The sequence below is a fragment of the Vigna angularis genome, chromosome 2, assembly GCF_016808095.1.
Source record: "Vigna angularis cultivar LongXiaoDou No.4 chromosome 2, ASM1680809v1, whole genome shotgun sequence".
Taxonomy (NCBI): domain Eukaryota; kingdom Viridiplantae; phylum Streptophyta; class Magnoliopsida; order Fabales; family Fabaceae; genus Vigna; species Vigna angularis.
The window spans coordinates 26,627,365-26,699,453 of record NC_068971.1 but is presented as its reverse complement, the minus strand read 5'-3'; the positions used below and the strand labels follow the sequence as shown (position 1 = coordinate 26,699,453).

The 72,089-nt window shown below is 30.9% G+C and overlaps 4 protein-coding genes and 1 non-coding gene across 5 annotated transcripts; 3 read left to right on the top strand and 2 right to left on the bottom strand.

Moving 5' to 3' along the window:
• Positions 1–171: 171 nt before the first annotated feature.
• Positions 172–4,345, top strand: LOC108328071 (uncharacterized). Its single transcript, XM_017561859.2, is given in 8 exon segments — positions 172–749; positions 2,629–2,805; positions 2,907–3,053; positions 3,195–3,296; positions 3,397–3,467; positions 3,576–3,586; positions 3,589–3,642; positions 3,860–4,345. Coding segments are annotated over 8 exon segments (981 nt in total). The 5' UTR covers positions 172–566; the 3' UTR covers positions 4,096–4,345.
• Positions 4,346–44,782: 40,437 nt separating this feature from the next.
• On the bottom strand, positions 44,783–46,331 carry LOC108328714 (protein MIZU-KUSSEI 1). The gene has a single exon (XM_017562612.2). The coding sequence runs from the start codon at positions 46,141–46,143 to the stop codon at positions 45,373–45,375; it is 771 nt and encodes a 256-aa protein (XP_017418101.1). The 5' UTR covers positions 46,144–46,331; the 3' UTR covers positions 44,783–45,372.
• Positions 46,332–50,372: 4,041 nt separating this feature from the next.
• LOC108326951 (protein RETICULATA, chloroplastic) lies at positions 50,373–54,886 on the bottom strand. The gene is made up of 8 exons (XM_017560585.2): positions 54,767–54,886; positions 53,819–54,547; positions 53,571–53,669; positions 53,026–53,246; positions 52,729–52,798; positions 52,563–52,642; positions 51,982–52,046; positions 50,373–50,873 (listed from the first exon to the last, which is right to left on the bottom strand). The coding sequence occupies exons 2-8, from the start codon at positions 54,428–54,430 to the stop codon at positions 50,680–50,682; spliced, it is 1,341 nt and encodes a 446-aa protein (XP_017416074.1). The 5' UTR covers positions 54,431–54,547; positions 54,767–54,886; the 3' UTR covers positions 50,373–50,679.
• A 4,235-nt stretch (positions 54,887–59,121) lies between these two features.
• On the top strand, positions 59,122–59,195 carry TRNAV-CAC (transfer RNA valine (anticodon CAC)). Its single transcript has one exon. It is a non-coding gene; the product is annotated as a tRNA-Val (tRNA).
• A 43-nt stretch (positions 59,196–59,238) lies between these two features.
• On the top strand, positions 59,239–64,589 carry LOC108329731 (PRA1 family protein A1). The gene is made up of 8 exons (XM_017564082.2): positions 59,239–59,560; positions 59,959–59,999; positions 60,083–60,161; positions 61,721–61,807; positions 61,880–61,968; positions 62,092–62,163; positions 62,243–62,373; positions 64,209–64,589. The coding sequence occupies exons 1-7, from the start codon at positions 59,403–59,405 to the stop codon at positions 62,344–62,346; spliced, it is 630 nt and encodes a 209-aa protein (XP_017419571.1). The 5' UTR covers positions 59,239–59,402; the 3' UTR covers positions 62,347–62,373; positions 64,209–64,589.
• Positions 64,590–72,089: the final 7,500 nt, after the last annotated feature.

The following is a 72,089-nucleotide window of genomic DNA, read 5'->3' as shown; positions in this document are numbered from 1 at the left end:
ATATTATTTAGATATAAATTTAATGAAAAATTATATATGAAATTTTCTTTAATATAACTGTAATAAATATTTATTTATAAACTATTATTCAACCAATAATTTATAAACAAATATATTAGTATTTCGATATTAATCTTTAAGATTCACATAATTTTTATACTAAAAAAAAAGGCTTAAAATAAACACGCAACAGCTACACCAAACCAGTGAAGGAAATCACGGCACCGTCCCATTGCGTAAAACCCTAATCCCAGTTATCGTTCACACATAAACCCTTTCCCCACTTCCTTTTTGTTGTTTTTCTTCACTTCCGACGGCTTCTCAGAATCAAAGAAACATTTTTTATTTTGTTTCTGCACCACTTTGTTATCCTTCATCTTCACGCTCCGTTCCTTGTCGAGTAGAAGAAGACCCACCCAACACTAATGTAACAACCACCCACCCCCCTCTTGGAAACCGCGATTCGAGGTTTCCGAGCTTAAACTATCCTCGAGTGCTCCTAGGAAAGACAATAAGGTAACAAGTGTCTTTTATTTCGTTTGAAAGATTAAATTTTTGCGGTGGGTATGGAAGCAGCGAGAGTGGGTGTGGGGGTTGACGGTGGGAATGGGAGCAATGTGAAATTGTTGCAGCCTAAGGGTCAGCAAGTACAAGTGGGAACAGTGTCTCAGCTTCTCGCTGGTGGACTAGCCGGTGCTTTCGCCAAGACCTGCACTGCTCCACTTGCACGCCTCACCATCCTTTTTCAGGTTTTTTTTAAATGTGTTATAATGAATGTGTTTGATTTTAGGGTTGCCTAGCATGTCATGGGGGGTGGATTTTTAGGTTTTGGTTGAAATGGGACTGTTTAGGTTTCTGGTCAAGTTGGAAATTTCACCATTTATAAGACATTCAAATGCATCAGATTTGAATTGATCACATTTTAAATTATTTCATCATTTGAATGACAATAAAATGAAATGGGACTGTTTAGGTTTCTGGTCAAGTTGGAAATTTCACCATTTATAAGACATTCAAATGCATCAGATTTGAATTGATCACATTTTAAATTATTTCATCATTTGAATGACAATAAAATGAAATGGGACTGTTTAGGTTTCTGGTCAAGTTGGAAATTTCACCATTTTTAAGACATTCAAATGCATCAGATTTGAATTGATCACATTTTAAATTATTTCATCATTTGAATGACAATAAAATTTTTAATATTTTTATTTGGATAAATTATCATCAAATTCAACAAAGTATTTAAATATCAAATAATTATTAAATTAAAAAAAATATAATCTTTTAGTAGATCTTGATTGATGTTATTTTTATTTTTGTCAAAAAATTTAAAAAATATTTATTATAATTACAAACTTTTTTCTTAATTTAGATTTTAGCTAGATTATTTTCAAATTATGAAATGAGGAATGGGCCACATACGAGCTCATGCAAGTTCGGTCGACTTAGCCTAGGTCAACCTGAACCAACCAATACATAACATTGGGTCGAGGTCATGCAAGTTCGGTCGACTTAGCCTAGGTTAACTTGAACCTAAATCAAGTTGAATAGGCCTAAGCCTAAGTTGAGCCTAGTTCGGTCGACTTAGCCTAGGTCAACTTGAACCTAAACCAAGTTGAGTAGGCCTAAGCCTAAGTTGAGCCAAATAGGCCCGAGCTAAAGTCAAGCCAAATAGATCGGAGTCAAGTTGAGCTAAGTAAGTCTGAGTCCAAGTCGAGCCCAACCTTGGCCCAAGACTGAGTCAAGTTTTCTTGGACTCCGGTCCAATTTAGTTAGCTTGGATTTATGTCAAGTTGGGGCTCAATGTGAGTCAAGTCGATATAAGTCCACATTTAGTAGAGTAAGGGTTGGTCCCCATTCATGTGAATTGGGTTTGACCCATGTTTAGTCAAGTTGGGTTAGGCTTAGATTGGTCCTAGTCTGATCATGACTAAGTCCAAATTACCTTAATTAAGACAAGGTCAAGTTGAAGTTGCCTAGGGCCAAGTCAAGTCAAAGTTAGTCCGGCCAATTGAGTTGAGTTGAGTTGGTATGTGCAAGTTGAGCCTAGCCAAGTTTACTTAAGCCAAAGTTGAGCTAAGTCAACTAGGGCCTATATCAAGCCTAGTCTACCTGGGTCTAAGTCAAGCTAAGTTGGACTAGGCCCATGTTCAGTGATGTTTGGTTGCGATTAGCTTGGGTTGGGTCCTAGTTGGGTTGGCCTAGTTAGGATCACAAATTAGGTTAGATTTGGCCAAATCAAGTTGGTCTTGTGTTAGGGCGAAACATTGGGGCATGTCAAACTAAGTTAGGTCGAACTCACATCAAGTTGAACATAGCCTATTCAGGATCTAGTTGACCCAAACTATTAAGACTGAAATATGAGTTTAAGAATATGAAGAATTTCAAATTCTTACTTTTTTTTAGAATTTGAAATATTTTAATTTTAAGTAATCCAATTTTTTGAATGAAATTCTAGAATTTCAATTTCTTTCAAAATTCCTTACCCAACTAACATATTTTGTCGTAAAGCATTTCAAATTCTCTGAAAAAATGAATTAGCCTCTTAAAATGTTTTATCTATTAAACACATTATTAACTAGTGTATTATCTAACTATTTTTACATGCATTTACTTTATCAGGTTCAAGGTATGCATTTTGATATGGCAGCATTGAGTAAGCCTAGCATTTGGGGTGAGGCTTCACGTATTGTCAATGAAGAAGGATTTAGAGCATTTTGGAAAGGCAATTTGGTGACCATAGCCCATCGTCTCCCTTACTCTGCAGTCAACTTCTATGCTTATGAACGCTACAAGAATGTAACGTCTGATGATGTTTACATAATGTTTATGTGCTCTAGAAATTGTTACTTAAGTTTCTTAAGTTTGAATCAGTTTCATTGTTTTGTATTCTGTTACAGCTATTACATATATTTTTGGGTGAGAATCATCGAGGAAATACCAGTGCAGATCTGTTTGTGCACTTCGTAAGTGGTGGTTTGTCTGGCATAACATCTGCTACAGCTACATATCCTTTGGATTTGGTGAGAACACGACTTGCAGCACAGGTAATTACCAATTATCGATATTTGAAGATTTTTGGAGCTCAGTTGCATGCATTGTATATTGGTTAGATTTTAATTGGAACTTACTATTTCATTGACTTTGATCCAGTTTGTAATGACTTTTGGGATTTGATTTCTCTGCAGAGAAGTTCCATATACTACAGGGGCATCTCTCACGCTTTTAATACCATTTGCAGAGAAGAAGGGTTCTTGGGTCTCTACAAGGGACTTGGAGCTACATTGTTGGTATGCTCATGATGTGTTTTTCAACTCTTCTCTTTAGCTTCTTTATGTTTACGATCCTGCTATATTTTACAATTGGCATAACTTGTTTTGTATGGTACAGGGTGTTGGACCCAATATAGCTATAAGCTTTTCTGTTTATGAAGGCTTACGTTCTTTTTGGCAGTCCCGAAGGTGAGTATCTGAATTTGCAACGAATTGAGAGTATTTTATGTGGAAGGTTACCTCCTCGTGTTTGGTCTTATTAGTTTGTAGATATTTAATTTATTCTTTGAAATTTAGGCCCGATGATTCTACTGTATGGTCAGTCTCGCTTGTGGCAGTCTTTCTGGTGTTGCATCGTCAACAGGTAGGTTTTTATTGATAGTTGTTGTCTCCAATATCACTTTCTATTCCAAAACCTAAAATCTAAATTTTAATTTGAAAAGTTTGAGTTAATAGTATTTCCAAATAAGTCATTTCAGCTACAATATAATCAAAGAATTTTTCTTCAGATAGCAATTTCCTCATCTGGTATGAGTCATTCTTACTTTAATTGTTTAATTGTTGTCTCTTGCAACATGCAGCGACATTTCCTTTGGATCTAGTAAGACGCAGAATGCAGTTGGAGGGAGCTGGTGGTCGAGCACGTGTCTATAATACCAGTTTATTTGGTACATTTAAGCACATAGTTCAGAATGAAGGACTACGTGGTTTGTACAGTGGCATTTTGCCTGAGTACTACAAGGTTGTTCCCAGCGTGGGCATTGTCTTTATGACATATGAGACATTGAAGATGTTTCTATCAAGCATTCCAAGTTAGGAAACACTCTATTCTTATCCTATGTCATGATTCATAACTATTTTTATCCTTTAGAAGGAAATTTTGTGATGGATTGTATTATTGTCGTAGCCACGAGCACAATTTTGTATTTGTATAGGTAGTTATAATTTAGAGAGTTACAGCAATTGTACCAAATCGAATTTTAGGTCAGAGTTATGGATGATTAAAGAAATAGTTTTGGTTGTAGAATTTTCTACCATTAAGATATTATTAGTGAATGTACACTCTATCAATGTTAGCATTTTATTTATCTTGCCCATGGTGTTCTGGGGATTCTTTGTTTTGAGATGAACGTGAATTATGTTTTCATCATTGAAATTCTCACATATTCTAAAGCACTCTATTATTAATTAAAATGCACGCGGGAACCACTATTTATGTATGGGTTTAGATCCAATCTCTCTTTTTGCGTAAGCAACATTTACGTTTTATGTTTTCATCCAATAGTACAAAAAGAAATGGGTTTAACATTTTAACGTGAAAATGTTCATGGACATTTTTTTGTTGTATTTCCCATTGTTCTTTGGGTATATTAGATTGGATGCAATGAATTTTAACGTATACACATGATAAGGAAAAATTTGTTTAATGTATATTATAAAACTCGTCTAATCAGAAAATGGACAAAGTTATCTAATGTGTATTAATAGACTCATCTAATATGTATATGAACATACATTTCTAACGTATATTTCTAGACTCCTCTAATTAGTATATGGACAAACTCATCTAATATGGATTACAAGACGCGTTCGATCAATGTTTGAACATATTTGTTTAATGTGTATTATTAAACTCATCTTATTAATGTATGAAATGACACATCTAAATGTTTTTTTACTATACTCATCTAATGAGTATATGGACATACTTGTCTAATGTGTATTCCTAGACCTGTTTAATGTTTTTCCGATATACTCATCTAATCAGTATATTCCTAGACTTGTCTATTGTGTATTGAGAGATTCTTTTAATTAGTGAATGAACATACTTGTCTAATATGTTTTAATAGACTTGTGTAATTTGTGTGTGGAATGACGTGTCTAATGTATATTGTTAGTGTCGTCTAATCAATATATGAATAACTTGTCAAATGTGTATTACTAGACTCATAATCAATACATTAACATATTTGTCTAATACTTTTTGTTTTACTCATCTAATTAATGTATTCCTACACTTATGTAATAATTTTTGTTGTACTCCTCTAATCAATTTATGGAATGACTTATTTAATATTTTTTTGTTATACTTGTATAATAAGTGTATAAACAATCTTGTCTAACCTGCATTGTTAGACTCATGTAATTTGTTTAATCATTGTATTGAAAGACTTGTTTGATATGTATCACTTTACTCGTCTAATCAATACATTGATAGACTCTTCGAATCTATATTACTAGACTTGTTCAATTAGTATATGGACACACTCATATAACGTGTATTGCTAAACTTGTCCAATAAATGTATATTTAGTCTCATGTAATGTGTATTGCAAGGTTCGTTTAATCAATGAGTGGACAAAATCATCTAACATGTATTAATAGACTCATCTAATTTGTGTATGGACAAACTTGTCTAATGTATACTTTTAGACTTGTCCAATCAATGTATGTTTATACTCGTTTAACGTATATTACAAGACTCGTATATTCAGGGAATAAACAAACTCGTCTAATGTGTATTAATAGACTAATATAATTTGTGTATGGACAAACTTATGCAATGTATATTGTCAAGTTTGTCTTATGATCTATGGATAAACTTGTTTAGTGTTTGTTGTTAGACTCATCTAATTTGTGTATGGACAAACTTGTCTAATGTATACTTTTAGACTTGTCCAATCAATGTATGTTTATACTCGTTTAACGTATATTACAAGACTCGTATATTCAGGGAATAAACAAACTCGTCTAATGTGTATTAATAGACTAATATAATTTGTGTATGGACAAACTTATGCAATGTATATTGTCAAGTTTGTCTTATGATCTATGGATAAACTTGTTTAGTGTTTGTTGTTAGACTCGTCTAATCAGTGTACATACAAACTCATCTAATGGGTATTTCTAGACCTGTCTGATCAATGCGTGAAATGATTTGTCTAATTTTTTTTTTCTATACTTGTCTAGTGATTATATGAAGATACTCACCTAATATGTATTGTTAAACTTGTCTAATCAGTGCATATATTTACTAATTAGTGTATTTTTAGATTCGTTTAATCAATGTATGGACTGAGTTATGTTAATGTTTTTTTACTCATCTAGTTAATGCAGACAAATTATTTTAGCATGTATTACTAAAATCGTTTAATGATTTTTATTATACTCGTCTATTAATGTGGAGTAGACTCGTTTGATGTGTATATTGCTATACTTATCTAATATTGTTTGTTATATCTGTCTAGTGTAGTTTAATATATATTTCTAGGTTAATCTAAGGACAATATAAATATATTAGCTATATATTTTAAAACAATTAGTTTGTTAGTTTTATCTTTTATTTTAGTTTTACTAAAATGTTAAGCTTTACATTTTCAAGTTGAAAGTAATTAAAGTTAATTTAAATGATATAAGACAAAATTTATAATATTAAGAAGTGTGATTTTTTAATCACAAATATATAATTTAAATATTTAAAACAAACTATTAAGTACAATGTTTTAATTTTATTGTTGCAAATATAATTATTTAAAATCTTATACCAATGTACATATGATTAATGCTAATTTTTTTTTAAATAATATTAGTTTACTTTTTACTTACTAAAACTATTAAAAATATTTAACAATAAGAATATTTATATTATAATTTAATATAAAAAGATAAATTTAATTTTTTGTTGACAATTTTTTGTAAGAAAACATTATTATATGAAAATTTTTATATGATAATGTAAACAATTTGCCTTATATAAATAAATATATAGCATTTTTTTTAAATAATAGTATGTTAAGAAATAAAAGTAAAATATATTTTTATAAATTTTATTTTGTTAAATGATCAAGTAATTAGAAATAATAAAAGGGTAAAACTAAAAGTGAAAAAAATAGTTTGGAAAAAGTTTAATAATTTAAACATAAGTTATTTTTATCTAGTAGTTTTTTTTTTTATATTTGTCGAATATGGATTGTTAGACTTATCTAATAAATATACTTATAATATATATTATTCATAAATTCATTTAATGATAATATAAATAAACTAGTAGTTTATTTTAAGATAATTAATTTGTTAACTTTTACTTTTTTATGATTCGGTTTTACTAAAATAAAAATACAAAAAAATCACCAAAGGTGAAGAAAGGAGAATAATGTTTTTCAAATTCTTTCAGAAAGCAACGTCTAATGATTTTGTAAAAAGAATATATATATATATATATATATATATATATATATATATATATATATATATATTTATATATATATAGTAAGATATTTAGACACTAGTTTTTATAAGACGAGTAAATGGAAAATATTTTGAATAACAAGCAATAAATCACAAATTTTATACTGATTCACTCAACATTAACTATGCCAAGTTCTCCCTTAAGAACTCTTAAAGGATTCCATTAACCTCTTTAAGATTACACAAGTTTTACCTCTCCAAGTTTACAACAAGTATTTAATGTTTACATTTAATTTTGGTTTCATATTATTTAATTTTGGTTTATTAATGATAATCAAGTCATTTGAATAATAAAAAAAATTAAATTATTAAATTTTTCGGCGGTTTTAGAAACTCCAACTATGTAAACTCAAAAGAAGTTATCGGCGGTTTTGGAAAACCTTCACAAGTACCGGCGGTTTCAAAAACCCTCACAAACTACCGGCGGTTTGCTTAACCCCGATTATTTTCGACGGTTTTAGTAAAACCCTGCTAATACCGGCGGTTTTTCAAAACCCCTACTAATTGCGGCGGTTTTTTTAAAAATCGTCAGTAATTACTTAGTGACGCAGATTTTCTCAACAGTTTTCCTAATCGTGGGTAACATATTTTTTGGGAGTTAAAACTGTCGGAAACAGAAAAAATAATCTCCGGTAAAAATATAATTTTTAGTAGTGATTCCTTATCAATAGTTGTGTATTAAGATGAATTATCACGGAAAGGTTTGAATTTATTCACTCAGTTTAGTCCTTTGAGACATGTGACAAAAGATGATCTTGCTTTACACTATAAGAAGATCATTATAACAAGGATAATGATACTTTGACAACATTTTAACACTGTCTACGTGTCATTCTGTGATTGGTCCAAAATTATTCCACAATCAATAATAATAATCATAAACACCAATATAGACCAATCACAGAAGGACACGTAGACAGTGTTAAAATGTTGTCAAAAAAATGTTGTCAAAAAAATGTTGTCAAAGTATCATTATCCTTATAACAATTAATTTTAAAAACAAAAATAATTATATTATTTTATAAACTAAAAATTATCAATATCTAAAATATTCTATTATGAATAAAAAGTTATAATTGATATGTGAATTAAACTCTAAATTGGTCTTTAAGGTTAGCTTCCAAAGTTTTAGCTATTTACTAGTATTGATTTTAAATTAGTCTCTAGTTTTAAATTAGAGACTAATTTAGACTGTAATTCATAAACTAATTACAATTTTGGTTCAATTAGTAATTTAGTCTTTATATTCATATCTTTGATTTCGTTTTAGTTTTTATATTTTTGTTTTTTACTTAATTGAATTCCTATTTTTGTAATATGACTCAATATAGTTCATTATATTAAATTAGTGTTAATATCATTTGCAAGTGTCACATGTCAAAATATGAGTCATTTTCTATCTTGAAACTCCTTTAATTTTAACATGTGACATTTTCTAAATAGAAGATAGTTCAAATTTTTATACCTGACAAATCTAGATTTTGATACATGACACCTTCAAACAACATTAACACTAATCTAATAGGAAAAACCACATTGAGTTTTTTTTTTATATAAAAACAGACTCAATTGATTTTTTTTTAAAATAGGGACTCAATTTAATAAAAGAAATGTAAGGACTAAAACATATTGAAGATGAATCAAATTAATAATTAAATCTATAATTTTTTATTTAAAATAAAGATAATTTTAGATAACAATATTTTAGTTTATAAAATGATATTTAAATTAGTCGGTATAATGACTAATTATTTTTGTATCTCTATTGCTATTTAATGATTTGCTGCTATATAAAAATCATAAGACTTAGAGTTAATTAATTGCAAAGTTGTGGTTTTTGACTTTGTCTTGTGATTATGTTTGGCAAGGCATGGATTTTTGTTTGGGAATGGGAGGACTAGTTGGATAATATAGAGTGGTTTGGAAGGAAAATGAAGAAACAAAAAAATCCTAGTAATAAATATTAAGACGAATAAAATTAGGCACTAGTTTGAAGCTTGGCTTTGCTTTGTATTAAAAGTTAAGTATAAAAGGAGAATGGGTCTTCAAGGAAGTAAGTTGATGCCAGTCATTTGGAATTTGTGAATAAAGGGAAATGGAATAGTTATTCAGAGAGGATGCCATAATTCAACACAGTCAAGAAAATAGAGAAACCAAAGATCCGTATGGCTACGGTATAACCATTGTTATATTTTTATGCTCAACTCTGAACATACCGAAATCCAAGAGAAGAGGAAAAAAGAAAGCAGGAGAGAAGATAACCTAATTTCATAAAAGAGACATACACTGTACTAATGTTTTAACCAATCTAATATATGTTCACGTAAATATGTTAAATAATTAGTTTGTTTTTTTTTAAAAAGTTTAACACCAATAGAAGAGAAGAAATTATATCAACTTATTTTAACTAAGATGTAACTAAATTTAAAAAGCATGAAAGATTTATAAAATAAGCTAACAATAAAGGATAGAAGCTGATGAATAAAAAAAATTATTATTGAATCTATAATTTTTCCTTTTAAATTGATGTTCTCCATTTTCCGAAGCCGCCCCGAAAGTGAAATCGAAAAAGTTTTATGCCAAGGCACAAGTGTTGGCGTGTTAGGCGTTCGTATCATTTAACTTTGAACAAACATCATTATCTGTGACATGTGAATGACCCATGTTCTGTTGGGTCCATCCCAGAAACTGATGTACTATCCAGTATGAGATCATATATTCCATCCAAAAATTCTGGCATCAAAGTTTACTAATTATGTACAATTTAGGATTTTGTATAGTGGGTAGTCTGATTTTCATTTAATGCACAGAAAGTCTATGCAATTCTCAAGGAAATCCTATGAGGATTAAATCCTTAAAACTTCTTATTAAAGGATGAAAATTTTAAAAAATCCAGGTTGATAAATATGGACAGCTTAATGAGGAACTGCACTCTGGCGATTTTTATTGAAACATGGAGGACCTTATCTACTTCTGCATTATTCATGTTCTTTAGTCATATTTTTTAACTTGATCAATGATAAAAGATGTACAGTATAATTGTATTTTTAATGCTCTGAATGAATAAGCTAATATACATATTAATAAATTTTATACAAGAAAATCCATTTGTTTTACTCCAAATCAAAATATTCTTACTACTTAGTTTGGTTGTCACTATAAAAATAATAATAAATTTTTAAAACAAAATAATTAATCAGTCACTAATTTAGATATTGATTTATAAAATAAAAATTATTGACATATAAAATAACTTTTATTATAAATACAAACTCATGATTAATTTTTAAATTATAGTTTAAATTGGTCTCTAACATTAACTATCAACATTCTAAAATTAAAAACTAGTTTAGTCACTAATTCTTTGATAGTTTTAAAACTTTAATATTTAATGTTAGAAACCAATTTATATTTTAATTCACAAACCAATTATAATTTTTTATTCATATTAAAGATTATTTAAGATATAATAATTTTTAATTTATAAATTATTATCTAAATTAGTTATTATAGTAATTATTTTATATATATATATATATATATATATATATATATATTTGATGATTTTTTTAATAAGTTTTTGAGTAGCTGTAAACTATAAATTGATCAAACAATGGGTGAATTATTGTAAGCTTCTTAGTGCTTGTGTTTAATTTGAGTTCAAGATTTTTAATGAGTTTTTAGTATTGTTTTTTTTTAGTCTTCAAATTATACGGATGCTGATATATTAATTTTTTTTAATATATTTTAAAATATCAAAATCCGTGTACATAACTGTATTTTAAAGAAGGCTTAATAGAGAAATAATACTACAAATTATGCAGGGAATCCAAATTGGTTTAATTCCTATTAATAAATTCAAAATATTCATTTCACTTGGAACAGTGTACATTAAATATTTGCTTAACATTAATATATAACCTTAACTTGTTTCAGTCTTAAATATGAGGAATTTGCTTTATTTTGTTGTAAACCAGTGAAACAGGAACAAATTGGTCCACCTATTTTCTCACATTATTATGTTCTTGCCCTCGACAAATTGAGATTCTATACCTTTCAAATTAATTTCAAGCATAAATCTGAATGGTCCTAAGGTATAGAACATGGTCTAGAAAGTATTAGATTTAGTTAATAAATATAACAGATAACATTTATAACTGGCAGTGGCAATGGTGGTACTTATTCCTGGTGGAGTGAAGTGTTTCCAGGAAGCTAGTCAATCTTATTAGTGATGCCTCTGCTAGTTCTTAATCTGGTGGCATCAATTCATAGTTAAAACAAAGTACAACAAATATGACAAATGTGATGTTAATTAAGGACAATATATGCTTGATCCATACTGCAACTACCATTAATTTGGGAAAAGTTTATATTTTACTTTTACTCACTAGATTGTTACTTTGTATGACCACAAAGCTCAGGTTGTCCTGCAAGTTAATTAGAATGAATTAAAAAATTATTTACATGGATACTATTAACATGAATCTCCATAAAAGAACTAGAATTCTGCATTACCTGGAAATTAGTATTAATGACACATGTATCTTTAACCAAGTGGAATGAATCAAGAGCTGTCCAAACTCCTAATGATTATAGAAGTTGCTATCGAATACAGCACATAGAAGAGCAAAAGTTCCATTTCGTTCATGATGATCTTTTTGGACTGAGATCTAGATAATTCATCATATGGACGTAATAGATTCTTAGGTATCATGAATGATTTGTATTATAGTGTTTGAGTACCACTATAAATAAATTTGTGTGACGATGGCTTTCAATCCAACCCACAAACATACCTTCCTATAGGGATTATTTGCTAGTGCTCTTTCTTTCTCTCTCATTAGCTTAATACTTCTTGGAAGAGCCATCATTGGGTGGGGAAAGGGTACTCTGCTTCCGAGATTTAAAGCAATATGATAGTTTATATTGTAATTAGTCATTGGAGAGCGGATTACCTTTTTCTTGCAAAAAGTTTAATCAACTTTGAAACTTCCATTGTCTCCACTCTAGCTTAATATTGTGTTTGGAAAAGCTAATCTGCATCCTGAGGTTTAGAGCAATTTCGCTGCGTCTAGTCCTTAGGATGCAGATTATCCCTTCCTTAACAACAATGTAAACCAATATAATTGATCATTTTGGCATTCCAATTGATTAGTGTTTCTTGGAGTTAGTAATACTATTGGGTGAGAACAAAGTTAATCTGCATCCTGAGGTTTAGAGTAACATTTTTGGTGTTTCTAGTCCTTGGGATGCAGATTATCTTTTTCTCATCACCAATGCATAATCATTCGGTGAATAGAATAACTATGTTTGAGTGATTTAAGGAAAGAATTGATCTATCGAGAGAATCATAAGATAGAACCTCAATTACAACAATTACTATAGTTACAACATTTACTCACTCATGACAATTACCATAACTACATTAAATATTTAATTATGGTTATTTTCATAATATTTTTATAATTAGAAATCGTCTCATTCTTTATATATATATATATATATTATATCTTATATTCACAAAATAATATCTCTTACCATGTCAATTTAACATGGTATCAAAGCATATGATCCATACCTTACTTTTGCATTAATCTTTTTTCTTTCAGTGGCTAATAAAGGATGCCTTAAAACCATTCTAGCTGAGTTTCTTATACTAAGGTATAGTTTTGGACCGACCAAGTTCCAATGTCATTCTAGATTAGTGTCGAACATAAGAGTGCATCATTTGATATTCTACTAATGCACCAACTTTCCTATTTGGTCTCTAATGATTGAGATATACATCTTAAGCAAAGACATATTGAGATTTATCAATGAAGACTTATCATCACCCTTTGACATTAACTCCACCTTTTGATATTGGTGGACAAACAACGCAATTGTTAAGAAATGATTTATTAACTCCATTGATTTGTCTCTTATTGAGAATTTTATTTGATTTCCCATAACTAAGATGGTCTAGGATGCAATCAAGAAGACTTACATAATGACACTGACATGTTCCCATTAGAAGAGTGTTGTACTTGTCAATCATGTCAAGATTACAACTATATGTGTATGTGGAAACTACTTCACAAGTGAAATGACATTATGAAAATAGAAGATATGATGGTTTGTTATGATATCCATTAGATGGAAAAGCATGGAAACACTTTGACAACGTGTATCCAAATTTAACTATTGAACCACAACATGTAAGACTTGATTTATGTTTCCATGGCCTCACATCTTATATTCAAGCTTCAACATCGTTTTACTCTTGTTCGTTTATATTTGTTACTTCTTATAACCTATCACCTGATTTGTTTATGACCAAACCTTTCATGTTGTTAACATATGTCATACCTGGTCCAACAAACCAACCAAAATAAATGATGTGTACTTACAACCTCTTATTGAACCTCTTATTGATGATCTCATAATTGTAGAATAAAGGTGTAATGACGTATGATATTTTCACAAAAAGAAAATTTTGTAATGCAAGCTTGCTTAATATGGACAAAAAATGATTTTCTTGCTTATACCATTTTTTCTAGATGAGGGACAAAAGACAAATTAACATGTTCTCATTGTAGGAGGACACTAAAGCTTTTACATTAAGGTATGGTAATAGACGAATATTTCTTGCTTATACCTTTTTTTTGCTTATACCTTTTTCTTGCTTATATCATTTCTTTCACATTAAAGATTTTCTTGGTTATACCATTTTGTCTAAAGATTGGTTTGATTTTCATGTAGATTTTTGCCAAAAGATTACCTTTTAGGAGAAGTAGATGAAGATTTATGAATAACAAAGTTAAATTAGATGATCCTCCTTATTTGTTGAATGGGGATCAAGTATGACCATTTTTCCATGGATTTCCAAAGGTAACTGATGGCCCATGTGATATGTTGCCTAAATATGGACAACTTTGTAATTCGACAAAAAGATCAATATTTTGCAATCTCCCTTATTGGAAAAACAATTTTTTGAGACACAACCTTTATGTCATGCACATTGAAAAAAAAATTAAAAATGTGTTCAACATTGTGATGAATGTTAAGTAAAACAAAGGACAATGAAAAGGGAAGAACGAATGGTGTTGAATTTTATGCACAAGGGACTTAGAGCTGATTCAATTACCTAATAGGAAAATATCAAAACAAAAGAGAAAATTATGTGTTAAGACAAGACAAGCTTGTCTATAGAACTCTCGGTTTTGAAGTTTAACCAAATAACATAAAACGAAGTAGTCTTGGATATGCTTGTAGAAAGTAACCCTAGGATAGAAACCCTAAATCTGAAGAAAAAGTGTAAGATTTGGAAAAATAGGGATTTTAAAAATAAAGTAGTTTTGAGCACTAGTGCAGAATTGGCCTTTAACGTCACCCAATAGACGTCCGTCCACAAGAACACCAACGTAAATAATTGTTTCAGCCTCTTAAACGTCCGTTGGAGGGGCCCCGACGTGTATAATATTATAGACGTCCCCCCCCCCCCCCGCCACAACAGACGTTTTAAGCGGCTGACAGGGAAGTTGAAGAGTTAACTGTTTCAGCCTCTTAAACGTCCGTTGGCGGGGCCCTGACGTTTATAATATTATAGACGTCCGGCCCCCCCTACAACGACGTTTAAGTTGCTGACAGGATAGTTGAAGAGTTAATTGTGTTCAGCCTCTTAAACGTCCATTGTGGCGGGGGCCGAACATCTATAATATTATAAATGTCGGGGCCCCTCCAACGGACGTCTAAAACCCCCCGCGAATATCAATTTTTAAATCCAAAATACGTCATATTAGTTATGGCCCCGACGTCTATAATATTATAAACGTCGGGGCCCAATAGTACCGGACGTCTAATGCCATTTATACTAAAACGGCGAACTCGCGAGGAGTTACGCTCACTGTTCATCGTCTTCCCCGCGACTTCACTCTGCGGCATTGCATTTCCAGGTGCGTTTTCTCTCTTTTGGACCGTTTAAATTTACTTTTAATCCGATTAAATTGTTCTGTGATGAAATATCTTTGATTTGAACCGATTAAAAATCGTTTTCGGTGCGTTTTGGTGTAGTTTCTTGCGTGTTTTTGGGCGGCGTTTTTGACTGTTTTTGGCCTACGTTTTAGTTGATAACGCTTTGATGAAATTCTTATATTCAGTTCACACGTCCTCAGAAGCAGCTGATTCATGATACAGTCATACATGAAGATGATGACATGGCTGAAGTGGAGGATGATCCTCTATCAAAGCTAATGACAAGATTACCCAGGTTGAAGAAAGCACCATTAGAACTATACTGAGATTTGAGAGTATTTGGTCTTCCCCCCTTTTGCCAGTATATATCACATTGCCTGATGCATTGGAGGTGATTGGGGGAGACAAGATGTTGAATATTTCCATCATTTAACTGTGGTGCATGTAAGATAGTTAATTTTGTCTTTCATATTACTTTTATTTAGATTCTTATAGTTTCTAACAACTTAACTTTGTTGTTTTAGGTACATGGACACAATCGTTGTAGACCAAGGTCGGTCTTCCATGTACGGATTTGTTGAACCTCAGACCATTCAACCTTCTGGTAACACATTTGAAAACAGACAACATTATTTGTAAACATGGATGGATGAGTCAAAAAGAGACGTATACCTTGTGCCATACATTGATGGGTAGGTGTTGTTATATGTAAAAGTTCATTATTAAAGTTTCCTTAATTAGTTAAATAACTATTTGTCCTTCGTGATAGGTCGCACTGGCAGCTGATGGTCATCATTCCCAAACAATGTAAAATTATATGGTTTTGTTCGTTGCATAGGAATATGAAAAATGACTTGAGAACAATGCTTCAAGGGTAAGTGTTTCTCCAAAAATGACTTTGAATTTTATATTCACCTTAAACTTTTATGATAAATATAGTTATATTAATTTTACTTTGTGTTTTCAATCTGTACAGAGTTATTGGTAAATCTCGAGGTCAACTCGTTCAAATTTTGTATCCAAAGGTTGTAAGTCATTTATAGTTCTAATTCATTTCCTATGTTATTGAATGATCTAAATTCTTAACTATTTAGTTTGTCATTTTAGTGTAACCAGCAGCTAGATTCATGGGAATGTGGCTTCTATGTCATGTGTTAGATTAAGACCATCATTCGAGTTGTCATTACAGATGACTGGAATGAGGTAATGATGTATACCTTGAATACATTACAAATCAAATTCATCTTCAAACATATATGAAACCATAATGAATCTTTCTTCAATTTTGCAGTGCTTCAAGAGTACATCTCCTATACCAGAGGACACAATTAGGCAAATAAGGCAGGAGTGGACAACTTATCTTCTGCAAAGATGGAGTTAGGAATAGTTTTATTTGTTGTTGAACATTGCTTAGTTTTAGTTTAAGTTTATATCTTGATAGTTTTGTTAGTGGATTATTTTTTACATTAAGTAGAACTTTCTTTATATGAAACGCATATATATATATATATATATATATATATATATATATATATATATATATATATATATATATATATATATATTATACTATATTGTTCTGGGATAATTTTCTGCTTTTCAGGTGTGGTTTTATTGCAAAAATAAAGTATTTTTTTTAAAAAAAAATACCCAGTAGACATCGGTTAGTGCACTAACGGATGTCCAACCCCTATCCCTAGTACAAAACCGTTCAGGCATATGATCGTCGGGGCTGACACCTCGGACGTTTATGTGGACGTCCGAGGGGTACACATCGGACGTCTATGTGGACGTCCGAGGGGTACACATCGGACGTCTACATAGACGTCGGGGCTCACACATCGGACGTCTACATAGACGTCCGATGTGTACCCCCCGACGTCTGACTAACGTCACCCGCAAAGACGTCGGGGGGAGGTCGGACGTCAAAAAGCCAAAAGAACAGACGTCTAAAGCCCTTTCTGCACTAGTGGAGATTGAGTTTTTGTTTGAAAATTAGTGTTTCTTAGTGTATATTTTTGTCAGAACATAATTGTTTTATTATTTCTTTATTTTTATATTTTTGCCTAGGAGCAAAAGAGTCTTTTACCTTTATTTAATTGGTGTATAAATTAATTAAGGAGATGTAGAAAGGAAAAACATGCAAGTTAAATAATTTGGATATTTAATAAAATGATATTATGTAAATCTTTTAGATGATTTAATTGTTGTTATTTTAAAAAGTAGTTGAAAGAAATAGTTTTCTAACACCGGATTCCATACTTCGCTCATGGAATAGATACTAATTTTCTATTATTTAATTCATTGTGATACGAGAATTTTTTTTCTTTTTTCTTTTTCTTCTTTTTCTAGTTTATATTATCTCTTAAACAATCTTATTAAACACTCTAATACAATGAATTTAAAGACTTCTTTCTACCAATTCTAAATTTTACATTTAATTTTTATTAGAGATTAGAGTTCAAGTCTTACCGGCAATAAATGTCAACATGTCCAACAACTTAAGATTTCTCACTTTAGGATATATTTTATGTTTATGCATATTAGTATTTTGATTCCTATATGTAAATTTTGATTCATTTTAATTTTTATATTTTTTTTTACTGAATTGAATGTTTACTTTTTAAAAAAGACTCAATTCAGTCATTATTTTTTTAAAAAAACTCAATATAGCCTTTTTTGTAAAATTAATATTAACATTGTTTGAAATTTTATATGTCAAATTTTGGGTTTGTGACGTATTAAAATCTAAGTCATCTTCTACTTGAAAAGTATTACATGTCAAAGTCAGAAGGGTTCCAAAATGGAAGATGAGTCATATTTTGATACGTAGCATTATTAGATTTTAACATATCACACTTTCAAATGGTGTTAAAACCAATTTACAAGAAGGGATCACACTAAAACAATGACTTAATTGATTCAAAAATAAATATTAGGACTAAAATGAATCAAAGGTATTTATTAAAACCAAATTACTAATTATATCATGTCTTCTTTGAATGTTTTAATTTGAAATTATACGTTGGAATGTTTGAAAAATATGCAAATTCATAATGTATTGATTTTCAAATAACTAATATTAAATAAACTTTGGTGAAAAAATTATAAATAAGTGAAATTTTTTATATTGATTATTTAAGAAATTGATATATAAATTACATATAGGTTAAGGTAAGTAGCAAGTACTTGTTATTATCTCATCTAAAGAGATTTGTCCCCTTACTCATCCAGTTACTTACTCGATTTTGGGAAAATTATTCATGAATCTTTTTATACCCATATAATGATATGAGATGGTGCCCTTCTATAGTCCAATTGAACACAACTAGTGATTGATGAAGTTTTAGATGTTATTCCTTGAATGCTTGTGCCTAATACCAAGGTTTAATTAGTGGAGGAGACTTTAGGTATTCATTATGTTATTTTTGTTTATTTTTTATTATTATAATTTCTATCAGTGTTGAACTGAATTTTTTTTCTTTGTTTAGGATGTTATCTGTCATGATATCAAATGACAAAAGAACTTGTTATTAATAATATATTGAGATGGCTAACGCTAAAGATGATCCCATATATGATCTTATGATCATATTACCAAGGTTAATGAGGAAGCCCTTGTAAGTATAATGGGACACCACAATTATTTATAGTTGATAATCTTATTGTTTCTTTTCACATTTCCCTACCAAACACATTAAAAGTTGTTAAAGGAATCTTCACGGTAAACATTTAAGTGATAAAGTCATGTAAGTCATATTTTCATTTATATTTTTTATATTGTAATAATTACATTTATTTACAATTCATTGTGTTAGGTAAAAAGACAATTTGAGTATGGAAGAAGGTAAATCAAACACAACATTCCAAATCCATCAATACTAGTAATCAAGGATGAAGGACTCCCAAAAGATATATATTTACTTAGCTCTATACATTGAATGATTAGCTTTTTATCTTGTATTTTTTAATTATGTTAATTGTATAATTAATTGTTATTCATTCAATGTAGGTCTATAAACAATTGTTTGTAGTTATACCTAAGGATTACATAGTAGTATGATATTTTTTACTTAAAAAAAATCCAATTAGGCAATGAAAAACTTATTTCAAGAATAAATTTAACGTTTTTCATTAAATTTGTAAACTATAAGTGTATACTAAAATATGTTCTTATTATAATTAGAGTTGTGACTTACACAAATCAGTTAAATGGAAGGAGTAAACAAGATCATTGTAATGGAAAAACATATTCGTTTAAATGTTACTATCACCCTATGTATTGGATGATAGTCATTTGAGTGAGAATTACTAACTAAACAAAGATAATGTATTATTTTACTTTTATGAGTAATGCATAATAATGTAAGCCAAATGTTTCAAGTCTTTAATTATCATTTTCCGTTGTCATAAAATAACATAGAACAATGAGTAACCTATTGTATAAACCTCACAATATCAAAGATAAATAAGTGATTACATATCTTCCTAATATCCACATCTAATTCAAAAAATAACATAAAAAGACAATAATATTTCATATTGATAGGTTTTCCATTAACTCCTTTTTCACATCTTTCATTAATATGACATAACAACATAGGTTACAAACTTCATCTTCATCAATCATCTAATGTGATTCTCACTTATGTAATTGAAGGTGAGGCTCTACCTATTTTGAAAAAAAAAGAAACTTTCTATAATTTTGCTAAAGCGTATAAAAAAAAAGTCTATTATATTACTTTTAATAAAATTTAGATATTCTATATTGGTCTTTGAAATACACAAAAATAAAAATGATAATGAAATGCTATAATCAAGTATACATCTAGAGCACAACAAAAGTGATTTCAAATAAGATTTTTTCAAATTTAAGGTTAGACTTAACATGTATATATTAAAAAAAATTCAAAAGTAATTTTCTGGACTATCTAATCCAATAATTAAAGATTGAATACAAATAATTAGTTTTTAACCATTTGGTGTTAAATATCAAATGAAACTAAAGTTTGCTCAATATGTACATGAATACAATACTTAATAAAATTACTACAACAAAAACAAATTACATCACTCAAACATAATACAATACATTTTGGTTCTACAATCAATCTAAACAATATTTTTTCCTATAATTTCCTACGATGCATTTTATAAAATTTCTATTATTTAATCCTTAAAATTTTAAATAAACTAATGACTAAATAATGAGGTCGTTCCTAAAAACTAAATTAATTAATTAATCTCTATAGTGGCTACACAAAAACTAGTCTGAATTTTTCAAATTTCAAACTTTTGAAAGGAAAAAAAAAATCTAAAAATTTAAAACTAGAAAACTAGAAAACTTTCTTTTTCCTAAAAGTGACTTAAAAATATTATTTTGAAATCTATAAAAACATTCCAACCCCTCTTTTTCTCAACTCGTTCGTTCTCAAATTTATTTAAAAGAATAAATACTTATAATTATTAAGAAAAAAGTTAAAACCAACCTATTGCAAAAGTTCATAAATAACTTTGTACCTTTACATAGTAATTAACATACTAATTAATATAATAATTAAATGTCTCTAAAAAGAACATATGTATCCTATGCCCTTTAGGGAATGTGCTTTCTAGTTGTGGTAAGGAGTATTTGGCAGAAAACGGTCCTAGTTTGGCATGGTGAGTGACCATAAATACTTTATTCCCACCATCATTGCTTGCTTATCCTTAACATGTTGGGATCCTATACCTCTTATATCAACTTCAAGAATGACATTCCTATGGTCCTAAAATGTAGGACACATATGCCACTTGCAATGAAGCCAAAACAATTTTGTTAACCGTTGCATGCAGGTTGATAGCTTCATATATTGCCCCTTTTGTGGCTTTCTTTCAATGTGTTTGCATCTATTCTTACGGAAGATAGTAAGTTACTGAAGGAGGAAGCATGAAAGAAAAGATGACCTAGGGTCCCACCCATCATGATTCCCTTCTCAAGCTTAATCTTCACCCTATTAAATCAGAACCTAAAAAGGAACTGCATTTGTTTTCTGCCACCCTAGGAATTTGTCTCATTTTTATTTGAATTAAAAATAATTACTAAAATAATAAAAATGAAAAATATTTTTTTATTATAAATTATTGTTTAAATTAAAAAAAATATCATATTTTGATTATGCAATACTAAACTGTCAAAACAAGACAAAAAAAAGAAAAAGTCCTTAACGAGATAAAAAGAATAAGAACAAGACACACATTTTCATGATTTTCACGCAACTTGAATTGGGACAATTAAGAGCTTTATTAAATGACCATACCAATATATTCTGCAACCGTACAGTGGAGACCATACAAATATGTAAGTGTGGGTTCCTTTCGTTTTCAGTTCATGTTATCGTATTTTGAGATTCTTACTTTAGAGTGTAGGAGGAGCTTCAAGCACACTGAAACCCTAACATTACAATAAGTAGTGTTTTTGTTAGAGAGAATAATTTATTCAAAAGCAGTCAAAAAAACACCATCGTTATCTTTGAAAAGGGAGGACCAAAGAAGAACATGGATCAGGTGGATTTGATTAGATATTAAAGCATTTTAGCTTTTTCCTTGGACCCTATATGATCAATATTCACATCTCTTAGAATATTAAAAACTTTCTGTCGTTATAATTCCTAAATCAAACGATTGCTATCAACTGCAACCATGATTTCAATAAGTTATCAATGTTATGATTTGTTTCTTTCACTCCTGAATTTGAGTACCATAACCATATACCTAGGTTTTACATGCATTTATAATGTAGGTTTTATATGCATGGATAATGTAGGTTGAAGATAAATTGAATTTACAATATGGAAACCTTGTCTCATAAACTGATATTATAATATTAAATTAGAATTAAAGTTTATTTTTTAATATAATATTAGAATAATTCAAAGTTATTTATTATTATTAGATGGTTATTAAATTATTTATTAATATTAAGTCTCACAGTTAATTATATATATATATATATATATATAATGGTTATGTAAGAATTACTAATTTAAGTTAAAGATGAAACTTATAAAGTATTTAAGAATTAATTATTTAAGTTAAGGATGACACTTATAAAGTATTTAAGAATTAATTATTTAAGTTAAGGATGAAACTTGTAAAGTATTGAGTCATACCAAAGAATAGTTAGGAATAGTGATTTTGATACTTAAAGAGGCATTTACATTTGAGAAACACACAATTGGGTTGAGAATGATATAAATGGGCCAAGTAAGGCCTAAGGCAACAATATAGTCCATTTATTGTAGTGCTAACAGCATTTCCACTTTTAGAGAAGTGGTGCTGGACAATTTTCTATTGGTTTGATCAATTTTTGAAAAATTAATGATGGTAGAGTGTTAAATTACGGCTGTGATTTATTATAGTATTCAGTTCTTGGGTTAGCGTAGTTTTAGTACTTATCATAATTAACACATACGGTAATATGATCCATAATATAAAACTAAACCTTAGGGTTCAACTTACGTAGTCACAAAATTTTGACATTACAAAAAAGAAGAAGCTTATTTTAAATAAACTCTCATTGCAAATTTTATGCTAAAATAAAATCAAAATAATTATTAGCCTAAACAATATAATTTTACATCAATTTATAAAAAAAAAAATTGTAGTATGACTATCGAAACATATAGGTTGACCTATTCCAGTTAATTCTATAAATTTAATTAAAAAAATTACAGCTCAATTTTACCTATATTTTAGAATATATCATAGCTTTTCGCTTAACTTTGGCCATATCTTAGACCCACAAGGCCAATGGTTCAATTTTAGTCTAACCGAAAATCTCTTGAAAAAAAAAGAATTTAACATTCCTTACACTAGAGCCTAACTTCCTTAATAAATTTGTTATAAGCATTACTATGAATTTGTGTTGACACTCGAAAGCTTATTAATTATTTACCATTTCATTAAAATTTATTAAAAGTATTTATATTGAATACTCTTACAATACAAGAAAATCATATATTATTGATGGTACCTATTGGTAATAGTATAAGTTTGTTAGTAAATCGAGTTTATTTACAGACTACCAATAGACAAAAATTTGTTGGTAAAATTTTATTGACGGATATAGACATTCATCAGTAAGTACCGACGATCACAAATTCGTCGATAAATATCTATTAGTAAAATGAGCAATTGGGTCTCTTTCTTCCTCTTTCTCTTCCTTTTCTTTTTTTTTCTCGTCCTCACACCACTATCACTACTCTAGGTCATTTTCATCCTTTAAGATCTCATCCTTCTTCTACTTGTCTTTCTTTTCCTTTACCTCTTTCTCTAACTCCGGCCACCACCATTATTACCGGCGTTGACATGTAACGACGAACCCATATGTCACCTTCTAGCCACCATCTCCTCCTCTTAACTATTCGACCATCAATAATTGTGTTTTTTTTTTCTTCTTCTCACCTATATCCCCTTAATATACTATAAAACTCCATTAGATTGAGCACGAAATTTGTCGCCCGAAGTGTTGAAGGATTTATCTACATAATTGATTGTCGGTAATTATGATCGTAAGATACTGATAAATATATATGTTAGAATGAATATTGTAATTTATTGATAAGCAATTTGGATGAGTTCGATAGCCGATTATTGTGATGATAAGTTATTAATAAATCTTTTCAATATATTTTACATGTAAAATCGGTTAGAAATATCTATTAATAAATTAAAATTTACTTACATATTATTGGCTAGTAATGTTTTGTTTATAATTACCGAAATTCATGTAGTGTTACTTGAAAGTTGTCTAACATATAATATTTACAACATTAAAAAAATTAAAATTTTACACAATCGTTACATGTATCACATGTTTCATTAGTTGTTTCATGATTTTTTTTTGTTCATAGACATAGTAAAAATGATTGTTGTAACTTATGTGTTTTTGTTGTCTTTCATCTCAATGTTTTTCATAATATGATTGACTTTATTCTAACAATTTTCACTATAACACTCAACATGATTGAAAGACTTTTTCTCCTTAAAACTTTTTGTGTTTTTTTAACACCAAAATAAACGTATAAACTTAGAGATATAGTGTTTGTATCATAATCATCATGGGAAAATGTGAGCAACTTTCTTCAAAACAAATTATGTTTGGAAAGTGCAAGCTAACTTTCTTCAAAAGAATATAAATTTTGTTGTGTGCTTTAACACACAATATTATTTACTTGCACAAAGATATTAAAATTATAATTTTAAATTATTATGCAATAGTACAATAACTTTGTATCCTTGTTTCTTGGCCAATAGTACCATTTTTTAATTAAAATTTAAGAAATCTCATTCATTTGAATTTGTTTACATGATATATTAAAATAATGATAAGGATAAATTCAAAATTTTATTTATACTAAAACTTGAATGAATTAATATATACTTCCAAAGAGTTTTACCCAAAGCATTATCGGCATCATATCCTCTTATCCTATACTTGATTTTATGATTGAAATAAACTTATTACCTAAACTAAACAACTTTTATAGGTTGGATGAATGATTTGAGAAGTAATGTGTGAGATCCAACTCCTAAAACCACTTTTATATTTATGTCATAGATAAATTAAGTTATGTTTTTCTTGTAATGTTTTGAATTAGTATTTAACAAACTAATAATGACTTACTTGAAGCATTCAGTTATTATTTTTTTAATTAGGTTCATAATTAAAAATTATAACTTAATAAAAGAAAGTAAAATTTTTTAAAAATTTGACCTAATTAACAAAATCTAGTCCAATATATTTTTTTAGTAGATTAGATAACGACTTTTCCCAAATCTAATTCGTTTGTATGTTGTGAATATTTTTCCTAAACACAAACATAGACACAGACACAAACACACAAACACAAACACAGACACACAGACACACACACACAGAGACACACACACAGACACAGACACACACAAACACACAAACACAGACACAGACACAGACACGGACACGGACACAGACACACACACGCACACGCACATGCACACGCACACACATGCACCCAGTCGGAAGTCACGAATTACTAATATCAATTCTCTTACCATCAATAAGGTTGAAGCTTCACGAATAAATATTAACTTAAACGATATCAAGGCCTCTATTATGTCTTATGGCTTTACGGTAAATCGAATCAAAGTAACAGTGTCTATTAAAGAAATACTGAGGTGGCAAACCTAATGAGAATCCTAGTAAATGTTGTAGTATAATAATTCATAACACTCTTTTACTATACCAAAAATAATAAATAATGTGAATATATATATATATATATATATATATATATATTTATTAACATAGATTTCTAAAATAATAATAATAATAATTAAAATTTATTGATTTTTTTAAATTTAATATCCGTCTTGCAGTGATTTTAGTAAAAAAGAAAGTGGATAATTTACTTACAGTAATTTTAAAAACTTTACGTCATAGAAATACAAGATAAACATTCGACGTAGTCGATTGGATTCTGATGCCAAGTAGTTAATAAGAATGGTTAAACGAAAATTATACAGGTTAGCATTTCAAACTATATGATATTATGTTGATTGTAAGAAGAATTTAAATTTTAAATATTAAAAATCTTTGTCACTCTTATCCTACTTAAATATAATACCTCCCACGAGATCTAGACAAAGTGAAAACATAAAATAATCCGAAAGCACGAAATATGTACCTTGAATCCACTTCACTAGAAGCCAAATAAGTATCTTGGTTTTTTTTTTATCTTATTTTTTAGAGTGGGAAGGAATCTAAGCTACTAATCTATTAATGCACTACAATATCCTTAATTTAATGCACTACAAGACAATTTAGTTGATGAGAGCAAATCAAGTCACATCTAGCTAACATTCACGTTGAGAGAGCTCAAACAGTGAAAATTTATTTATTTTAACTAAAATCTAAACACATTCTTAATTTATTGTGAATTTGCTGATAAAGTGTAATAATTTTGTTCAGTTAGTTACATAATTTATATATAGTTAATGTATCCTCGTTGGAAACAAACTTAACAATTTCTCATATCCAAATGTGCTAAATCAAATACCCCTCTCAGTTATTTCATCAAACATTTTCCAGGCACTATCCGAGCACCGGTAAGAAGCAAGAGTATCCAAGAGCCAACTACATGTAGGTCCTGAATGCCACTGAAAAGGAAAGAGGCTTCGTAGGAAGGGTTGAGGGCAAGATGGGACGCTAGGTCCTGTCTCCTATATTTTGAGGACTGGATGGATTTCAGCAAAACTTTGCATTTACAGAGGAGAGAGAGCAAATTGAGTGTTTGATTTTGCAGAGATTGTTTCCACTACTTCGGATTGCAATAACTATGTCCGAGTCAACATCTGTTTTGGGGAATCAGGTTCGCCTTGCATTTCTGATTTATTGAATGATACGTTGCTTTTGCATCAATAAATAGGAAAATGTGCACAAAAAGATGTAGCAATGCCAACAGCGTAATTAACATAGAGGAGCACGGAAATTCGATACTTAAAATGCATTCTTTGAGATATAACTGTAACAATCTTATGATTTTCATGATAATGTATTGGATTTTGTTCCAAAATGTTTTCTTGACTGCATCAGATCAGATTGATCGTATTGGATGGAATATCTTCTTCCTCCATTTTTTTTCCATATTTTCTTATCATCAAAACTTAAAATAGTTTGAGAAATTAGCCATCTCTCGTATAGAATCCATGCTCTATTTTCTATTTTTCACCGAAGAATAATGCATCAACTATGCATGTGTGAAAAATAGTGATGTGTGGAATCTAACTGATAAATTGCGAAAGGAGGTTCCTCCATACCTCAGCAATAAATTTTTCTGCTAATGAGTGTCATCGAAATGCTAAATCAGTAAATTGCAAGTTTTATGGTTGAGGTTGCTTTGAAAGCCAAGCTGAAGTGTATTGTTATAGTTTTATATAAATGATATAATGATTTTTGGCATTAGCGTCCTTGCATGTGTGCTCCTACCATTATACCTGGTCATTTCATTCCAGAATTTAACAGTTCTTATTATGGCATGAATGTAAATGCAGCAATTGGACAATCAATGGGTGCCATTTATTCACTCTTAACTCTTCCATAGGTTTTTTAGAACTATTTTCAATAGATTTACGCCTTCATCCATGTACAGGGAACAAAAAGGTCCCTTCCAAAATGGCCAGAGGAATTTCCTATATGTAAAGAATCCTTTAATATAATAATTGGCTACAAAAGAATAAGAATACTTTTTTTTGAACCATTTTGAGGTAGTGACTGCTTCAATTACTAATCTTTGTTCGGTAGCATTAATATTTAACTAGGACTGAATATATTCCGAAACTTTTTTGAACTATAAATTGCTATTATGACAGCACTCAACTCAATCCACCCTGTTACATTTGTTTATTGCCATTTGGTTCATACCTTTTAGGAAGAAACAGTATTGGTTTGGGATCAGATAATCTGCATCCTGAGGTTTAGAAACAAGATTTTGATTGGATCTAATCCTTGGGATGAAGATTATCCCTTCCTTTTGTCATGACCAATTTATAGATCATATAAATCACCCCTGCAATAAAATCAGCATCCATAGGATGTGGATTCTCACTGGTGTTTGTTATTGGAGTTCCTTACGGGACTCAGTTCATGCTCCTTGAGGCATTGCTGCAGATCAAATGAGAGTTTCTAGGGTATGCGTACCATGAATAACGAATCACTGCATGCTACAGGTAAAAATGCACTGTGTACATTAGTGGGAGTGTCATGTGGTAAGAGAGGTGACAGGATCTTAACCATAAGGTCGTATGCATAAAAGTGAATAATATTACATAATTATAAAACTTTTAAAAGTTTTAATCTTAACCAATTCTCAGAGTAGATTGATTCGAGTGATTAAGGTTTGTTAGTTAACTCTTTCTGTCCTTATGAGAGCTGGATAGGTCCTTCTTGACATCATTACAAGCTCGTTTTGGATGACAACTCTTTTCTAATAATATATTTTTGGTGTCTAATGACTAGACAGAATTGTTTTTGAAAGTTTCTCTGCTATTCATATATAAAGTACTATATATGTGTATGTAGCTAAACAAGCTCTATATATGTGTATATATTGGAGAGCAACCTAATGAAAAAAATAATTTTTATACTAGAGTGAGAGAATTAAGAATAAACATACATGAAATTGCACTGGAGTGTGCACTTATCAAACTTTATCCTTTCAAATAGGTAGACACTAAGTAGTAAGCAAATACTTTATTCATTACATAGCCATTAATAATAGAGAAGCACTGTTTTTGTTGTTTATGTCTGCTACTTTTACAACATTAATAGAAACATTAAACATGTTTAGCACATGTTAATAACGAGAGCTTCTTCTACAACAACTTGAAATATTTTGGAATTTATGAATCACAATTTCTAGCTTTCTTGCAGCACAGAACTGGCTTCTTCCCTGCCGTATCTGAAGCTTTTCCCATCTTTGAAGATAAGAAACTTCTCCACACTAAAAAGATATGAAACTTTTACATAAATTGAGTCAGTCACCAAAATAAACCTTAGACTTTGATATCATTAGTAGGTTTTTCAAGAGAACTCACTAGAGAAATACAAAACTAATTTGAGAGATAAACTCAATGACATCACCTTAAACTCAAAACTTTAAGACAATATATTTATGAGTTTTTTTTTTTTACACTCAACTTTTCCATCTAACTAATTAAACGTACTCTTAGATTCCCAAAAATCAACCTATCATCTCCAAACCAAAAAAATATGAAACTTCTCTATAAATTAAGTTGATCATCAAGATAAATCTTTAACTCTAATACCACTATAATAGGTTTTGAGATCATTTACCAAAAAAATATAATACCAATGAAACACAAGTTCGAGTACACATAAATTACTGACACCAACGATTGACACTACCTCTAATACAAAACTTTAAGAGAATGATTTTATGAATTTTTTTTCGTTGTCATATTTAGTCATTTTGGGACATAAACTCATTTCTGAATTTCCAAAATTTTTTTCAACAAATGGAACACTTGACTCTAATATCATCTTATGAGCTCTTAGAGAAAAGATTTAACAAAAAAAAAATATCAATAAGATATAAGTCTAACATACCACATAAAATATTAATATAATTTTAATCTAAAAATTTTAAGATAATAAATTTATCGAAGTGGTTTATTATACGTTACTTGATTTTTTTTAATGAAAATGTGTAATGCAAGATCTAAAGTCTTTTCCAACCACAGAATTCATTGCATTTTCGTATGCTTTATAAAGTTTATGTGAATCAAGGGAAGCCACAGTTTCTTATGTTCATTAAATATGAAACACACCTAATATGCGGCAAATAACAGGATCATATTTGGATGAATTTTTTACAAGTTCTTTTAGAAAAATAAATTTAACTTTTTCCTAAATTAAAGTTAAGTTTATGAACAAATTAAAAGTAAACATTTTAAATATTATACAAAATAGTTTTTACCACTTAAGGATAAATTAATGTATACCAAATGGAGTTTGTTATATGTACTTTTCCTCAGTTGTGAGTTTGTATGATGTTCATAGATTCTTAGTATAAAATAGTTTGCATTTTCGTTTAACCAGAAATGATATTTAATATGATTATTATGAAAAATATATTTTTTACTTCCGAAAAAAGATTATTAAAAACCAACATTTTAGTCATATATGATAATCTAATGTTATATAAACTAACTTATGATATCAATTAAACATAGCTACTCTTTCCTGATATTTACGAATAACCCAACAAATACTATAGTAGATATGGTGAGATTGCATTGTAATATTTTTAAAATAATAGCAGAACTATGGAACTTGTTCCTCCTGCAATTAACTTTTTGTCTATGTCGGACAAAGGATCTAAACCAAATCATGAGAATTCTTTCTACTCACACAACGATGATGCCTTATTTATTTAAAAGTCATACCTCGTCTTCATCATTGTAGAGAAAACAAGGAAAATACTGTTTGGCAATTGTTCCAAACGTACTTTTTTTTGGAACTTTTGCCTTCAATTCTTTTGTAGAATTGGAATATTAACATTCGTTTTTCTTTTTCTTTGTCTCGCACTCGCACCATTTGAGGAGCAACCACGTCTAAAATTAATTTCTTTTTTTATTAAGCAAAAAGTTTACAACCAATATGAAGGTTCGGTCATGGGTATATTTTTGTTAATATAAGCACCCACATTTAGTGTTCATGTCCTAAGCAGATTCGCTTTTATATAAAAGAACAATGTGGTAAACTGAAATTCAATTGTGAAAGTCAAATAGAAAAGGATGATGAGCAACATTTGATATATGAGATTGATATATAATGGTAAAATTGGAAGGTAATGGTTTAATTTTTTTCACTGATTCTTAAGAGTTATAAGTTTAATGGTTTGAAAGAAAGAGTGAAAAAAAGTTGTGAATTCAACTAGTATCACTAACAAATACTAACAACTAACATTATCAATTAAAAAAAAGTACAAGTACAATTTTCCATTTTTATCGTTTCCAATTTCAACGTTACTGGATTTAGTATAAAGTAGTTTTTTTCACTCCTAATTATAACTAAGAAAACCTATATTACATTTATTTTTGAGTTGTTTTAAATTTAAGTTTTTATATGAAAACATATGCTTATTTAAATGTACATTTTTCAAATTTTACAAAGCAACATCCGACATGTGATTCTATCTACTTTACACTCTTATAATATATTCGTTGATCAATGAACAAGCAACTTCCCTTCAATATGTTTTATACATAACTTTCTTCCTTGAGTTTTGATTTTCTATTACATACCTTTATAAAACACATTAGGAATATAACTATTATCATCTTGAGTATGCGTTACATAACCTTTTTCTTGTTGTATTATGATCACTTAAATATTATCTTTATATTTATAACATCAATTTCTTATAAAAATTATCTCTTTCAATAACAAAAATCTATTTCCGAAACTTTTATCTTTAACAATGTTGTTAAACTTGAAGATCATACAAGAACTGGAAGGAGGATAGAAACTAAACTCGAGGATCGTAACTCAACTTGTAAGAATTATGAATAGATGAAAAATTATGCATACATAGTTCAATCATAACTAAAAATATAGGTTCATAAATTATAAAATAGACATACATAAAATAACTAATAAATTCATAAATGTTTAATAATCATCATTTTCCTCCGTCATGTAGGGAGGTTCAGCATACACACATACACATAGATCTTCACAGTGGTAAGATATTGTTTGCTTTGGGTTAAGCCTTCATGGATTTGTTTTTGGTACCACTCCAAAAGTTCTTTTACCAATGGAGGTATCTTATGTGTATATAAACTCATGTCCATCTCTTATTTTATTCGATGTGGGACTTTGTTTGTACCCAACATCCTCCCTCAAACAAAGGACTATGATTCTCCACCTCCACCTCACCTACAGCGGAAGTCTTTTCTTATCCTCGAGTACACCATGGTCACCACTTCTCTTTGCTCTCTTTCATGATCCATGGTAAAACACTAAACATATCATTCATGGTCTTTTATTGTTGTTAGATATATTATCTTTATCTTATCTTTATCTTTTATCTTTAGTTAGTTTGTTATTATTTTTTATTTGTATTATGGGCTTAGTCAATATTTCTTCTATTATAAATAGAGTACCCTATGTGTATATTCAACACAAGGGAGATTAATCTCATACATAGTTTTTATTATATTCAACATGATATATATAATCTAAGGTTCTTTTGAGGAAAAAACATTTTGTTGCCTCTACCAGTACCTCGCTATTGCTAGTAACGGTACCGTCTATTGTTGTCGGCGACATCGTCGTCTACCGTTGTTGTCTACCATTGTCATTATCGAAGTAGTGGTACCGTCATAATATGCTGGAACATGTCTTTTATGCAAGGTTGTCTTAAGTTCATTCCAATATTGGATGGTATATGCAGCGCCTTGAAAGGTCAAAGTTGTCAAGGTAACTCTCCTTGCATCATCAATATGGTAACACTCAAAGATTTGTTCTACCTTCATCTCCCACTCAAAATATTCTTCTACATCATCTCGTCCATGGAAAGGAGGAAGGTCAATTTTGGGAGGTTTTAGATGTTTTTATTTTTGGGTTCAAAACTAGATTGCTTGGTTTTTAATTGCTTTTTTATGACTTGAATATACTTCTTTGATGATGTAATTTCATTTGGAAACACGAAACCAACTTTTGGCAACCCAGAATTGGAATTTAAACAATGAAAAATTTCAAACAGCACTTGGAAAATGGTTCTGCATAAGAAAAAGGCTTCTAATTTGGTGGTTTTAAACCCAAAATTGCTTGGAAGTGATTCAACCGCTAAAGTGAGGTATTAAACAACTTTGTATCATAATTTTAAAGATGTTCAAACACTGAAACAACTTAAAAACAAATTGCAATGCCAAATCACTGGTTCACTTCCATTTTAAAGCATATTTTGATGGTTTAAAAGGTGATTATGCATATAGGCTGGAAAATGACCAAATGAATAGTGCAAACAACTTTGAAATGGCAATTTAAAATTTCTCAAATGTTGTAAATGCACAGAAACAACAAAGACTCTAGGAAGTGCTAACACACTAGATCTAGCTGAATAATAGCAGCTAGCAGATGTCAAACATAGAATACACTTTCAAAGATAGCAAGCACGGTGAAAGCTTGAATAAAAAATCTGAACAGCACATGCTAAGGATATTTGAGCAACTAAGTTATGCATATTTCATTTCAGTGCTTAATATGATTTGCCATACCTTTATCCATGTCCAATAACATCAAACAAAGTTGTCTCATGCTTCCGAAACAAAATATGGACTGAAACAGATTGCACATTTTGAAACCAGAAATGACTTTTTGTGCAGATTTGTGAAAATAGAAACAAGTTTTGAATGCTTTAGCTCATATCACCAAGGTTTGAACGTTGTATCATTGCCTCATATGGTTGATATATGGCTAAACATGCATTTGAACTTAGTTTGAAACAAAAAATTAAAGCTAGAACAGATAAACCAAATGACAACAGAAGCACACTGCATCAGGATGCACATAACTGGACAAACTAGAATTTTGATGTTTAAAGCTGAATTGAACACAAACTAATGATATTCATTGATTAAAATGAGAAAAAAACATGAAGGAACACTGGAGACACAAGCACAACAACAACAAACATGAAATTAAGTCAAAAAGAAGTGAAAAAAAAATCAAAATAGTGAAAAACCTAGAATGGCACAACACGGAAAGTAGAAAATGAAAGTAAGAGTGGCTTAGCTCTTGTAGACAAGCGTGGACGTGCAGGCTCTGACTACCAAATGATGGAAGCAAGTTCAAGCTCCATGCTCGAACAGCTCCACAACTCAGAAGAATGTAGTGGAATGGATTGGATGCATGAAAGGATGGTGCACACTAGGTGTTTGTGAAATGGTTCAACGAAGGAGTGGTGAGTGTTTAAGGTCTCTAAAGCTAAGAAGGTCTTCCAATAGGGAAGTAAGCTAGAGGAGAGTGTGTTGGATAAGTACAAAAGAGTTTAACCAAGAGATATATGCCTGGAGAAATCTCAATAGCAATTCACTATATCTCAGTTAGATTTTACAAAGGAGAGAATCTCTCTTTTATAGATGAAGAGAGGTCTCCATTTATGAGGTGTCTTCCATCTATACATAAAAAAAGAAGTGTGCTGGAGAAGCTAAGGAGCTTGGAGCTCACGTTTCAGCCAAGCGCACATTAAAAACGTGTTAAATGTGTAATGTTGGTTCGCATTGGTTCAGCGTACGGTGGTTTCGCATGATGGCTTATCAAGCCTCCTAGGTTGATTAGGATGGTCTCCAACCTTTATTTAGAGCCTATAAAATAGTACAAATGTATTTAGTAAAGAGAAGAAGGGTTTAATAAGTTATTATCCATAGGAGTAAAGTGTTAAGTGATTCTTCTTCTTCTTGAATCCTTTTTTATATGGCTCTTGTAAGAGGTTCTATTTGTATCTTAGATGGTCCGCCATCAGTAACGATTTGATAAATTTAATTTTATTTGATAATTGATGTGAATTGCAACAATTTCTTCTTCACACATATTATGTCCTTTGAAATAAAAAAATGTAACTTAATTCATTTATATATAATAATATAACTAATATAATTTGTAATAATATATCCTTCAATAATATTTGTTTTTATGAAAATTGACCTTATTATCTTAATTTTGATATAAATTATCGAATTAATTGCTTATTAGTAAAAAGGACTATAGTTTTTATCATAATAAAAGTGACTATTTACATTTTAATCGATAAATCTAACATTTCTAATTTCAGGCCTTAGCAACATATTCCCTACAAAATCTACACGTAATGTCAACTATTCACCCTTCTAAAACCATTTCACTCTATCTTGAAGTTTTCACCTTTTGAAATCCGATTTTTCTTGTTATTATATGTGAACATTCTTCTTTTACCTTAACTTCTCAAAAGTTTTCACCTTTTATCAATCACAAGTCCTTCTACTTCCACTAAGAAATCTACCAAATAAACATCTTGAAACAAGAGCATCTCCTTCTCTTTACAACCTCGTTACCTTCCCCACTATTCAAGACAAATGCTCTTTAATCACACAAACTTTACTTAATTTAAACTAAGAAAAAACAAAGATATAATTGATTCTTCACTCCTTTAACAATGAATAATACACTTTTGTTGGCCATAAAGTTTACTGTCCTTGGTATTATTTCAAACGAGTCTTCCTAAAGAAAGGAATCAAACCATTAGAGGAAAGCAAATACTAACATTTCCAGTAACCAAATCTAACATTAACTTCATTTTTTTATTAAGCAAAAGGTTTACCACCAACGTGGAGGTTCGCTCATGGTATATTTTTCTTTTTGTTAATATAGACACCCACATTTATTGTATTAAGAAGATTCCCTTTATATATATATATATATATATATATATATATATATATATATATATATATATATATATATATATTGTGAAAAAAACATGAAATACAGACTAATGATATATTTATCTCAAACAGATATATATTAAAAAATTACATAAAACACGGTTCTTTTCTTATCAAATTTTGCGTTGGTTTGATATTAAGATAACTATAATTATGACATTATATGATTATCTGAATATTAAATCTAGACTAAATTTAGTAAGAAAGGAAATCATTAATTTATATAATTTTTTAATATATATTTTTTTTGAAATAGATATATTATTAGTTTATATATATATATATATATATATATATATATATATATATATATATATATATATATATATATATAGTCACCAGTATCAGTTCTTATTATAAGTTAGGAGAAAAGGTCAAGAAAAAAACATGAGACTAAAATGACAAAAAGAGTAACTAATTAATTAAACTAGACACAAAAATTAAAATTTAAATTACAAGGCTAAAAGTTTATGGACTATACATATATATAATCAATTTTTCTAAAGATATAACGTTTTTCATTTACATTATTTACGTAAAAATCGGTATTTCATGGAAAAAACTAAAAGGAAAAAAGAAAGGTAAAAAATATAAAGTGAATAATTTTCATGAGTGGCCTAATATATAAACTTATAAGTAGGAAAAACTATTTCATATATGCTATTTTCAAGAATTTAGATCTATTGTATGATTATGAAAATGGGCGAAATTTTTCATATATATTTTGGTCTTTCTAGATTTGTCTTGCCCCTCTCTCTCTCCCTATCTTATTAATGTGTTCTTTCCTCTTTTTTTACTATTATATTTTGAATATAAATTACTTAAATTTATGTTATCAATGATGACCTTAAAACTTGAAAATTATAAAATATAAATTTTGATCTATATAACTACAATTAGATGGGAAAAAACATAAAATTAGGTGTAAGAGACAACAAGATTTGATAAGCCTAGAAGATCGCTACAACAAATAGGAAATTCTAGATAAGATCAAAGTGATTCAAGGAAGAATCCTAGCAGAAATTTTCTCTCACTTCCAATAATAATTAAATCTTTTATCTATTTCTTTCATTTTTCAAATTATTTATATCCTTTTATTAAAAACAAAAATTAATATAAATAAATTTTGAAGTCTTTTATTCAGAGTCTAACAATTAGGTTTTCTATTCTCACTCCAAGCAAAACAATACATCATGTGAGCAGAACCTCCCTCATGATTGTATTCAACGTTGGGAACCATTATGTAACTACACCTCCATTAAATTAACCTTAGGCTTAATAGTCTTTTTTGTCCCCAGATTTGCTTATTTTTCTCAATTAGGTCCCTCATTTTAAAAGTGTGTCAAATTTGTTTTTATTTAATAAATTTTGCGTCAAAGTTGTCCCTTCCATTAAATATGCATAACAGCGTTAACTTTTCTTTCTCTCTCCTCAAGTTCTCTGCACCACTACAGACTTTCTTTTTCTTTTGTAAGATTCTCTGCAACACTGCAGACTTTCTCTTTCTTTTCTCAGCGTTATATATTAGGTTAGAGTTAATTGGAAGAGATATAACTCTTTCTTTCTCTCTCCTACATGGACTCAAAAATCTCTGCACATAGTCATCTCCCTTTTGCAGTTTTCTCCTCTTTAACTCCCAGTACCTTAACTCTTTCTCTTTTCTCTCTTTTTCACTTTAATTCTCACGTCACACACCCTACACATCTCTTCATCTCTTTCGTCTTTCATTTACACTTCCTCACTTTATAAACACCAATCCAGTGCCCAAAGTTACATAATCATTCCCATGCAAAATCACACACTCCCTCCCTCCTTGCTGCATTGGTCCGAGAATTCCACTCATGCAGTAGGCATCTTTCACTTTACTCTCAACATCATCCCTTATCCTCCCTTATTTCAAAACATATTTCCAATCTTCCTTCCATCATTCACCAACATTATCACACTACTCACTGAACATAGCATTCCACACTTATTTTCTTTCCTAGTTACCATCTTATTTTCTTCTTCAAATTTAGTTCCTATAACTCCTACAACTCTAACACCCAATATCTCCTTCTCCTCAACCTCTCTTCACTAGTACTGCACCCTTTCTCTCACTCTCCTTCATTTTCAACAACTCATTCTCTTCCTTCTCTTCCTCTTTCTCTTCTCCCATAATACTATTTACATATACCACTTCTCCAAAAACACATACTAGCGTTCTCACTTTATCACCATCGCACTCCAATTCCCACATGCCTTCAAAATAAATCTTTCAATAACAAAAACCATGCATTTTAACTCTTACATGATGACAGTACCTAACCTACATTTACCCCAATATATTAACGTCCCTAAAATCTCCATGCAAACTCACACACTCATTCTTCCACATCTCAACTAAACTTTCTTTCATTCTTCCAAGTCAAACCGAGATAGAGTTCTGCTCTCTGCACCAAAGACATGATTTGCCTAACACCGTGCACCCATCTTCATTCCCTCTCCTTCGTGACTCTCCCTCATTTAGTGCACACACAATCCCCTCTATACTTTGCTTGCTCACTTTTTTTTATCACATTTTCATATTTTGGCTTTATAAGAAGAGGAAAACCTTTCAATATTTTGAGTTTTGGTGCGTTTCATTTACTTCTGCAACTCCTTTCCGTATTGACAAAAGAAGATTCCAAGGAGAAGATGAGAAGCTGCAAGGGGATGTGGACGATTTTTAAGTCAATTTCTTCCATCGTTGATCCATCCATCATGGAAGAGGAGGTATTGTAACTGAAAATAGAGTGGGTATAAAATGTGAAACCAATAGGAGAAAAAGAAAGTAGAGAAAGGTAGCAGTGACAAAATAAAGGAATAGAAACAACTTGTCAAGGATCATAGATTCTGAGCAGAGAGGAACCTGAAAAGGTGGTTAGAAGTTAACGGATGAAGAAAGTGGGAAACATGTTTAATGAAGAAAGTGGATGAGAGAGAAAAACCTGAGATAAGCGAAAATTAGTGAAGAAAGTGAGACGAAGAGGGAAGAAGCTTACAGTAATAAAATTGAACAACTCCGCGGAGCTCGACGAAGAAGAATACATCCGGTACTACGAGAAAATGACGGGGCACAAGGCTTGGCATCTAGGTCGGCCTCTCTCATACCCAAAACCCCTGTAGAGAAACCAGAGAGGGGCATGAAGAGTGTGGTGAGTATGCATGAGTGCGTGAGTTGGCTTGACTCTAAGGCAGAAAACTCGGTGGTGTACATATGTTTTGGGAGCCTTTATCATTTCCCAGATAAACAACTTTACGAGATTGCATGTGGGATGGAAGTGTCAGGTCATGGGTTCATATGGGTGGTGTCGGAGAAGAAGGGGAAGGAGGAGAGTGAGGAAGAGGAGAAGTGGACGCCCAAGGGGTTTGAAGAGAGGAATGTAGAGAAGTGGATGGTTATCAGGGGGTGGGCTCCACAGTTGATTATCCTGAACCACCGTGCCGTTGGAGCATTCTTGAGCCATTGCGGGTGGAATTCCATCGTGGAGACTGAGTGGTGGCGTCCCCATGATTACTTGACCGGTGCACGAGAACAGTTCTACAAAGAGAAGTTGATAAGCGAGGTGCGGGGAATTGGAGTAGAGGTGGGCACAACAGAGTGGAACTGTTAGGTTTTGGTGAGAGAAAGATGTTGGTGTGCAGAGACAACATTCAGAGATAACAGAGTGAAACTTATATTGTATCACTTTACGTAGAGATGCAGAGTAAAAAGTACTGACAAACTGCTTTGTACAGAAAAGCAGAAGAGAGAGAAGAAAAACTTAACGTCGTTTGTCATTATTTAACGGAAGGGACTTGATTGAGGCAAATTTTACTAAGTAGGGATGCAATTGACACTTTTTTAAAAGGAGGGACCTAATTGACACAACTCACCATAATTGGGGATAAAATAAGCTATTAAGCCTTAACCTTATCTTTTGTAAAGTTTTTCTGGACTAATTTAGTTCTTCCTTTTGTCATGGGCCCTCCTAAGTCTTGTATTGGGTCTTGGGCTTTCATTTAATCTTAGGTATCGACTTCATGATTGTTAAAAACTTCAGCTTGGTCTATGATGTCCATATCATTCCCCCTTTTTCAAAAGGTTTTATTCTCAAATTTGATAATTTGTCACCTACATAAAAGAAAATAAAGATCAATCACATTAAAAGTATTGCTTCCACCATACTTACCCGACAAATCTAGTTTGTAAGAATTATCATTTATCTCATACAACGCTTGAAAAGGACCATCCCTTCTTAGAACAAGCTTAGACTTTCTTCATGATTATGGGAACTGTTCTTAATGCACTCGTACCTAGTCATCTGGTTCAGATGTGATATTTTTTTTGTTAAGTCAAAATCGTCTTTACGTTTAAATGATCTCATGTTTTGAAGTTTAACCAAATAACATTAAACGAAATAAAAATTTAAAAAGATCATAGGATGAAACATAAGACTTAGGTTCAAGAATCCTTAACATAGAACAACCTTAGGAAAACCTTTAGGATTGTAGAAAACATAAAAACACCTAAGACGAAATGCCCAAACGCAGTGCTAAAGGACTGATAAGTCAAAGTGTCCAACAGAGTTTCGATAAACGCGTAAGCTTACCATACTCTAGGAGTATTCAATTGAACTCTCACGAAAACGAAAAAGTGTCAAGACAAGTGTCAAGACAAAAACACTCAAAAAGCCTAGAACCTAAAATGCAAAAAAAAAAAAATACATAACATGCTAAATGTTATTGCTATGAAAAGGCGAAATAGAAAAAAAACAAAAGTGTTTATATTAGTCTAAATGATACCATGAGCCAAAACTGCTACTTCGTCCAACGATGAAGTTCTTTCTCAACGCTTGGTATCTATAGGAGAAAAGCTTAATTGTTAAACGCTACCACAACGGTAGGAAATGAAAATCACTTTATTGTTCTAACAAGCATTAAATGATATCAAATACTTAACATTCAAAAAGAACAAAAGTGATAAGAGATAAGACATATTTGTTGCATGCACAATCTACTCTATTCTTGGCAAATAACCTACTCTACACGCACCCACAAACTTCATTTAAAAAAAAATCAGATGTTGACATTAGAGACAAAAGAGATATTTACGAAAGGTTCTTCACTTGAAGTTGTGTCTAAAAGGAAGTACAACTTACTTCAATCAAAGAACTGCATAAACAAGTCTACTATGAAAAGTTGACTTTAACCCACGATTGCTACACACGAAGAAATAGAAAATACAAGAATCAAGGGCAAGAGTTGAGTCTAACGAACATCTTTCCAAGGGCCTATATATAGAAGATCATTCAGATAAAGAATCAAGAGGATAACATACAACATAAATATTCATCCTTAGAGAACCATTCAAAAGAAAAGCACAGAAAGAGCTCAAGAAAAGAAAACATCTCAACAAAATGCACTTTTGACTAGATTGAGAGTACTGACAAGTGCAATGACTACAAACTTAAGAAGGAAAAACCAATAGCAAGAGAGAGTGGATATACCTAATTATCAGAAGTAGAAGTTGCGGGAGGGTTCAGCCTAACATCATGTCTGCTAGATGGTGCACTATGACCAAAATTGTTCTGACGAGAAGTTTTCAAGGAATTGAAAGATGTTGCACCGTATAGAGGCGGTGGCAGAGGAACCCTGTCGATATCTTTCCCTCTTCGAGTACTGTTTGAAAAGTTATACAACTTATTAGATGGCTCCAAAGACAGATAGTGTATTCAATGCAGAAAACGCCTGTGAAGAAAATAATTGAATATTTGTTACCCCAATATATTAAGCTCTATTGTAGCCTTGTACTGAGAGGGTATTTCCATAAAAGCAACCAATGCAAACTCAATTTCCTTTCTTGACCGATCGATGTTCTTTAACATTATTTCTGTGAAATTCACAATCTAGAGAAGGAGGAAAAATATTGGAAAGAACATGTTTGTCATTATTCAGATCATAAACAAACCATACTTCAAAGAAACAGCAGAACTAACCGATAATTTTTAACAGAAAATACATGCCTGGAAATTATCAAAAGATAACTTAGAGAGAAGGAAGAGATAACAAAGTGAAAAGTTTTAAAGAGATGGTTTGTATTTTAAGTAATGAGACGAGTTTAAGAAATTATATTTATAATAACGAATTGTTTTAATTTTAAAATATTCAATCTCATTATTTTAAAACACTCATCAATTCTAATACTATATTTTGTAGGTGCTAAGACACTTTATAATTACTATTTTATTCTTTGATTTATTTTTTTTATAAATACAAAAAATAAATTTTTTTAATGATTAAAATAGCTAAAAAAATAGTTGTCAAGTGATACATCTAATATAAAAAATAAAACACTTTCCATATGAAAAATAAGAATTAATAATTTAGTGAGAAAAAAAAACGTGTAAGATGATGTTATTTTAGTTCAAAACTAATTTAAATAATTTCTTTTTAAAAGTATATTCTATTTATCATTTTATTTTTAAATATGAATAGTTTAATATTAATATATTTAAGAATTAAAATAAATTTAATAACTAAAATTAGTTATTATTATACTTAATCATCATAAACATTGTTTTAGAAACTACGGCACCTTTGTATGTATTTTATATTCTTATAAGCTAAAATGTAATTTTTCAACGTGCAAAAATGTAGTTTTTCTACCAGTATAGTTTATATGAATAATCTTGGGTTTTTTTAACCGAACGAGTCCATTTATTTTCAAAATTACCAATATGGATTCTCTTTAAAAAAAATTATTAATTAAGGTCAAGTTGTCTTGTCATTAGAACGATTTTGTTTTGAAGAAGTCGTCATGTCTGTAGACAACTTTGATCCATGAGAAAGTGCAGTCATCAAAGTAAACGACAACTTATGTGTAAATTAAATTTTTTAACTAAAATCTTTATTTCTTATAACAACTTTTGAACTAAATTCATCATTCTTTGTAGTGACTTGATTTTGAACCAAAACCAATTACACTAAAATTATCAAAAGGGGATGATCATTTAAAAGTAAAAGTAATTACAGTGAAGTCACTAAAAAGGATGAATGACAACTTTCATTCAAAATCAATTATAGTGAAGTGGCCACATGATAACTTCATTATACTTAATTTTGAAGGAAATCATCATTACTGTGACAACTTCAATATAATTTATTTTGAACTGTCATTTATCTTCAAAGTCATTATTAGTCTCTTCTGAATATTTTTTATATTTAATTTTGAACTAAAGTCATCAACTCCTTTAACGATTTTAATAAAATTGATTTTGAAGGAAATCAATTACTCTAAAATCACACAGAAAAAAAATAAAGACTTCACCTCAAAATCAATTATACTTCATTTTATTTCAAATTTAATTATACTAAAATTGTTAAAAAAAAAATGACTAGCTCAAAACTTTAATTATATAAAAGTTGTCATTTATTATAACAACTTCAAAACAAAAAGTCGTGCTTGGACATCATAACTTGATCCTACATGTAAATTTTTTTTAGAGGAACTCAGATTGATCATTTTAAAAACAAATTTACCCGATTAAAAAGCCAATAATATTGAATTCTAGATATCAGTAAACAATTATCAACAAAATAGCTCAAAATACCCAATAAAATTTCTCATATTTTCTAATGAGAACGGACACTCACAGACAGCACACTAATCATGAGACAAACATGCATATCTATGAACAGCAACAAGAAAAATAAAAAATAAATGGGTTGGATATTTTAAGATTGATCTGTTTGATAAAATGAGCAATGAACAGTCAGAAACTTTGTGTGCATCGAGAGCTTGGTGAGCTAATTCTGTGACATTGGTCTTCATCCTCTCTGACATGTCTGTTTCTCTCACCACAGCTTTTCCTTCCAACATCTTAAGCACTTCACTCCAATGATACCGCCAAACAGGGCCTTAGGTTGCCACTGACTGCCTCCAATACAGCCACTCATCTGCAAACCATAAGAACAACCACTCTGCCAAATCTTCAGTGAAATAGATTTTGAGATTATAAAATCTTTCCATTTCGTTTTGTTCTTTTCTTTATTCTGTATTGGCCTCAGAAAAGCCCTTACCTTTTTCTTTCATCATAGAAGATGAGATTTGTACTCATTTGGGTATGTTGTTGCAATCCGAACAGTTGTAAGAAAATATCACACCTTTGACTGGCAACCATTTCCACTAATAATTTTGTGTTCCCTGTTTCAATCACATGTTACCATAAATAAACCTTAGCTGGCCTATTTTTATCAGTAACATTTTGAACTGGAAGAATTTTATCTTTATAACATAACATGTTCATACGCACCAAATAATTGCAGTTCCAATTACTTTTCAGTTGTATTGCTTTGGGGGCTAGTGTGGGCCAACAAGTGGTCCTCAATCATACACTATATCACGTGCTGCGGTTTGCACGTTAAAACTCCAACACTCAGCATTGAAGTAACCCCATTTTTGGATTGCTTCAAGTATATATATATATATATATATATATATATATATATATATATATATATATATATATATATATATATATATATATATATATATATATAAAAGTTCTGATGAACTGATACTAGCTAACACATAGCTGGAAATTTCGATGAACTTTTAGTTAAACTAAGTATCGTTTGTTGTGCTGGAACTGTATCAATGATTGCTAGAGTTCTCTCTTCATTAAAGATTAGAGGAAAGAGATGTTGATAGTAAAATTCCTGAAAAGGACTGGTACCTAATTGCATATCATTCTTATTAAGATCTCCTGAAGAAGGTTCGAATGCAAAAGTGATTTGTGGACACCAAACTAGTGTGCCACCATCTTCAAATCATAGGTACAACGAAAAAGAATGGTTCAACTACGACCCCATCTAGCACACCTAAGAGCTTAGCTGGTATTCTAGCATTACATTACAATATGTTATAGCAGTGCTGGTAAAATAATAGAAATTTGGGATGATCCAACATGGAAAAATTATACAAGATAGGAAAAAGCTAAAATATATTCAATTGGTCACCAGAAAGATTGACAGCAAGCAATATAATGACCAGTACCATCAAATATTCTAAATTCTGATTAAAAAGCAAGGGGAAAACTATATTACATTTTGAGTAAGATACCATGCCAAACAAGAAATGAATCTCAAGGAAAAGCTCCAAAACCGCAGATTTATATAATAAGGGGAAGAAATCGCAGTGAATCAAAGCTGATATGGTAATAAATTGATAATTCTGGAGCATAAACAAAATAGCAAAGATTCCTAGACCATCCCTGTTTAACCCTGTTACATTATTATTATTATAGACAAATGCAAAAAAGAATACAGTATCGGCGATGAGATTAGTCCTAGAAAAACCCATCAGCTCTACACAGAACTCACATGGGCAACAATTACAACACAGTCACCCCCATCACCTTCCTCTTAAAAAAACCATTTTTTTACAAGACTCAGATCTTAGAAGTAAAACTAAAAAAGATAACCCGTTCAAAATCAAGAAAAGTATCACTAGTAATTGTGATGTATGATCAACAAATAACCTTTTTTTTAAGTTCATAATCAAAGAGAAGCTTGATCTTCGCTATATCCTTGTGGAAATATGTCCTTTGAAAGATGTTGTCATTAACTTCGATAAATTAACACGGCAAAATGTACAATGGTCACCCAAACAACATTTGCGGGAAGATATCAATATGCGACGGAATTTCAAGAAAACCAATAACTTTCTGGAATCACCCTGAAAAAAAGAAAAACTATAATTTCCAAGAGGTGTTTTTGTCATACTTCTTTTTCTTTCTTTTTTTCTGTACCCAAAAATAAATAAAGCTCCGAAACGGAAAGATGTTCGACTCGTTGCGGCTCAGCGGATGGCGGCGAGTCGGGATCGGAGCAAGAAAACGCTGAGTTCTTGGCCGGGGCACTCGTCGGGGTTGATGAGGTGGAAGGACTCGGAGTCAGCGTTGCCAACGACGTGTTCGAAGTTGGCGCGCATGTACATGAGTTCCTCGGAGGTGTCGGAGGAGAAGCCTGAGGGGATGACGCCGGCGCCGACGGAGACGCACTGCATGGTGCGGAGGATGGAGCGGACGCGGTCTCCGGCCCGGCGGCGCGCGGCGAAGCCTGTCTTCTTGCCGTTGCAGAAGGCGGTCCAGAGGGGGACGGAGCGGAGGGGACACGTGGCAGCGTCGGAGCACTCGAGCGCGATGCGCACGAGGCCGTTGCGCATTTCGCGTACGAGATGGTCGGTGGAGAGAGGAAGCTCGAGGAGGAGCGAGGGCTTGGCGGAAAGCCGGTCGTGCTGCACGCAGAACCACACGTGCCCGCGGCGGTTCCCGAAGATGGTGCCGATCACCATGGACTTTGAGGGACGGGGCGGGGCAGCCGAGGTGGCGGTGGAGGAGGACGTTGACGAGGCCGGGGAGGAGGGGCGGTTCTTGGTCTGCAGATGATGGTCGGAGAAAGGGACGGTGGGTTGCTGCTTGGAAGAGAAGAAACACGGAAGAAAGAATCGACGGAGGGTGTCGATGGCCATGGTGGTGGGCGGTGGTGAGAAGGAAGTGATAGTAAAATGTGTGTTTCTTGAAGAACGGGTGTTCAGGTTGTGGAAGGGCGAACTGAAGGGTAGGATCATGTGAGTGCATGCTGGTACGGTCCGTGCATGTCTCCATTTATATTATGATAACAACTCTCACTATTATTCTACAGCCTCCAACTTCTGTCCACAACCCTTATTTAACCCTTTATCTCTTCTTCTCTAATTGCTGTCAGTTTAACCCTTTCTCTAATGTAAGGTCGCTTTACATGTTTAAATTACTTTTTTTCTCTGTCCTTTAGTTTATTTATTAGTCTTATACTTCTCCATATTTAGAGGTGTTAGTGATGAATCAATTACTCATGAGTTATGTTACGATAAAATGTTAAAACAGTGATGTTATGGAAAAAAAAAGGTGAGACTCAGTTCCTACATCAATGTTTAATATGTTGAGAGTATAAATACATTTGGAAAATGAGTCTAGCTATAGCTCAAATAACATAAGTATAGGTCCCTAACTAACTGATATGTGTGATATCGCTGAGCCTAACCTTGGAAACTGGTGCATGGAATCAAATCCTTGGTGAAGATATCTGTTGTTAGCTGGCTTGAAGGGATAGGAAGAAGATGCATGAGACCAGTTGAGCAAAGCTTAAGGATAATGTAACAATCAACCACTATGTTTAGTAGGTCCATGTAGCATAATGCATTTTTGTTATAACAAAATCATACAAGTGATGTGAAGATCCTGTAACAAATGAGAGAGTCAATGTAGTTCACAAGTTGCAATGCACGGTATTGATATTTGGTGGAAGAAGAAGGGGCTAGATCGTTGCTTTTTGAGCGTTAAGAGACGAGAGAGATATACCTATTGCAGAGTAATGGAGCGTGGGAAGAATAAGCCTTTCTCGGATGAACCTTTTAACACATTGAACTATTTTAGAAATGGCTTAGTTGGTGGACTGCATCAGAAATTTTAGGACAAGTTGCGATTAGATACCCAACAAAATCAGAATATGGAGGCTATCAAAAACATAATCAAGGCCAAGATCCAAGGGAGTGCTAGCTGGCCTACAACCAAGTCTATTGAGTAGAAAGTCCAAACAATATTGACTGACAGTGATATACGGCAACTGGAGTGTGCGACTTCAAGGCGTGGGAAAAATTTTAGAATACCAAAATCCTTTATTCAAAATTGAGTGAAGGTAAGCCTCAATGTGAGGTAAAATGGCTAAGAAATTCCTACTAAAACTAAGTTGAAGAGTATCGTTGTCAATTCTTGAGAGTGTCTTAGTCATCAAATCAATACTTTTTGTCATGTATGAATTTTATTTAATTTTAATAATTTAGCATTTCTGAGTCTAAATTGGTCAACATAGACTTTGGAACACTTCATTGTGTAGGTAACGACAAGCAAAGAAGTAAAAGTTCAAGATCAACCCTTCAAAACCAACAATAGTGTAATAATAGTACTCAAGCCTATTCTTATTCAAGTCAGTGCCATGCAAAAAAGGTGTACTACGCAAACAAGCTCGTCCCAACAGGAAAATGGTTAAAGCACATCGTGAGAATAATAAAACCATATATGGAACCAACTAACATTAGTCTCAAACGGCAATAATAGCAAACCAAAAGATCACTTGTGAGCCTATGTAGCGCATATACCTTTATAACTATAGAAGTGTTAATTTGAACGCCTTAACCCATTTTTGAATAATCTCTTCAAGGGACGCCTCAAAATAAGGGGACAAAAAAAAAGTCTCTAGCCCAAAGTTGTTATCATCAAAATGGGTTAGAATCAAAACTAAGGTGGGTTTAGTTTTCATTATATAATATTTTAATGAGCTCCTATAAATAACTTTTGTGTAAGTCAAAGATCAAGTCGTTATTTTTTTTTTTTACTGAAGATTGAGACGGATCATCCTATACTAAAGGTTGAGATAAATCTGCAAAGGCTAAAGATCAAGATGGGTCGAACCAAAGGTTAAGATAAGCCTAACTAGGTTGAAGGTCAAAACGGGTTGGTCTGAGTCAAAGGTCAAGATGGGCCAACCCACGACAAAGGTAGAGATAGACCGAAGGTCAAGATGAACCACCTTGGGTCGAAAGTCGGGACAAACTAACACAAGTCAAAGATTGAGATTGGTTAGTCTATACCAAAGGTCGAGACGAGCCAAATGGAATGAAAATTGAGGCTTGTAGGGTGAGGTTTACACCCTAGGTTTCTATGAATTGACCTTATCTCTAGTCAATGTGGGACTTCCAACACACCCCCCGTATATGCCCAACAAACAACAAATATTGCTAGGATAGGCTCTAACCATGGCTCTGATACCATGTTAGAAGTGAACTTTAAGCCTAATTCAACCCCACAAAACCGGCTTGTAGGGTGAGGTTTGCACCCAATTATAAACTATGAATTGACCTTATCTCTAGTCGATGTGAAACTTCCAACATATTTACCAAAAAAAAAAATGTAAAGGTAAATCAGTTTGAGCTACTCTAGGTTAAATTGACAAGTTTTGACACAATATTAGTTAGATCCTAAGGTCGTGAAAGGCCTATTTAAATCAAAGTTCGAGTCGTGTTTGAAAAAAAAAGTAAAGATAAATCAGTTTGAGCTAGTCTAGGTTAAATTGGTAAGTCTATACTATACAAATACAAACACCTCACAACCCATATAATTTCCATACGACATGAAAACATATATCTATATATTAGATCATTATGAATTATTTAATTTAACAATCAATATTTATATACTTAAAATCATTTATAAACAAATTTAATCAAATATAATAATCTAAACATATTGTAACTTAGTATGAAAATAAATCTAATCCATTTATCAGATATCCAAAAAGTGAAAAGTAATGATGATATAATATTTGTTCTTTATTTTTATAATCATAGAAACTCATTCAATCACTTTACAAGTTTATGGCTTTTAGAAAATCATTTTATTTATCCTTATTAGATGGAATTATGTCAAAATTGTATCAAAAAAGGGAGACATCGATATATGTCCTACAATTGTCATACGGATGTAGGTATCTGATACATGTCCACAGGGACACACTATTTATGAGGCATGACCTAGCTTTATAAAAGAGCTACGTGAACAAAAGGTACTACCAATTGCAGAAGCTCTCTAACTGAGCTTTCCCTTCCTCAGTTTTGGTATGAAATTGATTAGCTCCAAAGGCAATGTTGCAGGGTCTTGGGCCTCCAGAACCTACTGCAAACAATCCAAGACCCAAATAGAGAATAGCAAGGTGTGTGTTTGTGGGTTGTATGCAATCAGAACGAACGACTAAGACAGTTTGGTGGTCTTAAAGATGACATTCCAGCACCTAGAAACATGATCCTATGCCCTGTCATGTTATCATTCATTAGAAGTTACATTGTAGTACAGCACATAGAAGAAATTAAAACTGCTTCTATATATGCAAGTAAATATCTGATTCAAGAGCTATGCTCTCTTTATGTACACACTTTGGCTTAAATTTCAAATCACAATAACAATAGCTTTAAGTAATTAAGATCAAGGCAAGTCTGGTTTTTTGGTAAGAACTCACCCGTGGCATCATCTGTGTGATTTGTAAGGGAAAGAAATGAATTGCTGCATTCTGATTACTTGCTTGTGTTTACCAGAGAGGAAGATATGCTAACAACGAGAATTTAAATATTTTCAGGCAGGTAAACCAGAATTCCTAATTACTAGTTAAATTAAAACAAATTCACCCGTTCGATGAGTCATTGGAAAATATTTTCATCCTTAGATCATTTAACTTCTTTGAAAAAAGAACATTTTATACTTTATTTGCGGGTTGGATTTGAAATGCCAAAAATCGAGGATACATTTCAATAGACAGAACATTAATCAACGTTTGGATTAGCTTTTAGAAAACCATTTCAAATGTAAAACAAGTTGCAATTTCATTACTTGAAAATAATATCACATTCATACCAAACTAATATCATCTTTGGCAATTTGAACTTAACCGTTATTTCGATTTTTTTCTAACTTCTTTCTCTAAATTAGCACTTTACCTTTTCTTAGAGAAACAAATGAAGTGTCATTAACAAAGATTGAATTCCAGTCCCAAACAAATCAATTTTCATCAAATATTGAAACTGATAAGTTTGATATAAACCCAAATAATTAACAGGGAATCTAAGCTGTTAGAACATGTTATATATTTACCATGGCGTTTTTACGTTTCCAGATTCTGTCAGTCTGTTATAGTTAGAAGAATTTCCAAGAGCTTCTCCAATGGAAAATACTCTATATTTTCAATAGAGAAACTTTCAAAAACTCATGTAACTTGTATCCAAACACCTTGATAGGTTATTTTGGTTATTCTAGATAAATATGCAGGTCTTGACCGGAGAGAAGTGCTATCAATACACTCTTTCTAACACGCACTCTACCGTTTGTTGCCGAATATAGAAGTAACAAACGGCATGCCTCTAAATTATTGCCTAGTAACATTTATAATCCCAGAAATAAAACCTTTCTATCAAACCATGCAACCTTAACCAAGTAGCACAAATCTGCCAATTCAACGCACCATATATTGATGGCTAGAAAATCACATCTACATGACTAGAACACAGATCAGGAAAAAGGAGTCATTGTACTCCACTCCACCTAGCCCAATCAACAAACTGCATGCCACCATACACATTGTTGGCAAAACGCACGCCAACTGTGAAAGCCAGAGCAACTGGGGGAACCTGCTTTGCCATTGGTGACGCTTCAACCAACCGTTCTAGTCCATTGACAATCTGGTACCGCGTGTTGGAAGAAACAGCAAGAAACACACCTAGAATGGAGGTTCAAGGAGCAAGGAAATGTGTTACAACCAGGAACAATATACAATAAGTTGAGTTAGGATGATATAATGACCAAATGTCAAAACTAACAGTAAATCAGAAAACATCAAATGAAACTTGAGAAATGTTGGCAATCCACACCATACATTTGAACCGATATCAAATGGTACAAAGATTTCTACACCCTTTTTAGCTACAAACTGACAGCATGCAACATTTCATATTTGACATGCAACGTTTTGGGTTCAATGGTGTAACAATCATATACAAATATTGTGATGGGTCCTTTTACCTTTTTCTTTAATGGTAAGAGGGGCTAAAGGAAGGGGGAGAGAAATTACACTGAGGATAACACAAAAACAATACAAGTTTTCTTTTGGAGAGAGAGAACCACAAAAGTCATAAATTAGTTTCCAGTACTTTTCTCACTTGTTCCCAACTGGCTAAAAAATAACAAATGTTGAACGCAAAGAGATAACAATATATCTAGGCCTATTTGGAGAAACTTCTCCATTAGCACTATAGGAAAAGAACATAAAAAAGTAAAATGGATTGAGGTTTTTTTCTGTAAGTAAAACCAACTTATGAATCTTAGCTTTAAGGGGAACATATATGAGAATTTCTATAAAAATTCAGAACTTAATTTTAGCTTATGAAAGAAATTCAATACATTTTATCTTCATATTTTCTTTTCTTAGAAGTGTTTACGAAAATACTTATCCAAACAGGACCTAGTATTTTTCCACCACTCTAATTGAACAAAGCAGTTTTAAATAGACAAGTCAAAATTTCCGAACAATAATATAAAATGAATATAACAAGACATCAATAAACTGGTTTTAAACATTTATATGAAAAACTTGTGTTTCAAAACATAAACTAAATCTTTTTTGCAGTACTAATATGATACATTTTATCCTTTAATGATATGAATAATATTTGACCTCGTAACTATATTCATAGTTATTAATAAGTAATAAGCTTAAAATTGAGAAGAGTTTCCTAATAAATAAATGAAGACACAGATTGTTGTCTTCCAGTTGTACGGAAGAGAAGAACTACAGATTATGCAATATTTTTAAACAAAGAACATCATACCCCAAAGAGCAGCACTCTTTATAAGTGGTGGCACAGGTATGTCCTCTTCTGATTTCTTTATGCTCCTGGTATGCAGCAAGAACAAGTGAGAAATTAATTGCTCAGAAGAATAAGGATTCATACAGTTTAATATAAACTACCATCCAGTATGAACACTGGCTCTTAATTAGATATAACTTTGGTACACTGTCAACAGAAATGGTTTCTATATCACCAAACCATGTAGTGCCACACCTCTTTAAAAGTGTGCTCATAAAACATTTTACGTTATACTAAGTGAGAGACCTAGGTTTCTATAATGTTGTACCTTGCAAATTGTAGGGAATTATAACAGAACAAACTCCCTCCTTTGTGAAGGCAAAGTAGGCACTATGCGGAAACAAAATAACAATTTCCAGCCATAATTTTATCTATTAACAGGATTGTCATTGTATTAGATGTTCCACGAGGACAATTACAAACATATGATTATAAGAGCCAACAAATTTTCTATTAACTTGTGAACTATGAAGGTAGGCTGTTACATTGTGCCTACAAAGAAGCAAATTATGTCAAACAAACTCTAGGGAAGAAACTCATACCTCTTTGCAGTCATGATCATATTTGCAATGCCTTGGCCTATAATACCACATGCAAATCCAACAGCTCCATACATTATACCCTGGAATTCAAAACGCAAGTTAAAATATAACTGCACAACAGAAACTTCCCACCTTGGTTGAAAAATGAAATGATTTCAGTAATTACCTTGTAGAAGTATGTTCCAAGTCTCTGCTGCACAGAAAACCTACATCCTGGCCTTTCTGCTTCAAATACACTGCATACAGTGAGTAAAATAGAAACTTAGGTGAAAACTTCTCCATACTCCACAGACACAAAGCAAGTAAGGCCTAACTATTGTTAATTGTATGGATAATTGTTATTTATGGAGAAACCTTACTTCCAAGCCTTTTTTAGATGGACAATTATTAGTTATATATACACATAAGATATAAAAATATTGAGATAAGAAAACAATCCCATCTATATGGTATGATGACAAACCTGCTAGGCAAGGCTGCATAGGCCTTCTGCATTCTACCAAGGAATCCACTAGATATTGATGGTTTCCCTATTCGAGCATAGGGCGCCAACATACCTACCAAAGCAATATTAACAACTAGACCAACGAGAAGATCTGCAAGATACAACTCAAATTCGGCCCAAAAGTCTTTGCCTCTCTTTTGAACTTCAGCAAAAGTAGCACAACATGTATCAATGACAATCTGCATACCAAGATAAAATGTTACATAAATATAAATACAAAGAAAACTTCCAAAATTATCCCACTAGGTCAGTATTACATGAATTTCAATTATTTTCACTTATACCATATAAGGGCTGCAGTCATCAGCACAATTCTTTTTGAATATATAGATACCTTGTTACATAGGAAACTATTTTATTACCATTATTGCCAATGGTGAATACTTACTGTCATATGTTACATAGAGCACTCAGATGGTTGGATAGGTCAACACACTGCAGTTCTGCCATTAAATGATACAAAAAGTAAACATTAGGATTCCTACAAGACAAGACCAACCAACCTCTGTGCCAATTTTGAAAAGAAACGCTGGATCAGCTAACATTCGATTGCGAAGCATAGAGCATGATTTCATGAAAAATCCTAAAGGCCAAAAGGATCCCTGCAATTAAAACAGTAATTATAACAGTATTAAAGTCTAAGGTAATGGAATGGTAATCTTGTTTTACACGAGTTTGCGCCCAGAATCCATTACATAATCACAACTTGGGAAAGAATAGGGGAAAATGTATAGACATTTAGAAACTGTACCTGCAGGTCCAGATATCTAAGTAGAAGCACCTTACGGATTCCCACACTCTTAGCAGCCTCTATCATGTCTAAAGGAAGGGTAGCTCCACGAGCCTGTGTCTCTCTCATTACTTCATCATATCTCAGTATTGGCCCAAATTCCTCCTCTTCATTGTCATGACTGTCATCATCACCACCATCCCCACCCCCACCACTCCCATCTCCCTCTCCACCACTTCCAAAGCTTCCATTCCCACCACCGTTATCTACTACAACTCCATTATCATCATTTCTATCAATTTTGGAGTCTGACTCATTATCTCGAGTCACATGTTCCTTACTCTGGAGACCATCACCTCCCCCTTCGGAAAATCCTATTGAAGTCACAGAAGATTGCGATTCAGCAGACGGCTGCGACATACTCATTACAAGAAAAGTTTTTTTCTTTTGCGTAGCCACCCATGGTCTACCACACTTGTTCCCACACAGAACATGAAATGCAGCCTTATTCAACGCACCCCTGAAACTCAACCTAATCAAATTTGACTCCTGATTTCCCAAATTCCCGAAAAGGGCTTCTTGCCTCACATTGGCAACACCGGCCACGGCAAAATTTGAAAAACAACCCGCCATTATGCTAAAAAACTCAACTTTCTCTCAACACAATACTACCCAGAAAAGTCGACTAATTTTTTTTCCTTCCTACTGATTAAACAATCAGAAGGAAACCAAACAGGCCATTCCCCAAATCTGCAGGACAAACAGAACCAAACAAACCAGTCACCAATCCAAACTTAAGCATGCATGCATCAGGGAATGTAGAGAAAAATGAAAATCAACAAGGGCAGCACTGAAGCAATGAAATTTTTGAAACGAAAATAGGAAAGTTCACTCAAAACGGCTAAGAAAATAAGAAAAAGTACAAGAATAAAAGAAAACATAACAAGTAAAAGAGGGTAAGAAATATACGTTGTTGAGAGGAGGATCAGTAGTCGGAAGTTAGGGATAAAACTGGAAGTGAATAGATGCGGCGAAGTGAGGGTAACTGCGTAAGTACTTTTGGCTTCAGTGTTTTCCCTATTTTGTATTGTTGAGGTTGGATTTATATATATATATATATATATATATATATATATATATATATATATATATATATATCATATACAAGATACATCAGACATTATTGGTCTTATAGCTGCAATAATTCACAGCACAAATGCATGTGGGGTACCACCTATTGTAAGCGTGGGTCGAACGAGATATTTATTTAGCAGTGTTTGACTGCGAATTCTTATTTGTCACATTCATGTTCTCTATGTCTTCATTAAAACATCGAATGTTTCTGTTTGGCCGAATTAATGAAAAAGAGCATTAGCCAAATAAAATAGGGTAATGCAGTGAGTTAGAAGCTTCATAATTGGATCCCATTTACTACTGAGTTAGTTGGTCCGATTTTCTAAATTTTAAAAACATAAAAAAAATTATAAGTGCTAAACAATTTTAAATTAAATACAAAAACTTTCAATGTTTAATAATTAATGCAAATTCACATTAAATATTAAATGCATATCAGATTAAAATTTTAAAATAAATTAAACATCCAAACCTTTCAAAAGATTTAAAAAATGATATCGTATAATTTGTATTACTTTTTGAAAATTTATAAATTGGTCAATTATCAACGACCTCGTTTAAATCCATTTAACTTTTACGAGTTAAATTTATTTTGGTTCACATGAAAATTTCAGTTTTGTTAACCCAATTAACTTGAGATCTATTATAAGCTTAACTTGAGCTTATAAGTTGGAGAATTTTTTTTCATTCTCGTATTTTTCTTTTTACTTTATAACTATGAAAATTCTCTCTTTATTTTTAAAAAATGTTATTAGATTTTTTAAGCTGAAAGTTCTTTTTATTTGTGAATCATATAATCTAGAAGTCATTTTCTTTATGAAAAAAAAACTTTTGAATTATATAATCTATTGGTATTTTATATTTTTGATTACGCAATCTGAAATTCTTTTTACTTTAAAATTATATAATTTGAGAGTATTTTATTATAAAACTAATATTTTAATTATAGGATGTGAGATCCTAAAAATTATAATAATTAAAAATAATTAACAAATAAGGTTAAATAAATATTTTAAGTAAAAGATAAAATAGTTTGTTAATTATATAATTTAAAAAATTTGATTAATAATTATTTAATTAGAAAGATATTAAATATTATTAGATATAATGAGATATTTTTATATACTATTAAATATCATAAGATATTCTTAGATATCGATACATATTAATAGGTGATAGCAAAATATTTAAAAAATTATGATAGGAGAGATAATGATTTATTAATTTAAAATATTTATTTTATTTTCTAAGAAATTAAAGGTTTGGTAAATAATTATTAACAACATATTAAATTGATGCTCTGATAAATAAAGTATGTATAAAAGGATATACAAACTAAATTATATTTCATAAATATAATATTATATCTAAATCTTAGTTAATATTTTGTTAGGAGATAACTAGAATTTTGAATTGAGAGTTTCATTAAAAAAAGGAGAGTTGCGGTAGTAATAAGGAACATAAATCTATAGCTTTTCAGTGATCTAGAGAATGAAACTTAAGAGAATCATGAGTATTTTTTAAGCATTTTTGGAAAGGAACTTGTGGAAAGATGTTTAGAGTTCAAAGTAAAGGTTAAAAGGTTTTAGTTTTAACCTTTGAATATTCGTGTCACGGAAGCTAACTAGTCATTTGTCTTATGTGATTGGTGTTGAAAATGTGGTTTTGGGCTATTTTGATTATAAAAATATAGTTTATTTTGGTTTGATGAAGGTGTGAGTGGTAGAGTACATTTCTATGAACGTGATTTTTAGTTTTGATTTATGATTAAGTGGTGTTGAATTTATTATTCCATGATGTTTAAAATTTAAAAGAGTTTTATGTGAATTGTGTTGATATTTTGATGATTAATTTGGGGGTAGGCTTAAAGGTGTATTACTTGAAAATTAAAAAAGATTATGTTTCTAAGTAAGAGGTTGGTTAGTTGGGTGGTTTCAACGTGTTGTTTTTAATTAAATTTGTAATTATAAAAATAAAACTATTGATATTTTATAAGTTGCATGAGTGTTTGGAGATTTTGTGAATACATATTAATTTTATTAGTTTTTCTATAAATAAGTAATTACGACATTTTATTCTACAATAGGTAGGGAGGTTGTAGGATTTTTACGTGAGTTTCAATTTTTTAACTATAGTCGAAGAAGTTTTATTTTATTGTTATTTTACCATTTTGTCAAGTTAATAAAAGTATCATATATAAAATTTCTTTTTATTTGAGTTTTAAATTAAGTTATGACAGTTTTATTTTTATAATAATTATTTGAAATAGGATTATTTGTGTAGCTACACACGAGAAAACAAAATAGGGTGTAACATTATCTTATTTTAAATAATTATTATAAAATCAAAATTGTCACAAATTTTTATTTAAAACTTAAATAAAAAGAAAATTCATGTCTTGCATTATGGTATTTTTATTAACTTGACATAATTGTAAAATAAAAATATAATATAACCTCTTAATTGTCCAGATATATAGTGGTTTTACTCCAAGTCTCATCCTTTATTATTGTGCATCTTGTTCAACATCTATATGGTAATCTGTTCTAGTTTAAAAATATGATCATTATAAGTGGAAACCACAACTACAAATAAAATGGTAAGCTAAAATGACAGTAAAAATCCTGAGTTTGTAAATAACGTCACAAGGTATTTAAAATCTCAAAACATTTGAAAATATAAGTTTTTTCCTGAAACCATTTTTCTCGATAAAAGTAAAATATATTGAAGTTTATCAAATGGACTCCTAAGAAATAGAGATAGAGATGAGTCACAATGAACAAGCTTAATAACATTATATTTTCTATGCATAATTTTTTCATTATCACTTCATACATCTCATTTATAACTTCAAATATGATATCATTTCCTAGCTAGCAATTTTTAACTGTCCTTCTCCTCTCTTCCAAAATTTTGGATGATGAAAACAAACGTAAATAAAACAAGTAAATAAACTAAATATTCCTCTCAAACTTGCCTCAAATGAGCTACAACCTTCCTAGCCAAAACAAAATAAACTCAAACTCACATTATAGTACTACAACCTCTTATGCTATAATGGAACAACTCAAACTCATATAAGAGTCCTATAACCTCCTCAACAATAGTAGAAAAATTCAAATTCACGTCAGAGTCTTATAATCTTCCCGACTATGATGGAACAAAATATCATAATCTCATGTTTACAGAGAAACCAACAAAGCACACATATAATCTATAATTCTAGTGTTACACACTTTTCTCCCTGTTGTTAATTTTTTTTTTACTTCTACTAATTTCACATAGTCTAAAACTTTGGATATTTTTTTCTAACACCTATCTTTTTGTTATTTTATTTTGCCATTTCTTAGACTGGTTAGGCTAAATCAAGGTAATTAACAATAATTACGTGTAACTAATAATTTATTTTTATTTTTAGCACACACATATTTCATCACATATTAATGAACTAAAGCTATGACTTAATATAATAAAATTAAAATTAAAACATTACTTAATTGTGCACTTAGAAGAAAAACTTAGTTTTATTATCTATAATGAAATCAACTACATTAAACTTAATAAATGATATTTCTATGCGTTTAAAAAACCCTAAGAGGGATTTTTTTTTACTGAATGTAGATTCTTGAGTTTATGACCTAATAGGAATGACAATCCGTAATAGTTATGGGGAGAGATAATGATAAGTAATATTATTTTTAATATATTATTTTAGTCTTCAGGAAAAATGATAAACATAATACACCCAAAGAATAAAAAGTAATTGTTATTAAGAGTATTTTTGAAATAAACGCAATTTTAGTTTTTTTTATGAAAATGTAAAACATAAGATTAAATTTAATAACTTATACTTTCAAATTTATATACACATTATTTTTATGAATGAAAAGTTATTCCGAATACAGCATATTACAATTTTCACATCTAGTTTTCATTCAAGATTTCAAAATATTTAGTTTTAATATTAATTAATTAAAAAATTTGATTGTTGTTCACGGTTGTGGGTGCTGCTGTAGTTGGCTTTTACGCTAGAGGCCTCGGGTTCAAACCCGAACTTTATGACGTATTTTTTCATTTTGTATATAAACTAAATAATAAAAGGAAAGTTGAAAAACGATATCATGTTTTCATTTTTTGATTAAAATGATTAAGAAAAGAAGAATTAATAAACATATCGTATAGGAAACATTGTCTGGGTGGTGTAGTTGGTTATCACGCTAGTCTCACACACTAGAGGTCCCCGGTTCGAGCCCGGGCTCAGACAAATTTTTTGTATATTTTCATTTTGAGAACAAACAAAACCCAAGAAGGAAGACAAGTTAGAAAATAAAATCGCAAGCTTCATTTCCCTTTTCTTCACTCCTTTGCACTTTCCTACTTTCCTTCCTCTTCCTTTCGTCCTCCGTTCAATTCCTTTTCCAACGAACTTTTTCTTCGTCAATCAGAGAAAGTGTGTGTGTGAGAGAGAATAATGGATTGGGGAAACGTCACCGCTGAGGATCTCATCGACGCTCTCCGCGAGGTCGATTGGTCGGCGCCGCCGCGCCCGCTGTCGGAATTCTTCTCTCGATTTACCGTTCCCAGATCTTCTTCCAAATGGAACAGCCGCCTCAAATGCAATCTCTACTAGTACCGTCCCTCCTCTTTCCCAACCCTCTCAATTTCATCGTTATCTCCCAATAATTCATCAATTTTCATAATTTTCGATTAACCGGATGCTCAGCCCAACGAATTTTATTTTCCTTTACGTTTTGTTTTTATTTTGCATGTTTTCTTTTTTTACGATCTTTCCTTGTTTTGGCCTTGTTTAAACGTTTTACGGCTGATCACGTTATGGAATTATTTTATTCTGTTTTTAAGGTTCCGTGATGAATTTCGAGTTACGAGGATGTGATGATTAATAATAGGATAGTGTTTTGTAAATTTGGGGATGACTTGTTATTGACATATTGTGGTTTGGATTATTAGAGTAGAGGTATTATGGGGCTGGGAAATGGTAATGATGGTTGTGTTTTTGTTTGCTGCAGCTACCGGACCAACTACTTCCTTTTGATTGTGTCTGTTCTCAGTAAGTGGGCTTCATGGATACTGTTTATTGAAATTATGATATTTGGAGATGGCTTCTCTCATTATTAGCATTTTGAATTGTAGTATTGGGATTTCTTCGGAGGCCGCTTGCTATTGTAGCCGCACTTCTTACTGCACTCAGCATTGCTTTTCTGAATGACAGGTAAGCTGTGTTAATGACTATCTTTGTCTATTGTTGTAGATGATTGATTTTGAATTTTATTTGATTTTTCAAACATTTTGGTAAGGGTTGTGGTATTTAGGGGGCAGGTTTTATATGACTTTAGAGCTTAATGCATTTGATGCCATTTAAAAACCAAATTAATCTGAAAACTTTCGATTTATGTTTTTCCCTCTTGGCACACTGTTAATGTGAGCCTCCAATAGCACCCTAATAGTTTACTACTATATTGACTCATCCCATTTACTTCTAGGCAGATACGATACAGATGCCATATTTTGTGGGTGGTAGTTGTGTTAAGGAAATTCTGAGCTGCCTTTGGTAGATTATTGAATAATTCTCTTTGCAGTGTTCATAGTGTTTCTTTATGCAGAATCATACTTATTAGAAGCATGGAGTAAACCGGTAAAATTTATATATGGGTTTATTTTCTAGATGACATAGCTTGACTTTAACTGCACTCTCAGTACCCATAAGCAATCTTGCCATAAAGTTAACGTGACATGAATTGCATGATCATTGTGCTTCTAGCTTTCGTTAAGGTTCTTTTATCGCATTATTTGTAATAGCAGGCTAGTGACTTTTGTATTTTTACACTGATCAACGCAGTAGTTTTAGCATATATCTTTGGGAGGCACATTGGATTTTGGTTTCCTTTTTGTGACATGACCAGACAAATGAATAGGTCTTATTCTGCAGGATGGGAAAGGTTGGTAGGTATGGGAGAAAAGCAAGAGCTTTTGATCAAATTTAGATTTTAGTGTATGTTCTGGGTCTACTCGAGACAATAGTGTTAGTATCTTTGTTCTCGACTTGGATATAAAGAAAAAGTTATGTTCTCTAACACTGCACTAATCTTCTATATAGAGGGGGAAAATAACAATGCAAAATTATTTCTAAGGCTGTGATATTTTCATGGTTACAAAATAGAGAAGGAAAAAAGCTCCAAGGAGTTGTAACATACAACACTAACACAGCTGTTGAGTACAACAAACTACTCTAATAGTTGAGTTTGACTTTAGATATTTTATTATACTCACATGATGGGCTATTAGCCAATTATTCCCCCCGTTAATATTTTACCTTTGGATAATTTGTAAAATATTTTAAAAAGTTTTACCCTCAATCCTAGAAATCTGTAGAAGTCTGAGAAATTTGAATTCAACAGCAATGCAAAATTATTTCTGAAGCTGTGATATTTTCATGGTTACCAGAAAAAGAAGGAAAAAAGCTCCATGAGGTTATAACTTATAATACAGCTGTTGAGTACAACAAGCTACTCTAATAGTTGAGTTTGACTAAAGATATTTTATTATACTCAGATGATGGGCTATAGCAATTATTTCGCCATTAATACTTACCTATGGATAATTTGTAAAATATTTTAAAAATTCTACCCTCAATCCTAGAAATCTGTAGAAGTCTGAGAAATTTTAACTGTGACGTTATCATTCATTCAGCATCAGTATTATGTTATGGAAGTGCTTACACACACACACACACATATTTCTCACATCAATGTAATTGGTGTTTTTATGCAGCTTTGCAGGTACCTTTAGTGAGAAGGTAACAAGAACAGTTAGGCAATTTTCACCACATTTAGCTGCCAAAATGAGACCTCCTCTCACGTAAGCATATTCGAATTTTGTCTCTTTTTACTTTGGAGGTTTGTGCATGTTTATCAATTATTTGAATTTCAGGCCTGTTATTCGTGGACGTCCTTCAGCCAAGAGAGCAATTTATATATGTGGTCGGCCACGTTGGGTGTTTGTCTTGATATTTTCTTCTGGTAAATGAAGTCTTTGAAATGGGGATTCTTTCAATCTTTTGTAATGTGGATGTGCTGTCTAACCTTGCTATCAGTATGATGATATTTTTGACTCTAATGATTCTTTCCCCTTTTTTTGTGCAGCAAGTTTCATCCTTTGGTTTGTTTCTGCTGGTCTCCTGACTGTTTTATGGGCTCTTTCTATTGGTCTTCTTGGTACATTTCATACTGAGAATTTTCAATCTTTTTTGCAGTCGTGAAATTTTCTCGAGTTTATTTCTTTTTCTATTTTCAGCTACCATCCTACATGCAAGCTTTAGAACACCAAACTTGAAAGCTCGTCTAAACACATTCCGTGAAGAATTCCGTGCAGTATGGCGCAATTATAGTGAACTTTAGCTTACATAAAATTTGTTGGACTTTGATGTAAGTGCTTTCTGCCTTAGCATTTGTTCATATTAATATACTTAATGATTTTATGTTTATGTGAAGAACATGTATAATTAATACATACATTGAAGTGATTGAGAAATAGATTTATATATTATAGGTGTTAGGTAGAAAGTGTAGCCTCTTAAGCCGCATACTTTTATTATCACATGATCGAAGACATGATGAGTAATTGTCATTCTAAATGAATGTGTCCTATCAAAAGATAGGTCTAACAAACATGATACATATTGGAAGTTAAAGGTTGGTCTTCTGAAAGACCTGTAAGCGATGCTTATAGTAATGAGATTCAGAGCAATAATTAAGGGAGTAATTCCCACGAGACATTAAGGTTATGGTCATGAGACCAGACAGGTTCTGCCAGTTGAGTTAGTTATGTGGAGGGGGGATGAGTTGCATGGGAGAGGTGAGAAAATAACTGAACGACTGGAGGGGTGGTATGGGGAAGGTTTTGGGTTTCATAAGCTAGGAAAGATTTAAGATAGTGAGGACTGAGCCTATTGTAGAGCCGGTGGGTTCTAGGGAGTGCATTACAGAATCTCCTTTCTTTTTCTTTGCATTCTTAGTATTTATGAGACGCAGTTGAGCTACCAGTTATTTCTTATTAAAATTGTTGGATAAATAGGGATGTTTTTGACCATTAATGTAATGGCTTTAGTTCTGTATCTTTAATTTACGTATTGTTATTATTATTTATTTATTTTGCACATCTTCCAAGGCTTGTAAAACAGGCTTTCTTTTTTACTTCATAAAATTCAGAACTGGACATGAACTCCTTTTGTTGGCGCATATGAGGATTCAATTTGTAGTCCCTAGATATGTAGAGATCTTTACTTTTAGTGCATCAGTGGAATAATCTCCTTTTAGCCTCCTTTTGATGAAAAATGTGTCAGATGTGGTCTTTTTCTTTTAACCACACCTGACATGTTTACATAAATGAGGGGCCAACAGGAGACAATTTTATTTCCAGGTCTGAAGAAAACGATCTGTTTATTTGAAAGTACTAAAAACATACTTGATCTTAAATATCTTCTCTCTCTGTCTGATGCTACTATCACTTTTCTTCCCCTAAAGCTTAGGTCTATTCAGACGAACTTCTCTTTAAGCTCCTAGAAGGGAAAATAAGAAAAAAAAAATTGAATTAGCTTCTCCATAAGCTAATTTGTAGAAGTTCTCTCATAGTTTCTCTGATTTTTTGCTAAGCTAATTTTAGTCTATGGAGAAGTCAAATTCATGTTTTTCTTATATTCCCCCTAGACGGGATTTTCTGGAGAACCTCGTCTAAACAGATCCTTGGTATGAAATTAAACAAGTAATAAACTACTTATGATCCCCAGAGATATGTGCACTCAAGTTGTTCTCAATAGTCTGATTGCCTAACCTTTGGTTTTTCATTTCAATTCTTCTATTTTCTTTAACTTTTGTTCAGTCACTGAGGAGTTTCCCCCCCCTTATTGGTGGCTGAAACAGGGGTCAGATGTCATGGATATGATATGAAACTTGGCTTACTAATCTGATATGGTGTAAACTGGGGGAATTTTATATTTCTTTTGGCTAGCTTTAAGATTTCTTCAGGTTACGGCTTAAGAAACTTATCCATTTACTTATTTATAACCATGTTCCTCTTTCCTTCAAATGCCTTGCCCCTTTCGCAGTGTCCGTTTTTGTAGTATAATTGTGATGTCTTCTATTGTGATCCTTATTTTTTGAAATAGCAACATTCTAACTTCTTGGTTTCGACATATTTGCATGCTATAGTGTTTTGTAACGCTGACACTGATTGCCAAACTGATGTGACATAAATGTTGTAGGTGTTGCTGCTTTATGAAGTATTTTCCTTTAATTGGAATGGAACATTCTATAGGAAGTTGCGAACCATTGGAACTACCAGCAGATTGTAAATTTTCAGGAATCTTGCTTTTGTAAAGTACACTGTTTACGTTGTTTATTATGTCTAGAGGAAGCATTGAAATATTGATACATGCTGTAACCTAGAGAATGTCGTCATTCTAGTTGTCAAAGTTCTTAATTGCTCTAGACATTGGTGACATAAGATACGTCAAGTTCTTTTATGTTTCTTTTATTTTGATATTGTTGTGATTCTGATTAAGGTAGCAAAAATGGTTGCTTGCATTGTATAATGCTTGCATTAGTGCGTAGTGGATGAGTAGAACTTCAGTTCATGCATCACATATATTGACTCTCTTTTACCTAATAATTTAGTTTTACGTTTACATGCTGTTACCTTATTTTCTTAGTTGCATACACAAGCTCACCGAGGGTCAGGTATTTCTAACCTGCCTTCAAATGAAAAAGAGTTATTAAAATTACTTTTATTCTTGGGACTTGAGTAATAGTACTAAGATAAGAAAATAAGAATAACTTCAGGAATTTAAACAAAATTCTGTAATTTTTTAGAAACTTAATTTAGTTTTTATAGCTTTAGAGATTAGTATAATAAGGTGCAATTTAGACTATTGATCATTTTACTTGTTCTTCTGTAAATCAGAAGGAAACATATGGGTCATGATAATTTGACGCTTCCACTTTTCTCTTATCCTCAATTTTCAACTTCATAAATTATTATTTTATTATAATATTCAATATATATTTAATTTTATTATGTTAATAATTAATAAAAGGCCATTGTCAATTCTTGTATATTATTTGGAATTATTCCTAAGGTAAAATCTGTTAGCTATGTTACTCTTTCTCTTAAAAGTCCAACTATATGAATAATTGTCATAACTGATGTAGATATGAATAAGATAATTGTTGGGAAGAACAAAGAATAATAATATTTTAACAATATTTTTTTACAACATTTTAACATTATTTACGTATTACTTTGTAATTGGTCTATGTTGGTGTTTATAATTATTATTGATTGTAGAATAATTTTGAACTAATAACTTAATGACACGCATTTTTGATATAAATAAAAGTGAATTTGGGAAGAATAATGGAATGCAACAAACAAGGAAGGGAAAATAACATACACAAGAAGCTTTTAACTTGGAAAACTCTTAATTCGAAGGAAAAGTCGAGGAGATTTATCTGAGTAAAAGACTTCCACTAATAAAAATTACTGGTCAGACTACAAATTCTCCTAAAGGTCTTCTAAAGTTTTCGTTTTTTTTTTTACTTTTTCCTTGTCTACCTGTGTTTTTAATATTTAGAAAACAAATTAGTGTTCAGACCATAGATAAAAAAATAGTTTTTTTTAAAGAATTACTCTTACACGTTACAACTTATCACAAAGAAGGTGATTGATTTTTTTTAATAGAAGTAAAAGAGAGATTTTGTTTTACCAAAATAAACGAAATAAAACAAATTCTCTAAATAGATTTTCCCGCACCTTATTTTCTAACTCGAAGTGTTTACTGTGTAAATTTAGAATTCAACTTTCGAATATCTTAATTGTAAATTATGACTTTCAGCACAAAAACAAAGCTAAAATTTGGTTTCCTGATGCTAACTTCTGATTTTTTTTTATTTTTCTTTTACAATTTTCTTAGAAAAAGGGTAGAAAAAATTTTAAAAATAAAAATTTATAATAAAGTAAAGTAATTTAATGTAATTAATTAAAATATTGAGATTGATTTTAATTTTTTTAGGGAGAAAGAACATAATAAAAGATAATTTCACTGTAAATAAATTTTATAGAATATTGAGTATAATTGAGAGTAATTTATTATTATTACTATTTTTGTCATTATAATTTGTAATAAAATTAATGAAATATTTAAAGTTAAAATATTGGAATAAAAACTTAATCTTCATAGTCATTTAGTTAATATTCTACTATTGAACAATTTTACTCTAATGACAAACTCTTAGCTCATATTATTATTAAAGGTAAATAGTAAGTTTAATATAATAAATATTAATATATTTTATTTTTAGTAAAATAAAAAATTTATAATCTTATTATAAACTTTAATGTTTAGCAATGGTCACATACATCTAGTAAAGAAAAAACTAACATTAATATGCACATTAAACTTAAAGGAATCATTAATTATTTTAAATTTACAAAACAAAAAATTAAAAGATGAAAGAATATTTTTGAAGAATAATTGAATATTATAACGATAATTTTTCTTTTAATAAAATAATTACTAAAGATTAAACACATATTAATTTTCTTAAGATTATAATTTTATTTCTTATTATATTAAAAACGAAAAATCACAATATTTTAAAAATTCCTTTTAAATATTTTTCAAAAGTAAAAGAAATTAATTATCATAAAAATTAAAATAAAGAAGGAAGCGCAGGTTAAAATTCAATCTTCAAGAGTCGAATTCTAATATGTTTTTGTACACCAGACTCAATATATATATATATATATATATATATATATATATATATATATATATATATATATATATATATATATATATATATATATATAAACAAATTTAGGGTGGAAAATAAAGTGTGTGAAGATTTATTTGGAAGATAAGCTCAAAAGGTGAATTTATTAAATAAGCATTATTTTTCTTTTTGAACATAAAGTAACTGTGATTGAATAAAGTGGAACTGCAACTTTTGTGACCATTACGTGTAATTGGAGAGTAAGAAAGGTATATATGGTTAAGAAAGTTTTATTGCTAGATATATACACTCTTCACAAACTTTTCTAATCAGAAAATATTCCCTATATACTTAACGGGTTGTGGGTGGAAAGACAATTTTATACTACTTTTTTAATTAAAATATTATCATTGTAAAGTCATTTTTGATTGAAAATATATTGTTATAGTTTAATAAGTGAATATTACTTTACAACTAGACAACGACAATTTTTTAATAAAAGAAAGTCCACTAGGAATTCTTAAGAAAAAGAGCTCCAAACATTAATATTATGGGTTTTAAATGTTAATACATCCATATGTAAGTTGAAGTGGATTTCTACAATATTCTTTTATTATGTTGAAATATATATGTCTTAAGTGTATAATTAGATATTAATAAGTAATTAAAAAAAATCAATTTCAATCAATAAAACAAGCTTAATAAATAACAAATATTAAATTTGAAGTAATTAAGATATCATCTTAAGAAATAATTTTTAAATATAATTCAATCTCACAATTCAATATATCAAATAAAGTTTATCCTTAATTGTATATTATAAATGTTTTGCCTCTAGTATCTCTTACATACATTATAATTTTTAATAAAGAAAAGCAATAAGGAAAAAAAAAAAAAACTTGTGGCTTAATAAGATCTGATGATAGGTGGGTCCTGTAACATTCACAGGTTGGCCCATGTTATTTGAGACTCTTTCAAACTCATACCGTGTGCGACATCATGTCTCACTCAAACCTCATAATATCATAATCTTATTCTTCATGTTCATGAGGTTCATACCATTACTCTCTTCCCCCAAAGGGTATAGCTACCACATATCCTATTGATTTCATTCATGACAGTTCTTGAAGAAAGTAAAAGCTTTGATGGAGAATTACTTGAGCTGGGCACAGGCTTTGGCTTCTGCATGGGGATTTATGTTGGTGGTGGCTCTCATGTGTTGCTGCCTCAGCACCAAACCAAGACAAGATAGTGATCTTCTCTCTGGAAACGGTGGTTGCACTTGTGACGGTGGTGGCCAAGCTTGTGTTTGATTCTTTTTCATCTTCATTCAATTATCTCTCTGCTTTTGAGAAAAGTACTTTCTTTCATCTTTTTCTTAGGTGGTGTGGTTCCTTTTCTTAGATACTTGATGTATATAACTCATTCATTTAGTGTTCGTTTTGTTTCGGCTTTTATATGTTGTTTTCTTTAGATTGTGTCACAGGTCATTGTTCAGACCATTTTGTAATTTAGTAAAATTAAGCTTATTGAAGAAGCATACGCACTCTTCTAAATTCGAGCTTCCAATGAGTTCTTTTCCACTTTTTCTTTTCCCTTTTTACTTCATTTATAACTTTGTATATAGTTTACCGTTTTTTCTTTAGTGTGGTAAAAACTGACGAAATCATGAACAAAACATTTACTTAGACTTAGAGATGTAGATTTACTATTCTTAAGCATTTATCTGTAATGAGTTCCGCAAGTTTTCCATGATATAATAAAAATTTCCTGAAATTTTTTGAGGATATCAAAATTAGTAAAAAACTCTGAAAAAAAAGTAAACATACCCGGAATAATAGAAGAATAAGAAAATAAAGGAGAGAATCAGATAGATGTGAGAGGTAAAGAAATGTGTGTTATGTGATTTTGTCAGTTTTTACAATAATCTTAAGGACTTATGACTGACATCAACAATCCAAATTCGAAGAATCAAAACATTATTTTTGGAACTTAGATGATCATTCCGAAACCGTTCCTAAATGTTTAAAAAATTGAGGTCTCTAGATAGAACTTCCGATGATGACAAGAACGTGTCTTTACCCTACTACCCTCTCGTCTCTGAAACCCGACTCTAGTATCCCTTCAAAAAGAGTTGAAGATTTCATTCATGCAAACAAAGTATGATGACAAAATTTACTTAGTACATTGTCTAACGACTTGTTTGATGTGTATTGTTCCTATATGGAAGCAAAAGACATTTGAGATTCGTTGATTCTCAAATATATTGCTGAAGATGTCATCGGACAAAGATTCGTCATAGGGAATTACTACCGTTGGGAGATAATTGAAGATTAAGACATAAATACTCAAATCAGTGAGTACCACAAGTTGCTTGAAGATATCAAAGTAGAGAACATAGTTATACTTGATGAGTTTGCTTTAGACTCCTGATCAAGAAATTGTCATTGTTTTAGACTGCTACAAGTAAAAACTGAAACACAAAAACAAAAAAATGTCACTTCCAGAGCTTATTACACACATTATCATTGAAGATACCAACAGAAAAATGTATGTTACTCTAAAGGCCAAAATTTTGTCTACAAAGTAAATATGGTAGAAAACAAACTTGCTCCAAAAAGGTACAAAAATAAACCTAATCACAAAAGGAAAAACAATTTTTGAAATTTTCGTCCTAATGAATCTAACCCCACTTTTAAGAATAAGAAAAATTGCTTTGTATATGGGAAGTTGGACCATCATGCACCATAATGTATGTTAAAGAAAAAAACGACAATCCTCCTAGAGTAAATATAGCAGAAGGAAAAGATACTATTGTTGCGATTGTTTCAAAAATAAATCTAATGACTAATGTGAGCAAGTGAGTAGTAGACTCTGGTGCTACTAAACACATGTGCAAACATAATGCTTTTACTTCCTACACTAGTGTAGAGGATGAAGAAGAATATGTTTACCTTGGTAATTCCAGGAAAATTCTTGTCCTAAAAAAAATGGAAAAGTTCTTCTTAAGCTCATACCTGGGAAGACTTTGGTCTTGAGTAATGTGCTACATATGCCATATACTATAGCTAATTTAATCTTTGTAACGCTACCTGAAAAATGAGGGTTAAAGTGTTATTTAAATATGACAATATTGTTATGACAAAAAAATAATGTTTTCATGGGGAAGATATACTATGATCAAGGTCTCTTTATTATTTCCAAAATTATTAATGAATCAAGTTCTTCTACCTACTTTGTTGAATCATGATATGTAGCATGCTAGATTAAGACGTGTGAATTCCTAATATGTTATGAAATTACAACGACTAAGGTTAATTAATATGCATGATATAAATAGAATAATAATTGTGATATATGTGTAAAATATAAAATAACAAAGAAAACATGTTGTATAGTAGATTGTGAAACTGAATTGTTAAGGTTAATTCATACTAATCTAGCTAATTTAAAACAAACCATGTTTAGAGGCGATAAAATTATTTTGTAACCTTTATAGATGATTATTCTAGATACATTAATGTGTACTTATTCAAACATAAGGATGAAGCCTTTGATGTGTTTTTAACTTATAAAGCAGAAGTAGAAAGTTAATTGAATAATAAAATTAAAAGGATTATATAAGATAGAGGTGGTGAAATATAAAATAATAAAGAAAACATGTTATCTAGTAGAAAATTGAGAGGATTATGTGTGAAATATAAAATAACAAAAAAAACATGTTATTTATTATTAAACTGAATTGTTAAGATTAATTCATAATTTAGCTAATTTGAGAAAAACCATGTTTAGAGGCGATAAAAATATTCTGTAACCTTTATAGATGATTATTCTAAATACACCAAAGTGTACTTATTCAAGCATAAGGATGAAACCTTTGATGTGTTTTTAACTTATAAAATAGAAGTAGAAAGTCAATTGAACAAGAAAATTAATAGGATTATATCAGATAGAGGTGATGAATATGTATTGTTTAATGAATATTGTGTTAAAGAAGGTATTATCCATGAAATAAATCCACCATATTCACCTGAGTCTAATGGTGTAGTCAAGATAAAGAATAAAAATCTTAAAGAAATGATAAATGTCATGCTTATTAGCTTTAGTGCACCTGATAACCTTTGGGGAGAAACCCTTCTTACTCCATGTTTTTTTTACAAAATAGGATATCTAATAAGAAAACTGGTAGAACTCCCTATGAGTTGCGGAAATCTTATCAACCTACTCTTTAATATCTAAGAGTGTGGAAGGCCTAGCTAAGGTAATTTTACCAGATCATAAGAAAATGAAAATAGACTCTAAAACCTCTGATTATATATTCTTAGGCTATGCTGAACATATTACTTCCTATAGGTTTCTTGTTCTTAAAAGTGATGTGATTGAGCGTAATACTATAGTGGAGGCAAAAAATGTTGATTTTTTTGAACATGTTTTTCCCTTAAAGGTTAGTGAGACTTTTGAACCTATTACCATGTGTAAGGATTTGAGAAGAAGTAAAAGATAGATGAAGGAAACTTCTTTTGAATATGACTTTTATACTTATCTCGTTGGTAATGATCGAACAAGCTTTGTAGAGGCTATTAGTGCTCTTGGTGCAAAACAATGGGATAAGGCCATTAAAACTGAAATTGAGTTAATTCAGAAAAATAATACTTTTACCTTAGTAGATTTGCCTAAAGGATCAAGACCCATTGGCTGTAAATGGATCTTTAAGAAAAACTATAACCTTAATGGATCGATAAAGAAGTATAAGGCAAGATTAGTAGCAAAAAATTTTAATCAAAAACCCAACATAAATTACTTTGATACTTTTTCCCATATGACTAAGATTTCCTTTATTCGAGTATTATTAGCTCTAACAACTATCTATAAGCTAGTGATACACTAAATCAATGTTAAAACTGCCTTTCTGAATGATGATTTGGAGGAGAAAATTTATATGACTCAACCTGAAGGGTGTGTTGAACCTATTCAAGAGAATACAATATGTAAACTTTTAAAATTTTTGTATGGGTTGAAACAAATGTAACACCCAAATATTTTAAAGGGTATTACTGATAGTAGAGACTAAATTAATTTGATATCTCATATAAACAATCAAACTTTATTTCAATTACTCCAAAGTACAATACCAAACATACAAACTTTAAACAATATAGTCTTCAACATTGAAATTTCAACTTATAAGTTTTACACAACATAATCTTCCCAATACAAATTTATTCTTTTTACAAAAATCCCTGAAAGTTTTTCCCCGCATCTCTCTCATCTCTAAGCTTTTTCAACCGCATCTGCAACATTATCTAATCACATATAACATGAGTTATATGATCATAGTACAAACAAATAAGGGTAAGCCAACCATATCATAA

Coding starts and splice junctions, on each gene's coding strand:
- LOC108328714 (XM_017562612.2), bottom strand. CDS start 46,143: ATGATCCTACCCTTCAGTTCGCCCTTCCACAACCTGAACACCCGTTCT.
- LOC108326951 (XM_017560585.2), bottom strand. CDS start 54,430: ATGGCGGGTTGTTTTTCAAATTTTGCCGTGGCCGGTGTTGCCAATGTG. Junction 53,247..53,570: donor TTTTCAAAATTGGCACAGAG/GTTGGTTGGTCT, acceptor CTTGGTATGCAG/ATTGTCATTGATACATGTTG. Junction 52,799..53,025: donor TATGCAGCCTTGCCTAGCAG/GTTTGTCATCAT, acceptor CACTGTATGCAG/TGTATTTGAAGCAGAAAGGC.
- LOC108329731 (XM_017564082.2), top strand. CDS start 59,403: ATGGATTGGGGAAACGTCACCGCTGAGGATCTCATCGACGCTCTCCGC. Junction 60,000..60,082: donor TTTGATTGTGTCTGTTCTCA/GTAAGTGGGCTT, acceptor TTTGAATTGTAG/TATTGGGATTTCTTCGGAGG. Junction 61,969..62,091: donor TGTCTTGATATTTTCTTCTG/GTAAATGAAGTC, acceptor TTTTTTGTGCAG/CAAGTTTCATCCTTTGGTTT.